Below are 72089 nucleotides of genomic sequence, written 5' to 3'. Positions count from 1 at the left end.
AAAAAAAAAAACGTGGGAGATTAATATTGGCCTTTCTGCTTCTGTGCCAGTCCTGAGTGTGCCATCTCTCTTAATTAGTGGGCCATAGAAAGCCTAGTGCTTTTTTTTTAAATTTGGTTTCTAACTTCTCCCTGAAAAAATTAAAAAAACAGTGGGAGATAAATATTGGCCTTTCTGCTTGTGTGCCAGTCCTGAGTGTGCCATCTCTCTTAAATAGTGGGCCATAGAAAGCCTTTTTTTTTAAATTTGGTATCTAAATTCTCCCTGAAAAAACTAAAATAAAGTGGGAGATTAATATTGGCCTTTCTGCTTGTGTGCCAGTCCTGAGTGTGCCATCTCTCTTAATTAGTGGGCCATAGAAAGCCTAGTGTTTTTTTTTTAAATTTGGTATCTAACTTCTCCCTGAAAAAATTAAAAAAACAGTGGGAGATAAATATTGGCCTTTCTGCTTGTGTGCCAGTCCTGAGTGTGCCATCTCTCTTAAATAGTGGGCCATAGAAAGCCTAGTGTTTTTTTTTTTTTAAATTTGGTATCTAAATTCTCCCTGAAAAAAAATACCGTGGGAGATTAATATTGGCCTTTCTGCTTGTGTGCCAGTCCTGAGTGTGCCATCTCTCTTAATTAGTGGGCCATAGAACGCCTAGTGTTTTTTTTTTTAATTTGGTATTTAACTTCTCCCTGAAAAAATTAAAAAAACAGTGGGAGATAAATATTGGCCTTTCTGCTTGTGTGCCATCTCTCTTAAATAGTGGACCATAGAAAGCCTAGTGTTTTTTTTTTTAAATTTGGTATCTAAATTCTCCCTGAAAAAAAAACAATGGGAGATTAATATTGGCCTTTCTGCTTGTCTGCCAGTCCTGAGTGTGCCATCTCTCTTAATTAGTGGGCCATAAAAAGCCTAGTGTATTTTTTTAAATTTGGTTTCTAACTTCTCCCTGAAAAAATTAAAAAAACAGTGGGAGATAAATATTGGCCTTTCTGCTTGTGTGCCAGTCCTGAGTGTGCCATCTCTCTTAAATAGTGGGCCATAGAAAGCCTAGTGTTTTTTTTTTTTTTAAATTTGGTATCTAAATTCTCCCTGAAAAAAAAATACCGTGGGAGATTAATATTGGCCTTTCTGCTTCTGTGCCAGTCCTGAGTGTGCCATCTCTCAAATAGTGGGCCATAGAAAGCCTAGTGTTTTTTTTTAAATTTGGTATCTAAATTCTCCCTGAAAAAATAAAAAAAAACAGTGGGAGATTAATATTGGCCTTTCTGCTTGTGTGCCAGTCCTGAGTGTGCCATCTCTCTTAAATAGTGGGCCATAGAAAGCCTAGTGTTTTTTTTTTTTTTAATTTGGTATCTAAATTCTCCCTGAAAAAAAAAAACAGTGGGAGATTAATATTGGCCTTTCTGCTTGTCTGCCAGTCCTGAGTGTGCCATCTCTCTTAATTAGTGGGCAATAGAAAGCCTAGTGTATTTTGTTTTAAATTTGGTATCTAACTTCTCCCTGAAAAAAATAAAAAAACAGTGGGAGATAAATATTGGCCTTTCTGCTTGTGTGCCAGTCCTGAGTGTGCCATCTCTCTTAAATAGTGGGCCATAGAAAGCCTAGTGTTTTTATTTTAAATTTGGTATCTAAATTCTCCCTGAAAAAAAAAAACAGTGGGAGATTAATATTGGCCTTTCTGCTTGTCTGCCAGTCCTGAGTGTGCCATCTCTCTTAAATAGTGGGCCATAGAAAGCCTTTTTTTTTTTTTAAATTTGGTATCTAAATTCTCCCTGAAAAAAAAAACAGTGGGAGATAAATATTGGCCTTTCTGCTTGTGTGCCAGTCCTGAGTGTGCCATCTCTCTTAAATAGTGGGCCATAGAAAGCCTTTTTTTTTAAATTTGGTATCTAAATTCTCCCTGAAAAAACTAAAATAAAGTGGGAGATTAATATTGGCCTTTCTGCTTGTGTGCCAGTCCTGAGTGTGCCATCTCTCTTAATTAGTGGGCCATAGAAAGCCTAGTGTTTTTTTTTTAAATTTGGTATCTAACTTCTCCCTGAAAAAATTAAAAAAACAGTGGGAGATAAATATTGGCCTTTCTGCTTGTGTGCCAGTCCTGAGTGTGCCATCTCTCTTAAATAGTGGGCCATAGAAAGCCTAGTGTTTTTTTTTTTTTAAATTTGGTATCTAAATTCTCCCTGAAAAAAAATACCGTGGGAGATTAATATTGGCCTTTCTGCTTGTGTGCCAGTCCTGAGTGTGCCATCTCTCTTAATTAGTGGGCCATAGAAAGCCTAGTGTTTTTTTTTTTAATTTGGTATTTAACTTCTCCCTGAAAAAATTAAAAAAACAGTGGGAGATAAATATTGGCCTTTCTGCTTGTGTGCCATCTCTCTTAAATAGTGGACCATAGAAAGCCTAGTGTTTTTTTTTTTAAATTTGGTATCTAAATTCTCCCTGAAAAAAAAAACAATGGGAGATTAATATTGGCCTTTCTGCTTGTCTGCCAGTCCTGAGTGTGCCATCTCTCTTAATTAGTGGGCCATAAAAAGCCTAGTGTATTTTTTTAAATTTGGTTTCTAACTTCTCCCTGAAAAAATTAAAAAAACAGTGGGAGATAAATATTGGCCTTTCTGCTTGTGTGCCAGTCCTGAGTGTGCCATCTCTCTTAAATAGTGGGCCATAGAAAGCCTAGTGTTTTTTTTTTTTTTAAATTTGGTATCTAAATTCTCCCTGAAAAAAAAATACCGTGGGAGATTAATATTGGCCTTTCTGCTTCTGTGCCAGTCCTGAGTGTGCCATCTCTCAAATAGTGGGCCATAGAAAGCCTAGTGTTTTTTTTTAAATTTGGTATCTAAATTCTCCCTGAAAAAATAAAAAAAAACAGTGGGAGATTAATATTGGCCTTTCTGCTTGTGTGCCAGTCCTGAGTGTGCCATCTCTCTTAAATAGTGGGCCATAGAAAGCCTAGTGTTTTTTTTTTTTTTAATTTGGTATCTAAATTCTCCCTGAAAAAAAAAAACAGTGGGAGATTAATATTGGCCTTTCTGCTTGTCTGCCAGTCCTGAGTGTGCCATCTCTCTTAATTAGTGGGCAATAGAAAGCCTAGTGTATTTTGTTTTAAATTTGGTATCTAACTTCTCCCTGAAAAAAATAAAAAAACAGTGGGAGATAAATATTGGCCTTTCTGCTTGTGTGCCAGTCCTGAGTGTGCCATCTCTCTTAAATAGTGGGCCATAGAAAGCCTAGTGTTTTTATTTTAAATTTGGTATCTAAATTCTCCCTGAAAAAAAAAAACAGTGGGAGATTAATATTGGCCTTTCTGCTTGTCTGCCAGTCCTGAGTGTGCCATCTCTCTTAAATAGTGGGCCATAGAAAGCCTTTTTTTTTTTTTAAATTTGGTATCTAAATTCTCCCTGAAAAAAAAAACAGTGGGAGATAAATATTGGCCTTTCTGCTTGTGTGCCAGTCCTGAGTGTGCCATCTCTCTTAAATAGTGGGCCATAGAAAGCCTTTTTTTTTTTTAAATTTGGTATCTAACTTCTCCCTGAAAAAATTAAAAAAACAGTGGGAGATAAATATTGGCCTTTCTGCTTGTGTGCCAGTCCTGAGTGTGCCATCTCTCTTAATTAGTGGGCCATAGAAAGCCTAGTGTTTTTTTTTTTAAATTTGGTATCTAACTTCTCCCTGAAAAAATTAAAAAAACAGTGGGAGATAAATATTGGCCTTTCTGCTTGTGTGCCAGTCCTGAGTGTGCCATCTCTCTTAAATAGTGGGCCATAGAAAGCCTTGTGTTTTTTTTTTTAAATTTGGTATCTAAATTCTCCCTGAAAAAAAAAAAACGTGGGAGATTAATATTGGCCTTTCTGCTTCTGTGCCAGTCCTGAGTGTGCCATCTCTCTTAATTAGTGGGCCATAGAAAGCCTAGTGCTTTTTTTTTAAATTTGGTTTCTAACTTCTCCCTGAAAAAATTAAAAAAACAGTGGGAGATAAATATTGGCCTTTCTGCTTGTGTGCCAGTCCTGAGTGTGCCATCTCTCTTAAATAGTGGGCCATAGAAAGCCTTTTTTTTTAAATTTGGTATCTAAATTCTCCCTGAAAAAACTAAAATAAAGTGGGAGATTAATATTGGCCTTTCTGCTTGTGTGCCAGTCCTGAGTGTGCCATCTCTCTTAATTAGTGGGCCATAGAAAGCCTAGTGTTTTTTTTTTAAATTTGGTATCTAACTTCTCCCTGAAAAAATTAAAAAAACAGTGGGAGATAAATATTGGCCTTTCTGCTTGTGTGCCAGTCCTGAGTGTGCCATCTCTCTTAAATAGTGGGCCATAGAAAGCCTAGTGTTTTTTTTTTTTTAAATTTGGTATCTAAATTCTCCCTGAAAAAAAATACCGTGGGAGATTAATATTGGCCTTTCTGCTTGTGTGCCAGTCCTGAGTGTGCCATCTCTCTTAATTAGTGGGCCATAGAACGCCTAGTGTTTTTTTTTTTAATTTGGTATTTAACTTCTCCCTGAAAAAATTAAAAAAACAGTGGGAGATAAATATTGGCCTTTCTGCTTGTGTGCCATCTCTCTTAAATAGTGGACCATAGAAAGCCTAGTGTTTTTTTTTTTAAATTTGGTATCTAAATTCTCCCTGAAAAAAAAACAATGGGAGATTAATATTGGCCTTTCTGCTTGTCTGCCAGTCCTGAGTGTGCCATCTCTCTTAATTAGTGGGCCATAAAAAGCCTAGTGTATTTTTTTAAATTTGGTTTCTAACTTCTCCCTGAAAAAATTAAAAAAACAGTGGGAGATAAATATTGGCCTTTCTGCTTGTGTGCCAGTCCTGAGTGTGCCATCTCTCTTAAATAGTGGGCCATAGAAAGCCTAGTGTTTTTTTTTTTTTTAAATTTGGTATCTAAATTCTCCCTGAAAAAAAAATACCGTGGGAGATTAATATTGGCCTTTCTGCTTCTGTGCCAGTCCTGAGTGTGCCATCTCTCAAATAGTGGGCCATAGAAAGCCTAGTGTTTTTTTTTAAATTTGGTATCTAAATTCTCCCTGAAAAAATAAAAAAAAACAGTGGGAGATTAATATTGGCCTTTCTGCTTGTGTGCCAGTCCTGAGTGTGCCATCTCTCTTAAATAGTGGGCCATAGAAAGCCTAGTGTTTTTTTTTTTTTTAATTTGGTATCTAAATTCTCCCTGAAAAAAAAAAACAGTGGGAGATTAATATTGGCCTTTCTGCTTGTCTGCCAGTCCTGAGTGTGCCATCTCTCTTAATTAGTGGGCAATAGAAAGCCTAGTGTATTTTGTTTTAAATTTGGTATCTAACTTCTCCCTGAAAAAAATAAAAAAACAGTGGGAGATAAATATTGGCCTTTCTGCTTGTGTGCCAGTCCTGAGTGTGCCATCTCTCTTAAATAGTGGGCCATAGAAAGCCTAGTGTTTTTATTTTAAATTTGGTATCTAAATTCTCCCTGAAAAAAAAAAACAGTGGGAGATTAATATTGGCCTTTCTGCTTGTCTGCCAGTCCTGAGTGTGCCATCTCTCTTAAATAGTGGGCCATAGAAAGCCTTTTTTTTTTTTTAAATTTGGTATCTAAATTCTCCCTGAAAAAAAAAACAGTGGGAGATAAATATTGGCCTTTCTGCTTGTGTGCCAGTCCTGAGTGTGCCATCTCTCTTAAATAGTGGGCCATAGAAAGCCTTTTTTTTTTTTAAATTTGGTATCTAAATTCTCCTTGAAAAAAAAAAAACAGTGGGAGATTAATATTGGCCTTTCTGCTTGAGTGACAGTCCTGCGTGTGTGGCATCTCTCTCATTTGGTGCCACAGAAAACAGAGTGTGTAACATCGTGCCTGATTTTCCTTGCGGTCTCACCCACCTATAAAGGGATATCTAAATCATACAGAAGTTAGAGTTCACCTTGTAAGTTGTTTGACAGTAACAAATACCGTTAGTTTGGTGACGTTTTTAAAACAATGAGGAAGTCTGGTGGAAGAGGTCGTGGCCGTGGGCGTTCATTGCCAGCTGGTAATGATGGTAGTGGTAGAGGAGCACCGGGTGGTCGTGGGAAAAACAATATAGCACCTAAGTCTCGAGCTGTGGAGCCAGGTTCGTCATCTGGCTACACAAGGCCTCGAACGCTCCCTTTTCTGGGAGTAGGAAAACCGCTTTTAAAGCCGGAGCAGCAAGAGCAAGTTTTGGCTTACCTTGCTGACTCAGCCTCTAGCTCTTTTGCCTCCTCTTCTGAAACTGGTAAATGTAAAAGCAGCGCATTGTTAGTGGATGTTCACGGTCAGGGACAAGTCGCTTCCTTGTCCTCTTCAGCAAAAACAGCAACAGAGAAGGATGCAGCAGGCGACACAACGGGTTACTCCATGGAGCTCTTTACACATACCGTCCCTGGCTTAGAAAGTGAAACAGTTAACAGGCCATGCCCATTACAAGTTGAATCTGACATGGAGTGCACTGATGCACAGCCACAGCCAGACTACTATGCTGGTCCTTTGACTCAGACCACAACATTGCCCTCGCAGGGTACTGATCCAGAATCAGACCCTGATGAGACTATGGTGCCCCGTCACGAACGCTATACCACCGACTTACACGGTGACACAGACGAAGTTGCACACGAGCTAGAAGAGGAGGTTATAGATGACCCAGTTGTTGACCCCGATTGGCAGCCATTGGGGGAACAGGGTGCAGGCGGCAGTAGTTCTGAAGCGGAGGAGGCGGGGCCGCAGCGGGCATCAACATCGCAACAGGTTCCATCTGCCGGGCCCGTATCTGGCCCAAAATGCATGGCAAAGCCAAAACCTGTTGGAGGACAGCGTGGCCATCCGGTTAAAGCTCAGTCTGCAATGCCTGAAAAGGGATCCGATGCTAGAAAGAGTGCAGTCTGGCATTTTTTTAAACAACATCCAATTGATCAGCGCAAAGTCATCTGTCAAAAATGTTCAACTACCTTAAGCAGAGATCAGAATCTGAAAAGTCTAAATACAAGTTGCATGCATAGACATTTAACCAAGCCTGGACTAACTACCAAACGTCCCTTAAGGTTGTAGCACCCTCGGCCAATGAAGATAGTCAGCAACGCTACATCCCTTCCGTCAGTGTAAGGCCACCATTTTCCGCACCACCGCACCACCTGCAGTGTCTGTGCAGGTTTCTTTGCCAGGCCAAAGCAGTCAGGGTCAGGGAATCACCAGTTTTGTAGTAGGAAACACTGCATCTAGGGCACCGGCGGCAACAATACCGTCTCCAACCGTCTCTCAGTCTGCCATGTCCACCGGCACCCCCGCTAGTTCCACGATCTCCAGCTCTCCAGTCCAGCTCACCCTACATGAGACTATGGTTAGAAAAAGGAAGTACTTAGCCTCGCATCCGCGTACACAGGGTTTGAACGCCCACATAGCTAGACTAATCTCGTTAGAGATGGTGCCCTACCGGTTAGTTGAAAGCGAAGCTTTCAAAGCCCTGATGGACTAGCTGTACCACGCTACGAGCTACCCAGTCAACAATTCTTTTCAAGAAAAGCCATCCCAGCCCTCTACCAGCATGTTAAAGAGCGCATCGTCCATGCACTCAGGCAATCTGTGAGTACAAAGGTGCACCTGACAACAGATGCATGGACCAGTAGGCATGGCCAGGGACGTTACGTGTCCATCACGGCACACTGGGTGAATGTGGTGGATGCAGGGTCCACAGGGGACAGCAATTTTGGGACAGTTCTGCCTAGCCCACGGTCTAGGAAACAGTTGGCTGTAGGCGTTCGCACCCCCTCTTACTCCTCCTCATCCTCCTGCAGAAGCGAGAGCTCGTCCACAGACCGCAGTCGCCCAACCACTCCATCCGCAGCTGCCACTGTTGCACACCAGTTGTCCCATTATGGGGCAGCTACTGGCAAGCGTCAGCAGGCTGTATTGGCTATGAAGTGTTTGGGCGACAACAGACACACCGCGGAAGTTCTGTCCGAGTTCTTGCAGAAAGAAACGCAGTCGTGGCTGGGCACTGTAGATCTTAAGGCAGGCAAGGTAGTGAGTGATAATGGAAGGAATTTCATGGCTGCCATCTCCCTTTCCCAACTGAAACACATTCTTTGCCTGGCTCACACCTTAAACCTGGTGGTGCAGTGCTTCCTGAAAAGTTATCCGGGGTTATCCGACCTGCTCCTCAAAGTGCGCGGACTTTGCTCGCATATCCGCCGTTCGCCCGTACACTCCAGCCGTATGCAGACCTATCAGCGGTCTTTGAACCTTCCCCAGCATCGCCTAATCATAGACGTTGCAACAAGGTGGAACTCAACACTGCAGATGCTTCAGAGACTGTGCGAACAGAGGCGTGCTGTTATGTATTTGTGGGAGGATACACATACACGGGCAGGCAGTAGGATGGCAGACATGGAGTTGTCAGGTGTGCAGTGGTCGAAGATACAAGACATGTGTCAAGTCCTTCAGTGTTTTGAGGAATGCACATGGCTGGTTAGTGCAGACAACGCCATAATAAGCATGAGCATCCCCCTAATGCGTCTGCTGATGCAAAGTTTGACGCACATAAAGGAGCAGGCGTCTGCAGCAGAGGAAGAGGAAAGCCTTGATGACAGTCAGCCATTGTCTGGTCAGGGCAGTGTACAGGACGAGGTAGCGGGTGAACAGGAGGAGGAGGATGATGGGGATGAGTATTTTTTTAATGAGGAAGCTTTGCCGGGGCCACTGGAAATTGGTGGCGTGGCAAGGCCGGGTTCTGGTTTTTTGAGGGACACAAGTGACGTAGATTGGCCTGAAACAGCCCCTCAACCCAGCACAACCGCAGATTTGACAACTGGAACTTCGGCCCACATGGCGGATTATGCCTTACGTATCCTCAAAAGGGACACACGCATTACTAAAATGATGTACGATGACGATTACTGGTTGGCCTGCCTCCTTGATCCTCGCTATAAAGGCAAATTGCAAAACATTATGCCACATGAGAACTTGAAACTAATATTAGCAACCAAACAATCAACTCTTGTTGACCGTTTGCTTCAGGCATTCCCAGCACACAGCGCCCGTGATCGTTCTCACATGAGCTGCAGGGGGCAGCAGACCAGAGGTGTTAGAGGTGCAGAAATCAGAAGAGGCGTTGGACAGAGGGGTTTTCTGACCAGGTTGTGGAGTGATTTTGCTATGACCGCAGACAGGACAGGTACTGCAGCATCAATTCAAAGTGACAGGAGACAACATTTGTCCAGTATGGTTACTAACTATTTTTCATCCCTTATCGATGTTCTACCTCAACCGTCATTCCCATTTGATTACTGGGCATCCAAATTAGACACCTGGCCAGAATTGGCAGAATATGCATTGCAGGAGCATGCTTGCCCGGCAGCTAGTGTCCTATCAGAAAGAGTATTCAGTGCTGCAGGTTCAATATTAACCGAAAAAAGGACTCATCTGGCTACCCAAAATGTTGATGATCTAACCTTCATTAAAATGAACCACAACTGGATTTCGAATTCTTTTGCCCCACCTTGCCCGGCTGACACCTAGCTTTCCTATGCAAAGGTCTTGCTTGTGGACTACTCTGATTGACTTTTCCAATCGCGTAATTTGCAGCAGCTGATTGTCCAGCATACAACATGTTTACACCTCCCTAAATGGCCAAACTCCCCCCACGGGGCCGTGGTCTCACCACTTGGCGCAAGCAACCGCGAGAGTGCCGTTTGTCTGAAGAGGTGGGTGTGCCCGCTTTTGGTCGACGGCACTGCCACTGGGTCCCTCATTGTACAATAAAGTGTCTCTGGCGATGGTGGTGCGCACCCAACGTCAGACACACTGTTGTAACATGAGGGGCCCTGGGCCTATACCGCCGGCCACAAGAGAGTTCCCCCCCAGCTCAAACATTGCTCTACCACTTGCACAATTATCTCTCACAGTTCCACCAATGTTTAGTCTATGCGCTGACATCATTCAATGCCTGGCACTGACAATACCATTGTGTTGACATGTATGATGGTACTTAACATAGTCAGGGGCAGTGTCCTATATTTACACCAGTAAATAATTAGCGCCAAATTACTAGGTCTAAAACTCAGTAGAGGAGCCCACCCCTGTACCTAAGTATTCCACCCTTTTGTGTTTTGGTTTTGTTGTAATGCGAGACATTAACATCTATTTATTTTTTTGGAGTACTAACAGGCAGACACTCATTACAATCGGCCTCCGCTAACAACACCAATGCTGCCTGCGTACCCCTGCAAGAGAATTGCAAGTGCCTACAGCCAAATTTTGTTATGTTAGGCCTACTACGCCTGTCTGCGGTCCCTCCTTCCACTAGTCCTCCACTGACCCGACCACTGCTGCCCGTGTACCCCTGGAACCAATTTTAAAGTGCCTACAGCCAAATTTTGTTATGTTAGGCCTACTACGCCTGTCTGCGGTCCCTCCTTCCACTAGTCCTCCAGTGTCCTGTCTACTGCTGCCCGTGTACCCCTGGAACCAATTTAAAAGTGACCACAGCCAAATTTTGTTTTGTTAGGCCTACTACGCCTGTATGCGGTCCCTCCTTCCACTAGTCCTCCACTGACCAGACCACTGCTGCCCGTGTACCCCTGGAACCAATTTTAAAGTGCCTACAGCCAAATTTTGTTATGTTAGGCCTACTACGCCTGTCTGCGGTCCCTCCTTCCACTAGTCCTCCAGTGACCTGTCCACTGCTGCCCGTGTACCCCTGGAACCAATGTAAAAGTGCCTACAGCCAAATTTTGTTATGTTAGGCCTACTACGCCTGTCTGCGGTCCCTCCTTCCACTAGTCCTCCACTGACCTTTCCACTGCTGCCCGTGTACCCCTGGAACCAATGTAAAAGTGCCTACAGCCAAATTTTGTTATGTTAGGCCTACTACGCCTGTCTGTGGTCCCTCCTTCCACTAGTCCTCCAGTGTCCTGTCTACTGCTGCCCGTGTACCTCTGGAACCAATGTAAAAGTGCCTACAGCCAAATTTTGTTATGTTAGGCCTACTACGCCTGTCTGCGGTCCCTCCTTTCACTAGTCCTCCAGTGTCCTGTCTACTGCTGCCCGTGTACCCCTGGAACCAATTTAAAAGTGCCTACAGCCAAATTTTATTATGTTAGGCCTACTATGCCTGTCTGCGGTCCCTCCTTCCACTAGTCCTCCACTGACCAGACCACTGCTGCCCGTGTACCCCTGGAACCTATTTTAAATTGCATAGAGCATCTTTTTTTAATAGTAGGCATACAAACTCTGTCTGTGGTCCATAATTGAAATTGTCCTCCACTGAACAGACCAATGCTGCCTGTGTACCCCTGTAACCTTTTTTAAACTGCATTGAGCCAAATGTTGTGTTTAAGGCCTACTACCTGTGTCTGTCTGCACCACTCAATACAGCTGTCCTCCTTTTAAAAAAGCTGAGCGTCAATAGTCTGGTTTTCAGCCTATAGGAATTTGAAAACTGCATTGGGGCTACTACTACTACTTCGGTAGGGCCTACTAACGGTGTCTGCCGCTCCAAGGTGTTCCCCAGGTTTCCTCTCCATAGCTTTGAGCTTCTAGCTCTCGTTTAGTAGTTGTTGAAAACAACACTGCATTCAGCCTACAAGTTGGGTCTGGGGTGTAGAGACGGTGTCTTCCGCTCCAAGGAGTTCCCCAGGTTGCCTCTCCATTGCTTCAATCTTAAAGCTCTTGTTTAGTAGTTGTTGAAAACAACACTGCATTCGGCCTACAAGTTGGGTATGGGTTGTAGAGACGGTGTCTTCCGCTCAAAGGTGTTCTCCAGGTTTCCTCTCCATTGCTTCAATCTTAAAGCTTTTGTTTAGTAGTTGTTGAAAACAACACTGCATTCGGCCTACAAGTTGGGTCTGGGTTGTAGAGACGCTGTCTTCCGCTCCAAGGTGTTCTCCAGGTTTCCTCTCCATCGCTTCAATCTTAAAGCTCTCGTTTAGTAGTTGTTGAAAACAACACTGCATTCGGCCTACAAGTTGGGTCTGGGGTGTAGAGACGGTGTCTTCCACTCCAAGGTGTTCTCCAGGTTTCCTCTCCATTGCTTCAATCTTAAAGCTCTCATTTAGTAGTTGTTGAAAACAACACTGCATTCGGCCTACAAGTTGGGTCTGGGGTGTAGAGACGGTGTCTTCCGCTCCAAGGTGTTCTCCAGGTTTCCTCTCCATTGCTTCAATCTTAAAGCTCTCGTTTAGTAGTTGTTGAAAACAACACTGCATTCGGCCTACAAGTTGTGTCTGGGGTGTAGAGACTGTGTCTTCCGCTCCAAGGTGTTCCCCAAGTTGCCTCTCCATTGCTTCAATCTTAAAGCTCTTGTTTAGTAGTTGTTGAAAACAACACTGCATTCGGCCTACAAGTTGGGTCTGGGGTGTAGAGACGGTGTTTTCCGCTCCAAGGTGTTCTCCAGGTTTCCTCTCCATTGCTTCAATCTTAAAGCTCTTGTTTAGTAGTTGTTGAAAACAACACTGCATTCGGCCTACAAGTTGGGTCTGGGGTGTAGAGACGGTGTCTTCCGCTCCAAGGTGTTCTCCAGGTTTCCTCTCCATTGCTTCAATCTTAAAGCTCTTGTTTAGTAGTTGTTGAAAACAACACTGCATTCGGCCTACAAGCTGGGTCTGGGGTGTAGAGACGGTGTCTTCTGCTCCAAGGTGTTCTCCAGGTTTCCTCTCCATTGCTTCAATCTTAAAGCTCTCGTTTAGTAGTTGTTGAAAACAACACTGCATTCGGCCTACAAGTTGAGTCTGGGGTGTAGAGACGGTGTCTTCCGCTCCAAGGTGTTCTCCAGGTTTCCTCTCCATTGCTTCAATCTTAAAGCTCTCGCTTAGTAGTTGTTGAAAACAACACTGCATTCGGCCTACAAGTTGGGTCTGGGGTGTAGAGACGGTGTCTTCCGCTCCAAGGTGTTCCCCAGGTTGCCTCTCCATTGCTTCAATCTTAAAGCTCTTGTTTAGTAGTTGTTGAAAACAACACTGCATTCGGCCTACAAGTTGGGTCTGGGGTGTAGAGACGGTGTCTTCCACTCCAAGGTGTTCCCCAGGTTTCCTCTCCATTGCTTCGTTCTTCTGGCTATCGTTTAGTAGTTGTTGAAAACAACACTGCATTAGGCCTACTAGTTGGGTTGGGGCCTTCTATCTGTGTCTGCCGCTCCTTGCTGTTCTCCTACAGTGAACAAAGCTGTGCCGCCGGTTTACTACTGTTGCCAATTTTGAACTGCATTTAGAATACTTACTGATTTGGGCCTACTCTCTGTGTCAGCCTCTCATTCCAGTTGTCCTCCACTGAACAAAACAATGCCCCCTGGTTAGTCCTGTTACCAATTTTGAACTGCATTTAGCCCACTTTATTCTTTGGGCCCATATCTGTTTCCCCCTCATCCTGCCCATTGCCCAGCCAGTGATAGATGAGTCTGCTGGTACATTGACCCATAATGCAACATTCCCCGTGCACGCTACACTGCAAGATTGTGACCCTGCTGAAAGTCAGGTCCCCCTTCCCGCATACCATACCACCTTACACGGGGACAAAGAGGAAGGTGCAGATGAAGGTGCAGGTTCCTTCATCAGGTGTGGGGGAGGAATACTCATTGGCGACGTCACTGGCACAGGGTCCATCATAGTATGCAAAAGTGTTGCTGCCGGTGGGAGGCGCCCCCGCCGTGCAAACACACCGCTGTACTTTGAGGGGCCCTGTGCCAGTGCCAATGCCAACGAGTGGGCCCCCCTGCTTGCTCAGGATCACAGCAGTTGCAAAGTTGAAATACTTACCTCTCCCTGCTCCACTGCCGTGACGTGGTCCAGATTTACTGGGCCCACTAATTACTTGAACCAGCCCTACCCCCCACAACTTTAGCCAAATGACCCCCAATTTCAAATGCCTTACAATTATTATAAGCTAAATTAAGATTGACAAGCTTCTGTAACAAGAATGGATGTTTTTGCCATTAAAATGGGCTCTGTACATGTTTTCCTGGCCTCTACTCACTACCGACTATGCTCCCCCATTGACTTGCATTGGGTTTCGTGTTTCGGTCGATCCCCGACTTTTCGCGATAATCGGCCGATTCCACTCGACTCGACTTTTGAGATAGTCGGGTTTCGCGAAACCCGACTCGACTCTAAAAAGGTCAAGGTCGCTCAACCCTAGTCTTGGGGAGATACCACATAATGAATTGACAGTGGGGAGGCAGAGCAAATGATGAATTCGCAGATGGGTGCAGAGAAAATGATGAATTGCTAGTGGGAGGGCAGAGCATATGATGAATTGGCAGTGGGGAGAAAGCAAATAAAGAATTTGCAATGGGGGCAGACCAAATGATAAATTGGCAGTCGGGGGGAGCAAAAGATGATTTGGCAGGGGAAGGCAGAGCAAATGACGAATTGGAAGTGGGGGCAAAGCAAATTATGAATTGGAAGTGGGGGCAGAGCAAATGATAAACTGGGGGTAGAGGGCAGAGCAAATGATAAATTGGGAGTGGGGGAATGGAGACAGCAAATGATGAATTAAATGTGGGGGGAGAGTAAATGATGATGGATAGAGGGTTTGGGTGGGAGAGAGCGATGACATGACATAATGAATTGGGGAAAGGCAGGCATATAAATATAATGAATGAAGGGAGTGGGAGGTACAGAATGGGGGTGTTGAGGATGATGAAGTGTTACTTGTAATGAATTGGGGAAAGTACACGAGCTAATTAATTTATCTATTTATTGGGTGGGGAAAGTGGCTATTTATAGTTAGTGGAGGCGCAGTGGTGGATTACAATTTATATTTCAAATGGTGGGTATAATGGTTGAATAATAACTAATAATATACAGTATTAATGGTGAGGGCATGCCTGTATTCAGCTGCATAGTGTAGAAGTTGGGGACGAAGTGGGGAATGTGCTCTGGAACCGATGTTATAGATAACTGCGTATCCTTTTATGTAGAGATGAGTCCTGGCTGGAAGAGGTGATGGCAGTCTGCACTGGATGAAGATGAAAAGAGAAGATGAAGGACTTCAGCTTGAGATGTCACCAATTAGTCAGTGTGTTATCTGTACATTGAATCAAAAAAGAGTGGTCAGAACAGCCAGGCACAGCTGTGCTACTCCAGGACTATAATAGATGCCGGCTCCAAGACATACGTTATGGTAAATAAAAAATACCGATTTTATTGAAAATATATCTAAAACACCATTAAAATAAGCAGTGAAAAACCTGAGCTACATCAAAGACTGTGTAGAGAGATGCCTAAATAAACATGTAAGTAGCTGGAAATGTGAGCCCTCGCGGGCAGTGTCCTCTCTCGTTCTGTACTTGTGTGTGCCTTGTATCGCTCATGTTTATTGTACTAATCTATGTATGCCCCTTTTTTCACATGTAATGCTCCATGGAATAAATGGCACTATAAAAATGAATAATAATAATAATAATAATAATAATAAAATGCCTAAAGGTTGAGTTTCCTCAAGAGAATTTAAGTAAAGTGCAAGTGCAAACAAAACATATTGCTAAAGTGTCATGCCTGTGGCTGCTGCTGCCACTACTGTTATGATAAGGTAATTCAGTACCACAATGGACATAGAAGTCAGAGCACACACAGTGACCTGACAATAACCCAAAAACATAGAACGAGCTCTGAGACGTGGGAACTCTGCTGACCGCAATCCCTAATCCTCTCCAACCACACTAGAGGCAGCCGTGGATTGCGCCTAACGCTCCCTATGCAACTCGGCACAGCCTGAGAAACTAGCTAGCCTGAAGATAGAAAATAAGCCTACCTTGCCTCAGAGAAATACCCCAAAGGAAAAGGCAGCCCCCACATATAATGACTGTGAGTAAGATGAAAAGACAAACGTAGAGATGAAATAGATTTAGCAAAGTGAGGCCCGACTTTCTGAACAGAGCGACGATAGGAAAGGTAACTTTGCGGTCAACACAAAACCCTACAAAAAACCACGCAAAGGGGGCAAAAAGACCCTCCGTACCGAACTAACGGCACGGAGGTACACCCTCTGCGTCCCAGAGCTTCCAGCAAGCAAGAAAAAACAAATAGCAAGCTGGACAGAAAAAAACAGCAATCAAAAAAGCAAAAGCGGAACTTAGCTATGCAGAGCAGCAGGCCACAGGAACGATCCAGGAGGAAACAGGTCCAATACTAGAACATTGACTGGAGGCCAGGATCAAAGCACTAGGTGGAGTTAAATAGAGCAGCACCTAACGACATCACCACATCACCTGAGGAAGGAAACTCAGAAGCGGCAGTACCACTCTCCTCCACCAACGGAAGCTCACAGAGAGAATCAGCCGAAGTACCACTTGTGACCACAGGAGGGAGCTCTGCCACAGAATTCACAACACACTACCCTCACTGCAGCCACCGCTACCGCTACATCTGTTGCGGCTGCTGCCACCGCTGCCTCCGCTCCTGGGTCCTCTGCTCTGCTCCCCTCTAACTGCTCCAAGCGCCGCGCTGCCACTACCTCTGCTGCTGCCACTGCCTCCACTCCCGGGTCCTCTGCTCAGCTCTCTGCCTACCGTACCTGGCGCCGCGCTGCCACTACCTCTGCTGCAGTCGCTGCCTCCACCTCTGGGTCCTCTATCTTGCCTTCAGCTCACTTCCTCAGGCGCCGCGCTGATCCTCCGCCCTGTCAATCTGCCGCCAGGGGGTTTCAGCATGGTGCGCTCTCTTCTTCCTCCTTCCAGTCAGTCTCAGCTCTGTGCATGCGCCTTAGGCCGTGGGTGCTCGCTCTTCTGTTCTATTAACTATCTCTGCACCTTCCCAGAGGCATTTGCTCTCCAATCAGATGTTGGCACAGGGTTTATCAGGCGGCTCCTCCATATTGGCGGCGCTTGATTACCATGTGCATTCTGTACACAGTTCTGGCCCTTTTCTGCCCTGTACTGCCTACCTGTCTGGTCTAGTCTTCCTGCCCGGTTCTACCTTTCTAAATCTCCCTGGTTCTTAGCCCGTGCATCCATCTGTGTGTTTCCTCTTGAGCCATCCCTCTTGGTGCGAGCTGTTGCGGTACTTGACTCCCTTGGGTCTGGTCCTGATGATTCCTGTATAGGGGTTGGCCCACACAGGTCCGCTCACCCATGGGAGCTTTAGTGCCGCGACCCAGAGGGTCCACTCTAGTAACCCGTCCCTTTCTAGGCGTCACATAAAGGCTATATGTAAGTATCAGGGATAGAGATGAGTGAAAATTTCAATATTCGGTTTGAATTACGATCAACAATTTTGCAATAGTCGCCGATATATTAGTCGAATATTTGCCGAACATAGCTGAACGCCATTAGAGTCAATGGGAGGCAAAAGCAAAACCTTCAAACGGGCCCAAAAGTTGCCAAAACATATCAAATTAGAGGCAGATACCATGAAAGTGACCTCAATTGACCCACAGTACAAATTTGAGAATGGCACGGCAGTAATCAGCCGTGAGGTATCAATGTCTAAAGCCAGCATTTACGAGCAGCTTTGAATTGAACTTCAAATTAAGTCGAGGTGAGTGAAGCATCGGTGTAGGCCTGCCGTGCTGAGACCCCTAATACCATATGCAACAACTCAACCTGCTTTTACGCTCATCCACACAGATGGCAAAAATATCAATTTCATAGACTACTATTGTCAGAAAAATGTAGGGATAGTATCATGGGTAGTTGACTCAAAGGAAATGGAGGCCTGCCAGTCTCAGTGGCCTACTGCTACAGGCAACACACATGAAGGAGATCCAACCAGAAGTCTACACATTTCAAAAAATTAGTGGCAGACACCACTAAAGTGGCATCAATTTCAATAGTGTAGCACTAGTATAATAAGAACCAACACATCTTCCACTACAGCCAACCCAGCAGATGGACACCCAATCAGGAGTCTTCAAATTTAAAATAATTAGGGGCAGACACCACCAAAGTGGCCTCAATTTAACCAGAGTAGAAATAGTATAATGGGGAGCGACATCTCTTCCTATACTGCCAACCCAGCAGATGGAGACCCAAACAGGTGTCTTCACATTTCCAAAAATTAGAGGCACACACCACCAAAGTAGCATCAATTTTAACAGAGTAAAAATAGTATAATAGGGACTGACATCTCTTCCCTTACTGCCAACCCAGCAGATGAAGACCCAAACAGGAGTGTTCACATTTCCAAAAAATAGTGGCAGACACCAACAAAGTGGCATCAATTTCACCAGAGTAGAAATATTATAATACGGACCAACATCTCTTCCACTACAGCCAACCGAGCAGATGGAGACCCAATCAGGAGTTTTCAAATTTAAAATAATTAGGGGCAGACACCACCAAAGTGGCATCAATTTCATCAGAGTAGAAATAGTATAATGGGGAGCGAAATCTCCTCCACTACAGCCATTCCAGCAGATGGAAAGTCCCAATCAGAAATCTCCACACTTCCAAAAATTTGTGGCAAACATCAACAAAGTGTCATCAATTTCACCAGCGTTGAAATAGTATAATAGGGACTGACACCTCTATCACTACAGCCAATCTACAGATGGCGAGCCTATCAGGTGTCTTCAAATTTAAAATAATTAGTGTCAGACACCACCAAAGTGGCATCAATTTTACCAGAGTAGAAATAGTGTAATAGAAACCGCAAACTCTTCCACTACAACCCACTCAGCAGATGAAGACCCAACCAGGAGTGATCTCTATTCCACAAATTAGTGTTAATATCTGCAGCAGCAACAGCAGTCACAGAAGCCCCACTGAAGATATCATAGTCTGCAATTACATGAGCTCAATGTAGCACAATAAAAGCTACATTACTTTGTCTTTACAGTCTGCAATTGGGGTGCAAAAGTCCTTGGAGATCCATGACTTGATCATCTTGATGAAAGTTAGGCGGTCTACACGTTCAGGGGACAGGACACCACCCGCAACGCTGAAGACACGCTCTGAGAGATTGCTGGCTCCCGGGCATGACAAAACCTCCAAGTTGAGCTCAGGCCACTCATCTATTTTTGAAGACCTAAATGTAAAAGGGTCCAAACCCTCCCTGATGGTATTGATATTGAGTTCTAGATATTCCTGCACCATCCTCTCCATTTGTTCAACACGTGTAAGATTTGAACTCTGTTAGTGTTAGGGCTGATCTAAAAAATGTGTCAAAGGACTCACAGAAATTGCTTCTTCCAATTACACCACTGCTGTTAATGTTTTGGCACTGACAAATTGATGTGCTGGAGATTCGAAGTCTAGCGCTGTGATGCACACTGCATACCTCACTGCTGTCTTGGGAAAAACTCTCTTAAGGTGGTGTAAAAGTGTGTTTCGACATTCCAGCATTTGCGGGTCCCTTTCCAGAGTAGAAAGCATCTGGCAAAATGTATTTTTATAATGTGAGTCTAACAGAGAGGCAACCCAGTAGTCAGCACTATTTCAAATCATAACTATACGGGGATCATGTTGCAGATAGTGCAGCAAGAAGGCACTAATATGTGAGGCTCTTCCATGAGGTCCAAGCCCATGCTGTGTTAGTGGCTGGATAACACTGATGTTTCTTTTCTCTGTCCCCTTCCACCTACCACAAACAACAGAGAGGGGATGATTATCCTCTTCATCTCCTGATAGTTGCTTGCCCCTCACCTCTTCCACCTCCATTTGTTCCTTGGCTCTTGCACCTTCACTAACAGTTTGTCTGGTATCACCAGCCCTATTCGATCACTGTAATCCACCCTCCCTTGGCACCAGCCTGTGTGAGGACAGTCTGGAACTTTGAAACATTGGTATCTCTTCCGCATCCTCCTCTGCTTCCTCCTCTTCCTCTGTCACCACTACCTCCTCCCGAAAGGTATGCAAAGTCTGCTCATCATGCAGATAACCATAATAGTGATGCTGATGATGAATACATCAGTGCTAACCATCTTAGTAGCCATTTAAAAAAGGCCTAGACTAGGCAACCCTTGCCACCCATGCGAACTGCAGACCTGCAAATGCTACTGGCCACAGCCACAGTTGTTGCTGAGGATGCAGTGCTTATCGTGGATGCATCACTCTGTGTCTATGCAACTTAACCTCATCAGGTTCCTCCTCCTCCTCCACCTCCTCAAATGACCTACTCAGCTGCATGCATCTGGGTTCACACCAAGTGGGATTTACATTCTCATCATCATCCTCTGTGTTATCCCATTCCGCACTGAGAGTCACCCTCCTCCTCTTCCAGCCCTGACAGCACATTACAGTCTGCGTGAGTCTCAGATATCTGAGTCTCATCAGGATCACCTCCCCTGGGGGTTATCGTCTGGTGATGAGGGTCAGGATACTGTGTGGACCCTACTTTGTCCTGCCCCAGATCCAAGCTAAAAAAAAATGTCTATCGGTGCAGATGATTTTTTTCCTCTTGACTGTGTGAATATTTGGAGTACCCTTCTTATGACCATGGCATAAAATGTGTGAACAACTCTGAAGACTCACCCATCTGTGGTTCCCTACAGTCAGTTGAGTAGTTGGAGAGTTGTGATGCAGGGGGAAGCAAGGGAAATCATAAAATCATAGAATGGTAGAGTTTTAAGGGACTTCCTGTGTCATCTGGTCCAACCCCCTGCTCAAAACAGGATTCACTAAATCATCCCAGACAGATGTCTGTCCAGCCTCTGTTTGAAGACTTCTATTGAAGGAGAACTCACCAACTCTCGTGGCAGCCTGTTCCACTCATTGATCACCCTAACTGTCAAAAAGTTTTTTCTAATATCTAATCTGTGTCTACTCCCATTCAGTTTCATCCCATTGCTTCTAGTCTTTCCTTTTGCAAATGAGAATAAAGATGATCCTTCTACAATGTGACAGCCCTTGAGATATTTGCAGACAGCTATTAAGTCTTCTCTCAGTCTTCTTTTTTGCAAGCTAAACATTCCCAAATCCTGTAAACGTTCCTCATAGGACATGGTTTGCAGACCAGTCACCATTCTGGTCGCTCCTCTCTGAACTTGCTCCAGTTTGTTGATGACTATTTTAGAATGTGGTGCCCAAAACTGGACACAGTATTCCAGATGAGGTCTGACCAAAGAGGAGTAGAGGGCAATAATGACTTCACGTGATCTAGACTGTATGCTTCTGTTAATACATCCCAGAAATTGGCGTGTCAACTCTGTGGACTGTACTGTGAGTGATGTTGAGGTGGAGGAAGAGGAGGAGAGGCCACTTGAAGCTCCGCATGCCATGCACTCGATCATTTGCTCTTTCTGGCCCTCATCAATAAGGCATACCGGTATGCGGCTGCCAAACAAAGGCAGTGGAGTAGTCCATACAGTAAGAGAAATTGTCAGTTGTGTTTGGATAGGACGTGACGATGTTGATTCACTAGTGCTTTCACTAACATTACCACTTAACCCACATACACCTTGAACATCAAACCTATTCTCCCTTCCACCACGACCTCACTTTTTCCCAATTATGTTGCTCTGATACTGTGGTAGGAGCACACTATTAGCAACAAAAATTTGATTTTTTACTCTGCACTAGCTCTGCACACAGCTGAAATTCAGCAGCACTAAAAGACAACATGAAATATAGCGTGCTGAATTATGCTAATAAGAGAATAAAGTATTTTTTTTTACTGTGGATGAGGCCTGTATAGCAAAGAATATATGCTCCAACAATTTTAGACTAAGATTTCCCTTACTGCATCACGCTAGTAACAGAAGAAAGTATTTTTTAGTGTGAATGAGGCCTGTATAATATAAAATATATGCTCCAAACAATTTCAAACTCAGACCTCTACTACTGTGTCCCGTTAGTAACAGAAAAAAGCATTTTTTGTGTGGATAGGACCTGTATAACATAGAAGATATGCGACAATTTCAAAGTGAGATTTTCTCTACTGGATCACGTTAGTAACAGAAGAAAGATTTTTTTTTAGTGTGGATGAGGCCTGTATAACAAAGAATATAAACTCCGAACAATTTCTAACTGAGATCTTCCCTACTGCATCACGTTAGTAACAGAATAAAGTATTTTTTAGCGTGGATCAGGCCTGAATAACATGGAAGATATGCTTCAAACAATTTCAAACTGAATCTTCCCTACTGTATCACGTTAGTAACAAAAATAAGTATTTTTTTAAGAGTGGATGAAGCCTTTATAACCTAGAAGATATGCTCCAAACAATTTCAAACTGAGATCTCACCTACTGTATCACGTTAGTAGCAAAAAGTAGTATTTCTTTTAGAGTGGATGAGGCCTGTACAACATAGAAGATATGCTACAAACAATTTCAAGGTGAGATTTCCCCTACTGTATCACGCTTGTAACAGAAGAAAGATTTTTTACCATGTGGATGAGGCGTGTATAACATAGAAGGTTTGCTACAAGTAATATCAAACTGAGATCTACCCTACTGTATCATGTTACTAATAGAAGAAAGTTTTTTTGTGTGGTTGAGGCCTGTATAACATATAAGATATGCTCCAAACAATTTCAAACATATCTAGCCTGCTGTATCACATTTGTCACAGAAAATATATTTTTTTACTCAGCATGATCTCTGCACACAGATGAATTTCACCACCACAAAATGAGAAGGTGGGATATGGTGTGCTGAATCAAGTTAACAACTGAAAAAATAGTTTTTAAAATGACTCCCAATGCATGGATAACAATAAAAGCAGTGCACAACACACTTCTATGATATGTGCCTTACTGTCTTTGTCTGTGGACATCAGTAATGGTACAAGAAAAAAAATCTGCTGGAAGGTCCATTTCACAGCCACGCAGGACACCCAGCTATCTAAACTAATTGGCTTAAAAACCACCACCTAGCTTCTATCAGCACCCAGGAGCAGCGTCAGGAGAAGTCTGTCTGCGCTGTCATACTGACAAAATGGGGCTAAAACAAAATGTCCACTCTTTATATTGAGGGGCATGTGATTTCAGCAGCCAATGGCACAGGCTGTTGTGTCTAGACATTGTGGATGTTTCCTGCGCCCTGATTGGCTAGCCTCAATGTGCATACATAAAGTTAGAAAAAAAAATTACAAACACACCACTCCTCTGTGCTCTCCCCCCCACCCTTCCCTCATTAAACACATGCCCCCCCACTTATCATACACCACCACTATCCTAGCCAAAGTGCTAAAATTACTTTAGTGGCAACACAAATATTTTCTCACTCTTTTATCAAATGTTACTGATTGTTCCCGATTTTATGTAAATTTGCTCATGTTTTCGATCACGAATCCGAATGTGCCATATTCCTGACAAATATATGTTTGGCGATCCTTTTCTGAGCATAATGGCTCTTCTCTAATCATGGGAAACCAATATCAATATTTTGAAGCCAGTAAAACTCAATATAAGCATTTAAAGAAAATGCCAAATTTTCTTTAAAATATTCGTTCAACGTGCTCAAAAACATATTGTTGTGTAGCTGCAACCCAACAATGCCGTTTTACCTCACTTCTTCCAGGAGACATTAATAAAATTGAGGGATGGAGCACCTTATATACTATGTATTAACTAATGTGTGATCGCCATGATCATAATGATGTTTATATTATTCAGAAAATGGGTGGCGCATGAAGCGTTTGTTGATCTCTCGTTAGTGTAATAGTGACTTCCGGTGTCCGAATAATACAAACATCATTAAGCACACGGCAATTGCACATTGGTTCATACATGGTATTTAAGGAGCCCCATCCCTAAATCACCTCCCCTTGAGAAAGCTACATGCAAAACGCGTATCGGACTGTGCTTGCGGGCCAATATTGATTCTCCCCAACTATGGGTAAGCAACATCACATTTAACCCATTTCTTCTGTCTCACCTTATATCTATAGTTATCTTGCCCTCTACGAAATATGGTATACTGACACTGATTATATGGGTTTATTCCACATCTAGTGCTGTTTACTTTCCTGGATCTGCTTGTTGTTCTCCATCATTATGCCTCCTTATTTGACACATTTATAAATTTACGGTAATATTTTAAACGAATTGTTTCAATAAATGTTTTTTAACTTATTGGTGGTTTATGGCTGCTCCATTTACATAGTAACATAGTAACATAGTTAGTAAGGCCGAAAAAAGACATTTGTCCATCCAGTTCAGCCTATATTCCATCATAATAAATCCCCAGATCTACGTCCTTCTACAGAACCTAATAATTGTATGATACAATATTGTTCTGCTCCAGGAAGACATCCAGGCCTCTCTTGAACCCCTCGACTGAGTTCGCCATCACCACCTCCTCAGGCAAGCAATTCCAGATTCTCACTGCCCTAACAGTAAAGAATCCTCTTCTATGTTGGTGGAAAAACCTTCTCTCCTCCAGACGCAAAGAATGCCCCCTTGTGCCCGTCACCTTCCTTGGTATAAACAGATCCTCAGCGAGATATTTGTATTGTCCCCTTATATACTTATACATGGTTATTAGATCGCCCCTCAGTCGTCTTTTTTCTAGACTAAATAATCCTAATTTCGCTAATCTATCTGGGTATTGTAGTTCTCCCATCCCCTTTATTAATTTTGTTGCCCTCCTTTGTACTCTCTCTAGTTCCATTATATCCTTCCTGAGCACCGGTGCCCAAAACTGGACACAGTACTCCATGTGCGGTCTAACTAGGGATTTGTACAGAGGCAGTATAATGCTCTCATCATGTGTATCCAGACCTCTTTTAATGCACCCCATGATCCTGTTTGCCTTGGCAGCTGCTGCCTGGCACTGGCTGCTCCAGGTAAGTTTATCATTAACTAGGATCCCCAAGTCTTTCTCCCTGTCAGATTTACCCAGTGGTTTCCCATTCAGTGTGTAATGGTGATATTGATTCCTTCTTCCCATGTGTATAACCTTACATTTATCATTGTTAAACCTCATCTGCCACCTTTCAGCCCAAGTTTCCAACTTATCCAGATCCATCTGTAGCAGAATACTATCTTCTCTTGTATTAACTGCTTTACATAGTTTTGTATCATCTGCAAATATCGATATTTTACTGTGTAAACCTTCTACCAGATCATTAATGAATATGTTGAAGAGAACAGGTCCCAATACCGACCCCTGCGGTACCCCACTGGTCACAGCGACCCAGTTAGAGACTATACCATTTATAACCACCCTCTGCTTTCTATCACTAAGCCAGTTACTAACCCATTTACACACATTTTCCCCCAGACCAAGCATTCTCATTTTGTGTCCCAACCTCTTGTGCGGCACGGTATCAAACGCTTTGGAAAAATCGAGATATACCACGTCCAATGACTCACCGTGGTCCAGCCTATAGCTTACCTCTTCATAAAAACTGATTAGATTGGTTTGACAGGAGCGATTTCTCATAAACCCATGCTGATATGGAGTTAAACAGTTATTCTCATTGAGATAATCCAGAATAACATCCCTCAGAAACCCTTCAAATATTTTACCAACAATAGAGGTTAGACTTACTGGCCTATAATTTCCAGGTTCACTTTTAGAGCCCTTTTTGAATATTGGCACCACATTTGCTATGCGCCAGTCCTGCGGAACAGACCCTGTCGCTATAGAGTCCCTAAAAATAAGAAATAATGGTTTATCTATTACATTACTTAGTTCTCTTAGTACTCGTGGGTGTATGCCATCCGGACCCGGAGATTTATCTATTTTAATCTTATTTAGCCGGTTTCGCACCTCTTCTTGGGTTAGATTGGTGACCCTTAATATAGGGTTTTCATTGTTTCTTGGGATTTCACCTAGCATTTCATTTTCCACCGTGAATACCGTGGAGAAGAAGGTGTTTAATATGTTAGCTTTTTCCTCGTCATCTACAACCATTCTTTCCTCACTATTTTTTAAGGGGCCTACATTTTCAGTTTTTATTCTTTTACTATTGATATAGTTGAAGAACAGTTTGGGATTAGTTTTACTCTCCTTAGCAATGTGCTTCTCTGTTTCCTTTTTGGCAGCTTTAATTAGTTTTTTAGATAAAGTATTTTTCTCCCTATAGTTTTTTAGAGCTTCAATGGTGCCATCCTGCTTTAGTAGTGCAAATGCTTTCTTTTTACTGTTAATTGCCTGTCTTACTTCTTTGTTTAGCCACATTGGGTTTTTCCTATTTCTAGTCCTTTTATTCCCACAAGGTATTAACCGCTTGCAGTGCCTATTTAGGATGTTCTTAAACATTTCCCATTTATTATCTGTATTCTTATTTCTGAGGATATTGTCCCAGTCTACCAGATTAAGGGCATCTCTAAGCTGGTCAAACTTTGCCTTCCTAAAGTTCAGTGTTTTTGTGACTCCCTGACAAGTCCCCCTAGTGAAAGACAGGTGAAACTGTACAATATTGTGGTCGCTATTTCCTAGATGCCCGACCACCTGCAGATTTGTTATTCTGTCAGGTCTATTAGATAGTATTAGGTCTAAAAGTGCTGCTCCTCTGGTTGGATTCTGCACCAATTGTGAAAGATAATTTTTCTTGGTTATTAGCAGAAACCTGTTTCCTTTATGGGTTTCACAGGTTTCTGTTTCCCAGTTAATATTTGTTCCTTTTTTTTGCTAGGTACTAACCATGCAGAATGCATTAACTTTTGCCTTGGCCAATTTTCCTTTTTGCTATTTTTAAAATGCAAAATATTGAAATATATATATTTGTTTGCCTAATATATAAAACAAAATGTGTCATCCTCAACTCAAGGCCTTTTAGAGATAATTTATTCTTCAACTTGCTTAACTGTTCACAATAAAAGTAATTTTGACCAGAGATGCCCAAACTTTTACGTGCCACAGTTCATATAGCACTTAGCAATATGTTTTGTTTGGATTTGCACTTTACTTAAATTCTGATTTGGGAACTCAACCTTTAGGCATTTACAGCTATTTATATAGCATCTCTCCACATAGTCTTTGTTGTGGCTCAAGTTTCTCCCTACTTATTTTGTTTTTATTTGGTGTAAAAAAGTTTTAAAAAATGCCACACAAAGTATAAAATATTTAGTCTACACATTATGAAAAAATTGCATAAAAAATTGAACTCACAGAATGCATTTACACCACTTCATAAGACACAAAATGTACACTGACTCACATACAAATTTTGTATCGTATTTTGAGAAGTGAGAATTTATAAGATTATACAATTATAACTAGAAGCAAATGTCAGCAAATCTCTTCATCAACCTTGATGAGCTGAAAAAGGTATTGGTATGGATGTTGAGTACCAAAGAAGCATCCACAGATAATCCAATAATCATCTATGAAATTATTCAAGCTTTTCTTTCATGTTGGATAGATTTGGATTTTAGGTTTAAAATAAATTTGATAAAATGAAACTTCATTGAACATCTGTAAACTGAGCTACTTATACAGTGCATAAGTAGAATACTTAATTCATAGACAGTTCTTTTCTATTCTATAATATTTTATACCAGCTACACCATTCAGATATTTTGTAATGGAAAGCTATTAATCCATTTAAGGGTTGTCTAGAGAAGACAATTTATCACCTATTCACAAACATCAGTGGGTATCTGTCGGCTGGCATCAGGACCAATCAACAGAATGGGGAACTTTCATGTATGTTATTCTCAGTTAGAATGGATTTGTTGTGTATATGCCCAATTACAGCAACATTCTTTCTCTATTAGGCTGCCAGAAAAAGTTAAGCACTGTGCTCGGAAGCCCCATAGGGAATGGAGTTGCAGTTGGACATATCTGCTTCCATTCTAAATGGGGATAATGGATATAAATGTTCCTCATTCTGCTGGTTGGTGCACATCCTAGTGTTCAGACCCCCATAGATCTATAAGTAGTCCCCAATCTTTAGGATAAGTGGTATCACCTATCATATGGATCTGATAACTTATCTTCTCTGGGCAACCCGTTTTTAAGTTTCTTAACAATATTATGTTATTAGCCCATGCATCTAAAATAAAAAATGAACCAACTTCTACAATTAATATAAATTAAAAAATCATAACTTTTGGAGTCTACAGTAAGGATGAGTGAACATGAACTGTAAAGTATGTGGTCTATACCAGACATCTAGTGTCCGGTACCAAACGCCGAACACAGATTTTTAACAGGATGTCCGGTTTGCTATTCGGGTTCAGATGCCTAATAAAGTTTGTTGAAAGGCTGCAGTGCAGCCAATCAATAGGCTTTTAGGATGTGGGCACTTCTGGAGCCATCACAGCCATGCCAAATATTGGAGCTGGAGTGAGGGACAGTGTTGGATAGTGCATGCTGCAAAAAAGCCACTGTGTGTACTCTGGATGTGCTTCAATGGGAGAACTGTGACAAAAAGCCACTGTGTTTACTCTGCACCCTTGTCTGTGGGAGTCCTGCACCCTTAAGCTGACTTGTGTACTGTGTACTCTGTGAGTATAGTGCCAAAAACCATTGTGTGTACTCTGCAGCCGTGTCTTTATGAGCAGTGCACATAAAAAATAAATCTACTCTGCAGCAGTCTCTTTGCCACTTGCAAGTCAAACAAATAATTTTACTGTACTGCTGTATCTATACAAGTAGTGTGGCAAACAAATAAACCTTAGCAGCCATCTCTTTGCCATATGGTGGGCAAACAAATAATTTTACTGTATTGCTGTATCTATATGAGTAGTGTGGCCAATAAGTAAATCTTAGCAACCGTCTCTTTCGCATTTGTAAGCCAAAATGTTTTTTTTTATTCTACTGCTGTGTCTATATGAGTAGTGTATCTAAAAACAAACAATTCTACTCTGCAACTGTCTTTTTGTCAGTAGTGTATCTAAAAAAAATTCTACTAAGAAGCAGTCTCTCACATTTGTGCGCCAAAAAAATTATTTTATTTTACTGCTGTATGACTAGTGTTTCTAAAGAAAATGTTCTACTATGCAGAAGTCTTTTTCCTATTTGTGGGCCCAAAAATGTTTTATTGTACCATTGTGTCCATACAAGTAGTGTGTCTAAAAAGTTTTTTTACTCTGTAACCATTACTGTGAGTGGTGTGTCAAAAGAAAAATTGTAGGGGCTAAAAAGCTTCCATTTGTACTGTGAGAAAAAAAATCCTCTGTTTCTACTTTACCAAAAAGCCTCTAGTACTACTAGATGGTGGCCCGATTCTAATGCATCGGGTATTTTGGAATAGGCATGTCCATGTAGTATATTGCCCAGCCATGTAGTATGTTGCCCAGCCACGTAGGATATTTCCCAGCCATGTAGGATATTGCCCAGCAGCGTAGGATATTGCCCAGCCACGTAGGATATTGCCCAGCCACGTAGTATATTGCACAACCATGTAGTATATTGCCCAGCCACATAGTATATTGCACAGACACGTAGTACTGTATATTGCACAGCCCACATAGTACTGTATATTGCACAGCCAACATAGTATATTGCCCAACCACGTAGTATATAGCACAGCCACGAAGTATATTGCACACCCACGTAGTACTGTATATTGCACAGCCCACATAGTACTGTATATTGCCCAGCCACGTAGTTTATAGCACAGCCACAAAGTATATTGCACAGCTACGTAGTATATTGCCCAGCCACGTAGTATATTGCCCAGCCACGTAGTATATTGGACAGTCACCTAGTATATTGCACAGCCCATGTAGTATATTGCCCAGCCACGTAGTATATTGCCCAGCCACATAGTATATTGCCCAGCCATGTAGTATATTGCCCAGCCACATAGTATATTGCACAGTCACATAGTATATTGCACAGCCCACATAGTATATTGCCCAGCCACGTAGCATATTGCCCAGCCACGTAGCATATTTCCCAGCCACGTAGTATATTGCCCAATCATGTAGAATATTGCCTAGCCACGTAGTATATAGCACAGCTATGTAGTATATTGCACAGCCACGTAGTATATTGCCCAACCGTGTAGTATATTGCCCAGCCACATAGTATTTTGCCCAGCCACGTTGTATATTGCCCAGTCACGTAGTATATTGCACAGTCACGTAGTATATTGCACAGCCCACATAGTATATTGCCCAGCCATGTAGCATATTGCCCAGCCACGTAGTATATTGCCCAGTCACATAGTATATTGTCCAGTCATGTAGTATATTGCCCAGCCACGTAGCATATTGCCCAGCTACGTAGTATATTGCCTAGCCACATAGTATATTGCACAGCAATGTAGTATATAGCACAGCCACAGAGTATATACTCACCTTTCGTCCGCAGCTGTCACCGCCGCATGTGCTGCGCTGTTTCCTGCTGTCGCAGTCGTCATGAATAACCATGGCCGTTATCACTGACCGCGGCCGCAAATTTAGTCCCCGGCTTTTGGCGGCGGTAGGCCCAACAGCGTACATGGTCTCAGCCAGCTCCGCCTTCATCACGGCGACTCCGCCCCCTTTGCAGCGCTTCTGGCCGGGCCTGCACTGGCTGGCCGCGACACGAAGCCGCTAATTTAGTCCCCGGCTTTTTGCCGGGGTAGGCCCAACAGTGCCCATAGTCCTGACCGGCTCCGCCCTCCTCATGGTGACTCCACCCCCTTTACAGCGCTTCTGGCCGGGCCTGTACGGAGTGGACGGGGACTTGCTCTGCATACTTCCTGGCCTCCCATGCCCTTTTGTCTACCCCCACTGGCTGACCGCGACCAATGAATATCCGGGAAAGACAGACAGATGGAAGTACCCCTTAGACAATTATATAGTAGTTGACTAAAACCCTCTGTGTGAACTGTGTCAAAAAGCCTCTGTTTGTACTGTACCAAACAGCCTCTGGAAGAACTGAGCCAAAAAGCCTCTGTATCTATTTTACCAAAAAGCCTCTGGGACTCAGTACTGTGCCAAATAGCATTTGTGTGTACTGTGCCAAAAAATCATTGTTTCTACTTTTCAAAAAAGCCACTGGGAGTACCATGCCAAAAAGCCTCTGTTTCTACTTTACCAAAAAGCGTCTGGTAATACTGTGCCACAAAAGTCTTTGGGAGCACTGTGCCAAAAAGCCTTTGTGTCTACTTTACCAAAACGCCTTTGGGAGAACTTTGCCAAGAGCTTCTATTTGTACTGTTCCAAAAAAAAATCTATTTGTACTTTTCCAGAAATCCTCTGTGTTTACTGTACCAAAAAAATCTATTCTGTACTGTTCCAAAAACCCTCTGTATGTACTCTTCCAAAAATTCTCTGTTTTTACTTTATTAAAAAGAGTCAGTGAGTACTGTGCCAAGACGCCTTTGTTTCCATTTTACCAAAAAGCCTCTGGGATTTTTGTGGCAAAAAGCATCTGCGTGTATTGTGCCAAAAAACCTGTTTCTTTTTTGCCAAAAAGTCTCTGGGAGTTTTATGCCAAAAAGCCTCTGTTTCAACTTTAACAAAAAGCCTGTGTGAGTACTGTGCCAAAAAATCCTTTGCTTCTACTTTAGCAAAACGCCTCTGGGAGTACTGTGCCAAAAAGACTCTATTTGTACTGTACCAAAAAACATCTGTGTGTACTGTGTTAAAAGCCTCTGTTTCTACTTTATCAAAAAGCCCCTGGGAGTACTGTGCCAAAAGACTCTTTTTCTACATTATCAAAAAGCCTGTGGAAGTACTGTGCTAAAAAGCCTCTGTTTCTACCTTATCAAAAAGCCCCTGGGAGTACTGTGCCAAAAAGCATGTTTCTAATTTACAAAAATTTACAAAAAAAAACCTCTGGGAATACTGTACCAAAAGCCTATGTTTCTACTTTACCAAAAAGCCTCTGTGAGTACTGTGCCCAAAAGCCTTTGTGTCTACTTTACCAAAACACTTCTGGGAGAACTGTGCCAAAAAGCCTTTGTTAGTTCTGTACCAAAAAGTCACTGTGTGTTCCGTGCCAAAAAAGCCTCTGTGTCTACTTTGCCAAAAAGCCTCAGGGAGTACTGTGCCAAAAAGGCTCTGTGTCTAATTTATCAAAATGCCTCAGGAAATACTGTGCCAAAAAACCTCTCATCATTCTGTACCAAAATGTCTCTGGGAGTACTGTGCCTAAAAGCCTCTGTCTGTACTGTGCCAAAAATCCTCTGTTTCTCTTTTACCAATAAGCCATTTGGAGTACTGTGCCCAGAAGCATCTGTTTGTGCTGTACCAGAAAGCCAATAGGGGTACAGTGCCAAAAAGCCTCTGGGAGTATTGTGCCAAAAAACCTCTGTTTCTACTTTATCAATAAGCCTCTCTGTGTACTGTGCCAAAAAGCCTCTGTCTACACTGTACCAAAAAAACATTTGTTTGTACTGTACCAAAAAGCTTCTGGGAGTAGTGTGCCAAAAATCCTCTGTTTCTACCTTACCAAAAGCCTCTGTTTCTACTTTACCAAAAAGCCTCTGGGAATACTGTACCAAAAGCCTTTTTTGTACTGTATCAAAATATGGACCATATTAGATGATGGTTCTGGATTTTGCAATGTACTGAGTAAGCTTTTCCACATTTCTGCCATCCTAATTCTTCCTTCTGAAGTGGTTCTAGTGCCCAGCTGCATTGACGACTTCATCCTCCTTTGCCTTATGCTTCCACTGAGCCCCTGCTGTCAGGAGAGAATACTGTCAGTAGTTCGTCTACCAGCGTGCGTGAGGTTGAAGACAGACACCCATGGGCTGCAAGTGCAAAATCTGCACTTACAGCAGGGGACCGGGTGGAAGACAAAGCAAAGGAATTGAAGACACTCTGAGCTAACCAATCTAAAACCACCTCTACTTGTTCTAGCCTTGCCATTCATCCAGTGGGAGTCAGGCCTATGAAATTACACATAACGTTCTGTCGCCTGCTTGCACCACAGGAAGGTTTTTCATTTGGGTGAGTAGCAGGCAGAGATTAAGTGACCTCCCTCCCCCTGCAGCACCTACACCACCACTAGTTACATGGCCATGTCCCCTATTTGATGCTCTATTTTCAACCCAAAAAAGTGCAGAGTATTACACTGCCTGTAAACATAGAGAGAGTGGCCAGCAGATTATTATATTACCTGTTTTCAGAGTATCCTCTAAAAAAACAAGTAAAAAAAACACAAAAGAAGAGTGTTGGATACCTCCTCCTCCTACACCTCTTCCACCTACAACACAACTTGGACCTCCACTTCCTGGCTCATGAGTATAATTTTTTCCTTTTTTTATGCTATATTATTTTAAGTCATAGTAACATAGTAACATAGTTAGTAAGGCCGAAAAAAGACATTTGTCCATCCAGTTCAGCCTATATTCCATCATAATAAATACCCAGATCTACATCCTTCTACAGAACCTAATAATTGTATGATACAATATTGTTCTGCTCCAGGAAGACATCCAGGCCTCTCTTGAACCCCTCGACTGAGTTCGCCATCACCACCTCCTCAGGCAAGCAATTCCAGATTCTCACTGCCCTAACAGTAAAGAATCCTCTTCTATGTTGGTGGAAAAACCTTCTCTCCTCCAGACGCAAAGAATGCCCCCTTGTGCCCGTCACCTTCCTTGGTATAAACAGATCCTCAGCGAGATATTTGTATTGTCCCCTTATATACTTATACATGGTTATTAGATCGCCCCTCAGTCGTCTTTTTTCTAGACTAAATAATCCTAATTTCGCTAATCTATCTGGGTATTGTAGTTCTCCCATCCCCTTTATTAATTTTGTTGCCCTCCTTTGTACTCTCTCTAGTTCCATTATATCCTTCCTGAGCACCGGTGCCCAAAACTGGACACAGTACTCCATGTGCGGTCTAACTAGGGATTTGTACAGAGGCAGTATAATGCTCTCATCATGTGTATCCAGACCTCTTTTAATGCACCCCATGATCCTGTTTGCCTTGGCAGCTGCTGCCTGGCACTGGCTGCTCCAGGTAAGTTTATCATTAACTAGGATCCCCAAGTCCTTCTCCCTGTCAGATTTACCCAGTGGTTTCCCGTTCAGTGTGTAATGGTGATATTGATTCCCTCTTCCCATGTGTATAACCTTACATTTATCATTGTTAAACCTCATCTGCCACCTTTCAGCCCAAGTTTCCAACTTATCCAGATCCATCTGTAGCAGAATACTATCTTCTCTTGTATTAACTGCTTTACATAGTTTTGTATCATCTGCAAATATCGATATTTTACTGTGTAAACCTTCTACCAGATCATTAATGAATATGTTGAAGAGAACAGGTCCCAATTTCCCTTTCCAATTTTTTGCAGGGCAATTGTGCTGCTCTTATCCCCATTTGGCTTCCATTTTCAGCCCTCTAGCCTTTACTATGACCATTTTATAGACATTTTACAATACTAAAGTTTGGGGTCGCATTTACTTCTTATTGGTTTCGGGTTGATGATGAAGTTCATATACCGAACCAAACTTTTAACTCTAGCTTGGCCAAACCTAAACATCCACAGGTCCTCTCATCCCTAGTGTACATCAACTATTCGGGTGTATGTGTTTCAATTGTTACAAACTACAAGCCAGCCCTGTGCAGACCTAGGCCATTTCATTAGTCCCAGAATATATGATAGCAAGAAGCAGGGGTCAAATTAAAGATAACAAAACTGTAGACTAGACAGAGTTCATAAGCTAGCGACATAAAATGAGAACTTACGACAGCTGATTCCTTATGAAGATTACTCTGTGGCATCCTTCTTTATCTTTGCATAACTGCCTGCATGCCTCCTGATGAACCAGATTAAAAAATGGGGATACGCATTGAGGCAACTGCATATATAAGATAAGTGATTTTCTTTTTGATGCATTATCATTACTGAGAAATTGCCATATATACTATAAGTGATTCTCTTTTTTACTATGATATATTAGTGTTACAGCTCTCATTGACGAGGCAACTTCATATATGCAATAAGTTAACACTATCATGATGGATTAGTACTATATGGCTTATTGAAGTGATGGGTTAATAGTATCATGATTAGTGTTGAGCATTCCGATACCGCAAGTATCGGGTATCGGCCGATATTTGCGGTATCGGAATTCCGATACCGAGATCCGATATTTTTGTGATATCGGGTATCGGTATCGAATCAATAGGGATGTGGAAAATAAAGAATTAAAATAAAAAATATTGATATGCTCACCTCTCCGGCGGCCCCTGGACTTCACGCTGCTATCCGGGAGGCTTCTTTGTTTAAAAAGCGCGCCTTTCGGACCGGTGAATGACGTCCCGGCTTCTGATTGGTCGCGTGCCGCCCATGTGACCGGCACGCGACCAATCAGAGGCCGCGACGTCATTCGCAGGTCCTCAATTCCTAGAATTAGCAGTTTTGTGAATGCGAATGACGTCGCGGCCTCTGATTGGTCGCGTGCCGGTCACATGGGCGGCACGCGACCAATCAGAAGCCGGGACGTCATTCACAGGTCCGAAAGGCGCGCTTTTTAAACAAAGAAGCCTCCCGGTAAGCAGTGTGAAGTCCAGGGGCCGCCGGAGAGGTGAGCATATCAATATTTTTTATTTTAATTCTTTATTTTACACATCCCTATGGATCCCAGGGCCTGAAGGAGAGTTTCCTCTCCTTCAGACCCTGGGAACCATGAGAATACCTTCCGATACTTGATGTCCCATTGACTTGTATTGGTATCGGATATCGGTATCGGCGATATCCGATATTTTTCGGGTATCGGCCGATACTATCCGATACCGATACTTTCAAGTATCGGACGGTATCGCTCAACACTAATCATGATATATCAGCATTACAGCCCTTATTGTAAAGGCAATTCTATATATGGTATATGATAAGCGATTTGTTCCTATAATATTACAATGATATATCAATGTTACAGGTCATATTAACCATACTGTATTCTGGATTTCTCTGTATCTATGACAACATTAGTACTGTTTATCTGCATTTATGATCTTTGAGAAACATGCAGATTGAGTATATAGGCCCATTATAATGTACCTATAGCATTAAATACCATAATTTGCATCTGTGAAAATATTGCTATCATTTATCAGTACACGTGGTCTTTGAAATACATGTTTATTGGTATATAGACCATTATCCATCTAATATTAGCAATTACATCTCTTGTTCCTCTGCTATTTCTGAATCCTGCTTGTTCATCTGGCAGCTCTTTGTCAAAGTAAGGATGTAACTTTTTTGTAGAATCTTCAGTAGTATTTTGCTTGCATGAGGTATGAGCGCAATATTTCAATAGTTTCTATAATTTACATAGTCAGTAGCATCTCCCTTCTTCAGAATATGAATAAACACCAATCTAGTTCAGTCCTTGGGCCTTTTACAGTTATCCATATCTGTTGACACAGGCAATATTGGAATATTTTCACATCCATGCACTTTGTTGTTTGACAGAGCTTTAGCGGAGCAACAATCCAAGTAAAAATGATACCGCACTGAGCAGCTAGACAGGTATGTACCAAAACCTCATATAGAACCCCGTATGGTTAATCGAAATGAGGTGGTGTTCAGCTTCTATAGCGAAGTATTAACATACCATTTTATGTCCCGTGACATGGAATAAAAGACGATTTTATGGGACAGTAAGTGTCGCTATTTTCTTTGCTTTTCTCTGCTTTATTGCAGTAACAAGTTTGTCTTCTAGGATGTTCGGCTAACTACCATTTTCAATTTTAGTTTCTTCCTTTATCATTCTTGTAGAGGTGTTCTGTGGACTCTTGGTGTTTGTGTTCTCTTGACTTGATCTTGCTTTGATCTGTACTGGCTTTCCCGTTGCCGTATTTCAATATGCCCACTCTTGGTTGAAACTTTCATAACAATAGTCTTTTTTGTGTGTCCATAATTCCTCAGGCTTTCTTTCACCTGTGTCAAGTAGAGTTGAGTGACTTTTACTTTTTTAGGATCGAGTCGGGTTTCGCGAAACCCGACTGTCACGCCGATAACGGCGATAAGGGGCAGGATGGCGTACTGGGACCCGCACCTGTCCCTGCCACTATAAGGGGCCCTGGCTTTCCCTTATCTCAGGGGTACCTATGATGGTTAGGAGGCCGGAGCCGCCAGCGTATTCCTGTATCCTGTGCAGGCCCTGTCAGTGGCCCCCTCTCCCCCCCAGGGACGAGGACTGCACCAGTGTATAAATATGACAAGCAAAACAGGGTATACAGACAAGGTAACTAAAAGTCTCAAACTCACCAAATGCTCACACAACCACAGAGGAAACACAGAGATGGGAAGAGAAGGAAAAAAGTAGGAAGGAAAACAGGTTTAACATGCAACCAAAACAGCAGACACCAATCTCTGTAAATAAACCTCCAAGCTCCAACACTACGCTCCTTCAACCTCCAAGCCAGGCAGCAGAACTGATCACTGACAACATTTGTAGTCGAGGCTGAGTCTATATAGGAGAGGAGATTGCAAAAACCAATTCAGCTGAGAGTCCAAGCCCTCAGTAACTTTAGCAACAAGGTTTAACTCCTGCCAACAAAAAGAACAAAGATGACTAACGGCCCAAAAAGTATCATGAAAAAATATAAACTTTATTTGTCTAAAAATACAACAAGTGCATGGAAAATGACATGAGACATGGCGCCACAGAACGGGATGCTGCAGAGAAAACAGCAGGAGGCTCATGCCCAGGAGAAACAGTCCACAGAGTATAATGGTCACATATTGCCAAGCATCATATAGAAAAAATAATCAAAATGGTAAAATTAACCTAAAAAATAAGTATAACAAAATAAATAAGGTTTAACTCCTGCCCTGCTGGCAAAAGACAGCCAGGTCAGAATTCAGGATAAGAGCTTCTGTTCATTGTGTGTGAATGAGGCCCAGAGCACTGCGTTTCTCTGGAACCTCTCTGTCACGGAAGCCCCGTGACAGTACCCCCCTTCTACAAGGGACCTCTGGAACCTCAGGACCAGGTTTCTCAGGATGAGCTGTATGAAATGCCCGGACCAACCTAACTGCATGGACATCGGATGCAGGTACCCACATCCTCTCCTCTGGACCGTACCCTTTCCAATGTACTAGATATTGTAGAGAACGGCGAACAAATCGATAATCCAGGACCCTGGCTGTCTGGAACTCGAGATTTCCATCAACAAGTATCGGAGAGGGAGGTAAAGGTGATGGATTAGGTGACGCCACAAACCTCTTGAGTAAGGAGTGATGAAAAACATTATGGATCCTAAACGACTGAGGTAAAGCCAGCCGAAATGCAACAAGATTGACGACGGCCACAATCCTATAAGGGCTAATAAACCTAGGGCCCAATTTCCACAAGGGAACTCTCAGTTAAATATTCTTTGAGGACAACCACACCCAATCACCCACACATAGGTCTGGACCTTTCATACGTCTCCGATCAGCCGCATTCTAATATCTGGAACTCATCCTCTTTAATTTATCAAGAACCCCTTGCCAAATGGACGTGATGGATGAAGAAAACCTCTCCTCTTCAGGCACCCCTGAGAAATCCTTCCTATTAAAAGAACTGAATTGAGGATGAAAACCATATGCTCCAAAAAACGGGGACTTACCAGTGGACTCATGAGTATGGTTGTTTATAGCAAACTCTGCCAACAGTAAGTATTTAACCTAGTCCTCCTGATTTTCTGAAATGAAACACCTGAGATAAGTTTCAAGATTTTGATTTACATGTTCTGTTTGACCATTAGATTGAGGATGAAAAGCTGAAGAAAATGACAAATGAATCCCCAACCGGCTGCAAAAAGCCCTCCAAAACTTAGAAATAAACTGCACCCCACGGTCTGATACAATATCTGAAGGAACACCATGCAATCTCACAACCTGCTTGATAAAGATCTGTGCCAGAGTCTTGGCATTAGGTAACGCGGGAAGAGCAATAAAATGTGACATCTTGCTACATCTGTCAACTACGACTAAAATAACTGTATTACCCTCAGAAACTGGTAAGTCAGTGATGATGTCTATTGACAAATGGGTCCAAGGTCTATTGGGAATCTCTAGAGGTTGGAGAGACCCAGACAGGCGAGTACGAGGCGTCTTGGAACGCGCACACACACTGCAGGCAGTGACATATTACTGTACATCATGATTTACCCCAGACCAACAAAAACGCAGAGTCAGAAGGTCCGAGGTAACTTTACTTCCAGGGTGTCTGGCCAGAACCGAATCATGATGTTCATTGATGACCCTAAGATGAAGATTAGCAGGAACGTACAGTTTACCTAAAGGACAGGCTGCTGGGGCGTCCCCCTGCGCTTCTACCACCTCTCTCTCAAGATCCGAATTAATTACGGCGACAATTACACCCTTCTGCAGTATAGGAGCTGGCTCACAGTTATCCCCACCCCCTGGAAAACAACGGGATAACGCATCGGCCTTGACATTCTTGCTTCCCGGCCTATACATAATGTAGAAATTGAACCTGGGAAGAACAGAGACCACCTAGCTTGCCTAGGACTGAGACACTTCGCAGATTCTAAATACAACAGATTTTTGTGATCTGTGATCACCATGACTGGGTGAAGTGCTCCCTCCAAAAAATGGAGCCATTCTTCAAATGCCCATTTAATTGCCAACAGCTCCCTGTTACCAATATCATAATTCCTCTCAGTAGGAGATAATTTTTTCGAGAAAAATGCACATGGACGCCATTTACTTGGAAGAAATCCCCTGTGACAATACAGCTCCCACCCCCACCTCAGAGGCATCCACCTCTACCACAAATAGCTGCGTGATGTCCGGCTGTATTAGTATGGGTGCAGTGGAAAAACACTTCAAAGTTTCAAAAGCCTGGCAGGCCGCACTGGACCAGGCAGAGAAGTCTGTGCCTCTCTTGGTCATATCTGTCAAAGGTTTGGCTACTACTGAAAAGTCTTTAATAAATTTGCGATAGTAGTTTGCAAAACCTAAAAACCTCTGTAAGGCCTTAAGGTCCTCAGGACGCTCCCACTCCAGGACCGCCTTGACCTTAGCCGGATCCATACGAAATCCTGTGGAGGATAAGAAATAACCCAAGAACGGAATATCATTAACCGCGAACATGCATTTCTCAAGTTTGGCAAATAGTTTATTGTCCCTGAGCACCTGAAGGACCTGCCTTACATGAACCTGATGGGACTCGAGGTCAGGGGAATAAATTAAGATGTCATCGAGATATACCACCACAAACCTACCTATCAGATGACTAAGTATATCATTGACAAAGCGTTGGAACACCGCAGGAGCACCACACAACCCAAAAGGCATGACCAGGTTCTCGTAATGTCCCTCTGGAATATTAAACGCCGTTTTCCATTCATCCCCCTCCTTCATCCGAATGAGATTATATGGCCCCCTAAGGTCTAATTTGGAGAATCACTTAGCCCCCACAATTTGGTTAAAGAGGTCCAGAATAAGAGGGTGCGGGAAAGAATCCCGGACCGTAATTTGATTCAATTCACAGAAGTCTAAGCATGGGCATAAACCCCCGTCCTTCTTCTTTACAAAGAAGAACCCAGCAGCAATGGGTGATGATGAGCGTCTGATATCACTCTTGGCCAGACTCTCCATGATATAGTCCATCATGGCCTGTCTCTCTGGGGCAGAGATGTTGTATAGCCTACTCTTAGGCAGTTTAGCACCAGGAATGAGACGTATGGCGCAATCATAAGGGCGGTGTGGAGGTAGCTCCTGACTCCCCTCCTCAGAGAATACATCCTCAAAATTTGAGATGAACTCCGGCAGAACCTGAGAACACAACCCGGCCAACCGAGTGCCCAGGCAATGTTCCTGACAAAACTCACTCATCCTAGTAATCTCCCGAGTCTGTCAGTCTAACACCGGGTTGTGTAACATGAGCCATGATAAACCGAGTACTACAGGTGACGGCAATCCCCCCACACATAACAATCTATTGACTCGGAATGTGTAGGCTCACCCCACGGACGAGCTGAGTGAAAGTCCCCTGGCTCAAAGGTGCAGAATCAATAGCAATTATAGGTATGGGTCTAGACAACTCTTGTCTTAAGCCCGTGTGCCTGAACAAACCCAGCATGAATTAAATTAAACCCTGCCCCAGAGTCCAGGAAGGCAGAAATTATGAGCCTACTATCACCATGATGAATCTCGGCTGGTAGGAAAAATTGTGGTTTACCTAAGGAAGAAACAAGTACACCCAATGTTAGGGCTAGCGGAATGCACTAAATAATAAGATGGAATAAGGTGCGTTCGCAACCCGGGGTCCACCGTGCAGAGATGAAACCTGCTGCCAAGTAATGACGGACTATATGGCGGTACAATGTGAATACACACACGGGTTAACTTCACCCTGTGTGAAGGAAGCGAAGGTTGCGAAGGTGTGAAGGTTGCGTCACAGGGCCACAGTACCGCATGTAACAAAACTAATAATTAAATAGCACGAGAGTGCGAACTGTGCTGTACTGGCGGACGCCGCTAACCACCCTGACTTAGGTTAAAGAAGCGCTCTAATGGCACATGGCATCGCACTGGCGGTCACAGCAGTAGGTGCTGTTTCGTGTATTAACGCTGTGAGTTCAGCCGGGCGCTAGATTGCAGCCATACACCTTACGCGAACAGTTATACACAAGGGATAGGTTTTTTAAGGAACGACTTGCACTCATCAACACACACACGATTACAATTTTACACTAGCGCATGGCCGTGCGGTCATGCGAAGCTTATATAGCTGCAGCATGTATAGGACCTTCCAATAAAGGACCAATGGGAAGTTTACCACCTTCAGGACCTTCCTGGAGGACCAATGGGAACCGCTGCAGCATCAGAGCATGTGACCCTCGATCTCCAACGGGAGATCTCACCCTGGGCATGCTCAGAAGGGAAAAAGCAGGACTTAGTCCCAAAAGCATCTGCTCGCCGCTGCCCAGCACTGGCTTCAATGGCAGAAGCAGGAAAAGCAGCAGTAACCCTATGCACAGAGTGAGACTGAGCAAGACGCTGGGACCGACGTCTCCGCTGAGCAGACTACACTGCGGCTGGAGAAGAATGGGAGACCGCAGCAGAGATGGTTCGAGATTCCCCCTGTGCAGAGGGGGGAACTCGACACCTAAAACCCGAGTTGCCAACCTCCCCGCAACCCGAGCTCAATAGTTTTCCGATGGTTGTCTTCTAGATGGACACACATTCACATAATGACCCTTTCTGCCACAAAAAAACATGCACCTCCCTTACGCCGTACCACTGCAGCCCCCTTAGAACGAGAAGTGCCACCCAACTGCATAGATTCTCCTAGAGACTCAGATTCTGGTGAGTCCAAATCTTAATTACCCTTGAATAGCGGCGATTCATTAAGTCTCTGGCGCAGGCGGCGGTCCACACGGATCGCAAGAGATATAGCTGCCTCCAGTGTGGTTGGTGTCTCCTGTTGGGCGAAAGCATCCTTTATCTTACATAGTAACATAGTAACATAGTAACATAGTTAGTAAGGCCGAAAAAAGACATTTGTCCATCCAGTTCAGCCTATATTCCATCATAATAAATAACATAGTAACATAGTAACATAGTTAGTAAGGCCGAAAAAAGACATTTGTCCATCCAGTTCAGCCTATATTCCATCATAATAAATCCCCAGATCTACGTCCTTCTACAGAACCTAATTGTATGATACAATATTGTTCTGCTCCAGGAAGACATCCAGGCCTCTCTTGAACCCCTCGACTGAGTTCGCCATCACCACCTCCTCAGGCAAGCAATTCCAGATTCTCACTGCCCTAACAGTAAAGAATCCTCTTCTATGTTGGTGGAAAAACCTTCTCTCCTCCAGACGCAAAGAATGCCCCCTTGTGCCCGTCACCTTCCTTGGTATAAACAGATCCTCAGCGAGATATTTGTATTGTCCCCTTATATACTTATACATGGTTATTAGATCGCCCCTCAGTCGTCTTTTTTCTAGACTAAATAATCCTAATTTCGCTAATCTATCTGGGTATTGTAGTTCTCCCATCCCCTTTATTAATTTTGTTGCCCTCCTTTGTACTCTCTCTAGTTCCATTATATCCTTCCTGAGCACCGGTGCCCAAAACTGGACACCATGTGCGGTCTAACTAGGGATTTGTACAGAGGCAGTATAATGCTCTCATCATGTGTATCCAGACCTCTTTTAATGCACCCCATGATCCTGTTTGCCTTGGCAGCTGCTGCCTGGCACTGGCTGCTCCAGGTAAGTTTATCATTAACTAGGATCCCCAAGTCCTTCTCCCTGTCAGATTTACCCAGTGGTTTCCCATTCAGTGTGTAATGGTGACATTGATTCCTTCTTCCCATGTGTATAACCTTATATTTATCATTGTTAAACCTCATCTGCCACCTTTCAGCCCAAGTTTCCAACTTATCCAGATCCATCTGTAGCAGAATACTATCTTCTCTTGTATTAACTGCTTTACATAGTTTTGTATCATCTGCAAATATCGATATTTTACTGTGTAAACCTTCTACCAGATCATTAATGAATATGTTGAAGAGAACAGGTCCCAATACTGACCCCTGCGGTACCCCACTGGTCACAGCGACCCAGTTAGAGACTATACCATTTATAACCACCCTCTGCTTTCTATCACTAAGCCAGTTACTAACCCATTTACACACAATGTCCCCCAGACCAAGCATTCTCATTTTGTGTACCAACCTCTTGTGCGGCACTGTATCAAACGCTTTGGAAAAATCGAGATATACCACGTCCAATGACTCACCGTGGTCCAGCCTATAGCTTACCTCTTCATAAAAACTGATTAGATTGGTTTGACAGGAGCGATTACTCATAAACCCATGCTGATATGGAGTTAAACAGTTATTCTCATTGAGATAATCCAGAATAACATCCCTCAGAAACCCTTCAAATATTTTACCAACAATAGAGGTTAGACTTACTGGCCTATAATTTCCAGGTTCACTTTTAGAGCCCTTTTTGAATATTGGCACCACATTTGCTATGCGCCAATCCTGCGGAACAGACCCTGTCGCTATAGAGTCCCTAAAAATAAGAAATAATGGTTTATCTATTACATTACTTAGTTCTCTTAGTACTCGTGGGTGTATGCCATCCGGACCCGGAGATTTATCTATTTTAATCTTATTTAGCCGGTTTCGCACCTCTTCTTGGGTTAGATTGGTGACCCTTAATATAGGGTTTTCATTGTTTCTTGGGATTTCACCTAGCATTTCATTTTCCACCGTGAATACCGTGGAGAAGAAGGTGTTTAATATGTTAGCTTTTTCCTCGTCATCTACAACCATTCTTTCCTCACTATTTTTTAAGGGGCCTACATTTTCAGTTTTTATTCTTTTACTATTGATATAGTTGAAGAACAGTTTGGGATTAGTTTTACTCTCCTTAGCAATGTGCTTCTCTGTTTCCTTTTTGGCAGCTTTAATTAGTTTTTTAGATAAAGTATTTTTCTCCCTATAGTTTTTTAGAGCTTCAATGGTGCCATCCTGCTTTAGTAGTGCAAATGCTTTCTTTTTACTGTTAATTGCCTGTCTTACTTCTTTGTTTAGCCACATTGGGTTTTTCCTATTTCTAGTCCTTTTATTCCCACAAGGTATAAACCGCTTACACTGCCTATTTAGGATGTTCTTAAACATTTCCCATTTATTATCTGTATTATTAGTTCTGAGGATATTGTCCCAGTCTACCAGATTAAGGGCATCTCTAAGCTGGTCAAACTTTGCCTTCCTAAAGTTCAGTGTTTTTGTGACTCCCTGACAAGTCCCCCTAGTGAAAGACAGGTGAAACTGTACAATATTGTGGTCGCTATTTCCTATATGCCCTACCACCTGCAGATTTGTTATTCTGTCAGGTCTATTAGATAGTATTAGGTCTAAAAGTGCTGCTCCTCTGGTTGGATTCTGCACCAATTGTGAAAGATAATTTTTCTTGGTTATTAGCAGAAACCTGTTGCCTTTATGGGTTTCACAGGTTTCTGTTTCCCAGTTAATATCCGGGTAGTTAAAGTCCCCCATAACAAGGACCTCATTATGGGTTGCAGCTTCATCTATCTGCTTTAGAAGTAGACTTTCCATGATTTCTGTTATATTTGGGGGTTTGTAACAGACCCCAATGAGAATTTTGTTACCATTTTTCTCTCCAAGAATTTCAACCCATATGGACTCGACATCCTCATTCCCTTCGCTAATATCCTCCCTTAAAGTGGACTTTAGACAAGACTTTACATAGAGACAAACCCCTCCTCCTCTCCGATTTTTACGATCCTTTCTAAACAGACTGTAACCCTGTAAGTTAACTGCCCAGTCATAGCTTTCATCTAACCATGTCTCGGTTATTCCCACTATGTCAAAGTTACCTGTAGATATTTCTGCTTCTAGTTCGTCCATCTTGTTTGTCAGGCTTCTGGCATTTCCGAGCATGCAGTTTTAGAGGATTTTGTTTTGTTCCAATCTCCTTGCTGTTTATCAGATAGTCCCTGATAAAATTGACTGCGGAGTGCAGGGTCATTCCACTTTGTGTCAGTAGCCCATCTCCGAAACTCAGCGCAATACTCCTCTACTGGCCGGTCTCCCTGTCGAAGGTGGCGTATTGTGGACTCAGAGAGGGAGACACGGTCAGGTTCATCATACACTTGACCTAGGGCTTGAAAAAACTCCTCCACAGTCCGTGACGGCAAAGCGTCAGCGGGAAGAGAAAAAGCCCAAGTCTGGGGATCACCCTGTAAAAGTGATACAATAATTCCAACCCTCTGCTCCTCTGAACCTGAAGTGTGAGGACGCAACCTAAAGTATAATTTACAGGCTTCCCTGAATGTAACAAACTTGTCGTCCCCTCCCAGAGAGCCTGTCAGGTAATGCAATCTTAGGCTCCAGTGAAGCTTTTGGAGGTGTAGCAACCCCTGCAGTGGCCACTGGAGTGCACTGTACAACTGCCGAGCAGAGGTCAGCCACCTCTAGACTGAGCTGCGGTAATTGTCCGGCTAAAGCAGCAATGGGGTCCATGTTGGACCAAGAAAATTTTATAGGTCAGTGATACTGTCACGCCGATAACGGCGATAAGGGCAGGATGGCATACTAGGACCCGCACCTGTCCCTGCCACTATAAGGGGCCCTGGCTTTCCCTTATCTCAGGGGTACCTATGATGGTTAGGAGGCCTGAGCCGCCAGCATATCCCTGTCTCCTGTGCAGGCCCTATCACTGGCTCTCTCTCCCCCCCAGGGAGGAGGACTGCACCAGTGGATAAATATGACAAGCAAAACAGGGTATACAGACAAGGTAACTAAAGGTCTCACTCACCAAATGCTCACACAACCACAGAGGAAACACAAAGATGGGAAGAGAAGGAAAAAAGTAGGAAGGAAAACAGGTTTAACATGCAACCAAAACAGCAGACACCAATCTCTGTAAATAAACCTCCAAGCTCCAACACTATGCTCCTTCAACCTTCAAGCCAGGCAGCAGAACTGATCACTGACAACATTTGTAGTCAAGGCTGAGTCTATATAGGAGAGGAGATTGTGAAAACCAATTCAGCTGAGAGTCCAAGCCCTCAGCAACTTTAGCAACAAGGTTTACTTCCTGCCCTGCTGGCAAAAGACAGCCAGGTCAGAATTCAGGACAAGAGCTTCTGTTCATCGTGTGTGAACGAGGCCCAGAGCGCTGCAGTTCTCTGGAACCTCTTTGTCGCGGAAGCCCCGTGACACCGACTTTCTCAAAAGTCGGGTCGGGTGAAATTGGCCAACTATTGCGAAAAGTCGGGGGCCGACCGAAACACGAAACCCAATGCAAGTCAATGGGGAATCAAAGTGGGCAGTGAGTGGAGGACAGGAAAACACCTACAGTGCCCATTTTAATGCCAAAAACATCAATTCGCATTACTGAAGTTTGTCAATCTTAATTTACTTTATAATAATAGTTAGGCACTGAAAACAGGGGCTCATTTGGCTAAAGTTGTGGGGGGTAGGGCTGGCTCAAGATTTTCGTAGGCCCAGGAATACGTCACGGCGGTGGAGCAGGGAGAGGTAAGTATTTCAACTTTGCAAGTGCTGTGATCCTGAGCAAGCAGGGGGGCCCACTAGTTGGCACTGGCACAAGGCCCCTCATACTACGGCGGTGTGTTTGACGGCGGGTGGTGCCTCCCACTGGCAGAGACACTTTTGCGTACTATGAGGGGCCCTGTGCCAGTGCCAACGAGTGAGACCCCCCCACCTGATGAAGGAACCTGCACTTCCATCTGCACCTTCCTCTTTGTCCCCGTGTAAGGTGGTATAGTATGCGGGAAGGGGGACCTGACTTTCAGCAGGGTCAGATTCTGGCTGTGTAGAGTGCAAGGGGAATGCAGTGGTCTGGGTTAATGTACCAGCAGACTCATCTAGCAGTGGCTGGGCAATGGGCAGGATGAGGAGGAAACACAGATATAGGCTCATATAATAAAGTAGTCTAAATGCAGTTCAAAATTTGTAACAGGACTAAACAGGCGGCATAGCTTTGTTCAGTGGAGGACAACTGTAATGAGTGGCGCAGACACAGTTATTAGGCCCAAAATAAATAAATAGGCTAAATGCAGTTCAAAATTGGTAAGAGGAGTACACAGGCAGCATAGCTTTGTTCAGTGGTGGAGGACAACTGTAATGAGAGGCTGACACTGTTACTGGGCCCAAGTAAGTAAGTAGGCTAAATGCAGTTCAAAATTGGTAAGAGGAGTACACATGCGGCATAGCTTTGTTCAGCGGAGGAGGACAACTGTAATGAGAAGCTCACACAGTTACTAGGCCCAAGTAAGTAAGTAGGCTAAATGCAGTTCAAAATTGGTAAGAGGAGTACACAGGCGGCATAGCATTGTCCAGCGGAGGAGGACAACTGTAATGAGAGGCTGACACAGTTACTAGGCCCAAATAAGTAAGTAGGCTAAATGCAGTTCAAAATTGGTAACAGGAGTACACAGGTGGCATTGCTTTGTTCAGCGGAGGACAACTGTAATGGGAGGCTGACACAGTTACTAGGCCCAAGTAAGTAAGTAGGCTAAATGCAGTTCAAAATTGGTAACAGGAGTACACAGGCGGCATAGCTTTGCTCAGCGGAGGAGGACAACTGTAATGAGAGGCTCACACAGACTTAGTAGGCCTAAAATAAAAAAGTAGGCTAAATGCAGTTCTAAATTGTAAGTTGAGTACACAGGCGGCATAGCTTTGTTCAGCGGATGAGGACAACTGTAATGAGAGGCTCACACAGACTTAGTAGACCTAAAATAAAAAAGTAGGATAAATTCAGTTTTAAATTGGTAAGAGGAGTACACAGGCGGCTGTTATGATTAGGTGACCTTGGAGCAGCATGAAAACTTTCACTGGAGTAGGTGGTAACTATACTGACCGCAAACCCTGATCTTATCACCGCAACTAGAAGTAGCCGTGGGGTGTACCTAACAAAACCTAGACACCTCGACACAGCCGGAGGACTAAATACCCCTATAGATGGAAATAGGAATTTCTACCTTGCCTCAGAGCAGAACCCCAAAGGATAGGCAGCCCCCCACAAATATTGACTGTGAGTAGTAGAGGAAAAGACACACATAGGTAGAAAACAGAATTTAGCAAATGAGGCACAAACTAGCTAAACAGGAAAGGATAGGACAGGATACTAAGCGGTCAGTATTAAAAATCCTTCCAAAAATATCCACAGCAGAAAATACAAAAACCCAACCATCTAACTAAAGATGTGGAACGTATATCTGCATCTCCAGAGAATCCAACAAGACCGAGAAAACACTGACACAGTCTAAGCTGGACAAGAGAAAAACAAATGAATAGCACAGAATATAAGCACACTGCATGTGTGCCACAGGAACAAAAACCAGACACTTATCTTTGCTGAATTGACAGCTGAGCAGGAGAAGCCAGAAAGTGATCCAACACTTCAGAAGAAAGATTGACAACTGGAAAGGGCTAATGAATCCTGCACACTTAAATATCCCAGTCAGAACAGCAATCAGCACATACACCTGGCCAGGACTGTGACTCAGAGACAACTGCATTCCCACCTACAACCACTGGAGGGAACCCAAGAGCAGAATTCACAACAGTACCCCCCCCCTTGAGGAGGGGTCACCGAACCCTCACCAGGGCCTCCAGGACGATCAGGATGAGCCAGATGAAAGGCATGGACCAAATCAGCAGCATGGACATCAGAGGCAAAAACCCAAGAATTATCCTCCTGGCCATAACCATTCCATTTGACAAGGTACTGAAGCCTCCGCCTCGAAAAACGAGAATCCAAAATCTTCTCAACCACATACTCCAACTCACCATCAACCAACACAGGGGCCGGAGGATCAACAGAGGGAACAACGGGCACCACATATTTCTGCAATAAAGATCTATGGAAGACATTATGGATAGCAAAAGAGGCCGGAAGCGCCAAACGAAAAGACACTGGATTAATAATCTCAGAAATCTTCTAAGGACCAATAAACCGAGGCTTAAACTTAGGGGAAGAAACCTTCATAGGAACATGACGGGAAGACAACCAGACCAGATCCCCAACCCGAAGCCGGGAACCAACACACCGACGACGGTTAGCAAAACATTGAGCCTCCTCCTGAGACAACACCAAATTGTCCACCACATGAGCCCAAATCTGCTGCAACCTGTCAACCAGAGAATCCACACCAGGACAGTCAGAAGGCTCAACCTGCCCAGAAGAAAAACGAGGATGAAAACCAAAATTACGAAAGAAAGGCAAAACCAAAGTAGCCGAACTAGCCCGATTATTATGGGCAAACTCGGCCAATGGCAAGAAGGCCACCCAATCATCCTGATCAGCAGACACAAAGCATCTCAAATAAGTCTCCAAAGTCTGATTAGTTCGTTCGGTCTGGCTATTTGTCTGAGGATGAAATGCAGAAGAAAAAGAAAAATCAATGCCCAGCCTAGCACAAAAGGCGCGCCAAAACCTAGAAACAAACTGGGAACCTCTGTCGGACACAATATTCTCCGGAATCCAATGCAAACGAACCACATGCTGAAAAAACAACGGAACCAAATCTGAAGAGGAAGGTAATTTTGGCAAAGGCATCAAATGAACCATATTAGAGAACCGGTCACAAACAACCCAGATAACAGACATTTTATGGGAGACGGGAAGATCAGAAATAAAATCCATCGAAATATGCGTCCAGGGCCTCTCAGGGACTGGCAATGGCAAAAGCAACCCACTAGCACGGGAACAACAAGGCTTGGCCCGCGCACAAGTCCCACAGGACTGCACAAAAAAACGCACATCACGCGACAAAGAAGGCCACCAAAAGTACCTACCAACCAAGTCTCTGGTACCAAAATTCCAGGATGACCAGCCAACACGGAACAGTGAACCTCAGAAATCACTCTACTAGTCCATCTGTCAGGAACAAACAGTTTCCCCACAGGACAGCGGTCAGGTTTGTCAGCCTGAAATTCCTGAAGAACCCGTCATAAATCAGGGGAAATGGCAGAAAGGACCACCCCTTCTTTCAGAATACCGACCGGTTCTGAGACCTCAGGAGAATCAGGCAAAAAACTCCTAGAGAGGGCATCAGCCTTAATATTCTTAGAACCCGGTATTAGGAGTCGAGTTTCCTCTGCTGCACAGGGGGAATCTCGATCCGTCTCCGCTGCGGTCTCCCATTCTTCTCCAGCCGCAGTGGAGTCTGCTCAGCAGGGACGTCGATCCCAGCGTCTCGCTCAGTCTGACTCTGTGCGAAGAGTTACTGCTGCTTTTCCTGCTTCTGCCATTGAAGCCAGTGCTGGGCAGCGGCGAGTGGACGTTTCTGGATCTAAGTCCTGCTTTTCTCTGTCTGAGCATGCCCAGGGCAGGATCTCCCGTTGGAGATCGAGGGTCACATGCTCAGGTACTGCAGCACATCCCATTGGTCCTTTTGGCAGGTCCTGAAACGGCAAAACTTCTGTAGCTGTTTCCTGTGCTGCAGCTATATAAACTGCGCATGACTGCACGGCCATGCGCTAGTATTGTCTTGTAAATATGTGTGTGTGTTGTGAGTGAAAGTCGCTCTTTAACCCCTTCACCCCAAAGCCTGTTTTCACCTAAGTGACAGGGCCAATTTTTACAATTCTGACCACTGTCACTTTATGAGGTCATAACTCTGAAACGCTTCAACGGATCCCGGTGATTCTGACACTGTTTTCTCGTGACATATTGTACTTCATGATAGTGGTAAAACTTCTTTGATATGACTTGCCTTTATTTGTGAAAAAAACAAAAATTTGTCGGAAATTATGAAAATTTAGCAATTTTCAAACTCTTAGTTTTTATGCCCTTAAATTAGAGAGTTATATCACATAATATAGTTAATAAACAACATTTCCCACATGTCTGTTTTACATCAGCACAATTTTGGAAACATAATTTTTTTTTGTTAGGACGTTATAAGGGTTAAAAGTTGACCAGCGATTTCTCATTTTTGCAACAAAATTTGCAAAACGATTTTTTTTACGGACCACCTCACACTTGAAGTGACTTTAAGGGGTCTATATGACAGAAAATGCCCAAAAGTGACACCATTCTAAAAACTGCACCCCTCAAGGTACTCAAAACCACATTCAAAAAGTTTATTAACCCTTCAGGTGCTTCACAGGAATTTTTTGAATGTTTAAAAAAATTGAACATTTAACTTTTTTTTCACAAAATTTTTACTTCAGGTCCAATTTGTTTCATTTTACCAAGGGTAACAGGAGAAATTGGACTACAAAAGTCATTGTACAATTTGTCCTGAGTACGCCGATACCCCATATGTGGGGGTAAACCACTGTTTGGGCACATGGCAGAGCTCGGAAGAGAAGGAGCGCCATTTGACTTTTCAATGCAAGATTTGCTGGAATTGAGATCGGAGCCCATTGGAGAGCCCCTGATGTGCCTAAACAGTGGAAACCCCCACAAGTGACACCATTTTGGAAAGTAGACCCCCTAAGGAACTAATCTAGATGTGTGGTGAGCACTTTGAACCTCCAAGTGCTTCACAGAAGTTTATAATGTAGGGCCGTAAAAAAAAATTTATATAAATTTTCACAAAAAATGATCTTTTTGCCCCAAATTTTTTATTTTCCCAAGGGTAAAAGGATAAATTGGACCCCAAAAGTTGTGCAATTTGTCCTGAGTACGTCGATACTTCATATATGGGGATAAACCACTGTTTGAGCGCATGGCAGAGCTCGGAAGGGAAGGAGTGCCATTTGACTTTTCAATGCAAAATTGGCTGGAATTGAGATCGGACGCCATGTCGCATTTGGAGAGCCCCTGACGTGCCTTAACAGTGGAAACCCCCCACAAGTGACCCCATTTTGGAAAGAAAACCCCCTAAGGAACTTATCTAGATGTGTGGTAAGCACTTTTAACCCCCAATTGTTTCACCAAAATTTAGAATGTAGCATTGTGAAAATTAAAAAATCATTTTTTCTTTCCACAAAATGATGTTTTAGCCCGCAATTTTTTTTTCCCAAGGGTAACAGGAGAAATTGGACCACAAATGTTATTGTCCAATTTGTCCTGAGTACGCTGATACCCCACATCTGGGGGGGAACCACCGTTTGAGTGCATGGCAGAGCTCGGAAGGGAAGGAGCACCGTTTGAAATGCAGACTTAGATGGAATGGACTGCAGGTGTCATGTTGCATTTGCAGAGCCCCTGATGTACCTAAACAGTAGAAACCCACCACAAGTGACCCCATATTGGAAACTAGACCCCCCAAGGAACTTATCTAGATGTGTTGTGAGAGCTTTGAACCAACAAGTGTTTCACTACAGTTTATAACGCAGAGCCGTGAAAATAAAAAATATTTTTTTTTCCACGAAAATGATATTTTATCCCCTATGTTTTTATTTTCCCAAGGGTAACAGGACAAATTGGACCCCAAAAGTTGTTGTCCAACTTGTCCTGAGAACGCTGATACCCCATATGTTGGGGGGAACCACTGTTTGGGTGCACGGCAGAGCTCGAAAGGGAAGGAGCGCCATTTGAAATGCAGACTTAGATGGATTGGTCTGCAGGCGTCATGTTGCATTTGCAGAGCCCCTGATGTACCTAAACAGTAGAAACCCCCCACAAGTGACCCCATATTGGAAACTAGACCCCCAAAGAAACTTATCTAGATGTGTTGTGAGAGCTTTGAACCAACAAGTGTTTCACTACAGTTTATAACGCAGAGCCGTGAAAATAAAAAATATTTTTTTTTCCACGAAAATGATATTTTATCCCCTATGTTTTTATTTTCCCAAGGGTAACAGGACAAATTGGACCCCAAAAGTTGTTGTCCAACTTGTCCTGAGAACGCTGATACCCCATATGTTGGGGGGAACCACTGTTTGGGTGCACGGCAGAGCTCGAAAGGGAAGGAGCGCCATTTGAAATGCAGACTTAGATGGATTGGTCTGCAGGCGTCATGTTGCATTTGCAGAGCCCCTGATGTACCTAAACAGTAGAAACCCCCCACAAGTGACCCCATATTGGAAACTAGACCCCCAAAGGAACTTATCTAGATGTGTTGTGAGAGCTTTGAACCAACAAGTGTTTCACTACAGTTTATAACGCAGAGCCGTGAAAATAAAAAATATTTTTTTTTCCACGAAAATGATATTTTATCCCCTATGTTTTTATTTTCCCAAGGGTAACAGGACAAATTGGACCCCAAAAGTTGTTGTCCAACTTGTCCTGAGAATGCTGATACCCCATATGTTGGGGGGAACCACTGTTTGGGCACACAGGAGAACTCGGAAGGGAAGGAGCCCTGTTTTACTTTTTCAAAGCAGAATTGGCTGGAATTGAGATCGGACGCCATGTCGCGTTTGGAGAGCCCCTGATGTGCCTAAACAGTGGAAACCCCCAATTATAACTGAAACCCTAACCCCAACCCTAACCCTAGCCCTAACCCTAACCCTAGCCCTAGCCCTAACCCTAGCCCTAACCCTAGCCCTAGCCCTAACCCTAGCCCTAACCCTAGCACTAATGGGAAAATGGAAATAAATACATTTTTTTACATTTTATTATTTTTCCCTAACTAAGGGGGTGATGAAGGGGGGTTTGATTTACTTTTATAGCTTTTTTTGGCGGATTTTTATGATTGGCAGCTGTCACACACTAAAAGACGCTTTTTATTGCAAAAAATAGTTTTTGCATCACCACATTTTGAGAGCTATAATTTATCCATATTTTGGATCACAGAGTCATATGAGGTCTTGTTTTTTGCGGGACGAGTTGTAGTTTTTATTGGTAACATTTTCGGGCAGATGACATTTTTTGATCGCTTTTTATTCCGATTTTTGGGAGGCGGAATGAACAAAAACCAGCTATTCCTGAAATTCTTTTAGGGGGGGCGTTTATACCGTTCCACGTGTGGTAAAATGGATAAAGCAGTTTTATTCTTCGGGTCAGTACAATTACAGCGATACCTCATTTATGTAATTTTTTTTATGTTTTGGCGCTTTTACACAATAAAAACTATTTTATATAAAAAAATAATTGTTTTTGCATCGCATTATTCTGAGAGCTATAACTTTTTTATTTTTCTGCTGATGATGCTGTGTGGCGGCTTTTTTTTTGCGGGACAAGATGACATTTTCAGCGGTACCATGGTTATTTATATCCGTTGTTTTGATCGCGTGTTATTTTACTTTTTGTTCGCCTATATGATAATAAAGTGTTGTTTTTTGCCTTGTTTTTTTTTTTTTTTTTTTGCGGTGTTCACTGAAGGGGTTAACTAGTGGGATAGTTTTATAGAGCGGGTCGTTACGGATGCGGCGATACCAAATATGTGTACATTTATTGTTTTTTTTTTTTTTACTTTCTAACATTGTCCCAGGGTGGGACATCTCTGTATTTGATCAGATCGTTGATCTGACACTGTGCATAGCACACTGTCAGATCAACGATCTGACAGGCAGCTTAGCTGGCTTTCCAGCGCCTGCTCTCAGCAGGCGCCGGCTAGCCAGGTCACTTCATGACCCGGAAGGAGTCCGGCGGCCATCTTGGATCCGGGGACTCCTTCCGGGTCACCGGAGCAACGCGATCTCATTGCGTTGCTCCGGTGGGAGAGCGCAGGGAGCCCCCGTCCCTGCGCGATCCCCCTCTATGCCGCTGTCACTACTGACAGCTGCATCAGAGGGGTTAAATGCCCGCGATCGGCGATAGCGCCGATCGTGGGCATTGCTGCGGGGTGTCAGCTGTCATATACAGCTGACACCCGCACCCGATCACCGCGGCGCTCAGCGCGAGACCGCGGTGATCGGTGCGCCGTACTAGTACTGCTGCTGGCACTAATGCAGTGCCGGCAGCGCAGTACTAGTACGGCGCATGTCACGAAGGGGTTAAATAACCCTCCCTATTGAATGATTATTCGCGGAAGGTGTATGTTTGCTATCTAGCGCCCGACTTATCCAACAGCACGTAACACACATTACAGCTACCAGTTGCTGTGTCTGCCTGTACGGCGCCGTGCGCTTGCTCTGCGCTTTCCTGACCCAAGCCTGGGTGGTTAGTGGCGTCCGTCAGTGCGGCACCGCACGCACTCTTGTGCCTTTATATTATTATTTAGTTTCCTTACACACCCAGTTGCGGTGTTGTGCCAGCAAGTGTCTAATCGGACTTCAATCCTAGTTGGGGTTGAGTTCGCTGACTTCTTGCTCGCGCTCTATGTGCGGTACTGCGGTCCTGTGACGCAACAGGATCGCTTCCTTCACGCAGGGTGAAGTTAACCCGTGCGTGTATACTTATAGTACCGCCATATAGTCCGTCTTACTAGCAGCAGGGTTTTTACCTGCACGGTGGACCTCGGACTGCGAACGCACCTAGTTCCATTTCATCTTGTACTTGGTGTGTTCCGCCAGTCCTTAACATAATACTAGCGGCAAGGTCTGGCTAGTAAATGATGGACGATCAGCGTTCACAGCAGTACATCCAGCAGCTGGAGGTAAGGTTGGCGGCTCTTGAGCGTTCAACCTCAGCTGTGGATGTCACTGCTGTCGCTGTTCAGGCTGCTTGTGTTGCTGCAGCCACCTTGTCCACTGCCGCTCCTGTCCCGACTCTAACTCGCCTCCCGCTTCCAGAGAAATTCTCTGGTGACAGTAAGTCTTGTAGGGGTTTCGTGAGTCAGTGCTCTATCCATCTCGAGCTTCTGGCCTCTCGTTTCCCTACAGAGCGGGCTAAGGTGGGATTTATAGTGTCTCTTCTATCGGACAGGGCGTTGCAGTGGGCTACGCCGCTATGGGAGCGTAGCGATCATGTGGTGCAGAGTGCTCCGTTGTTTCTGAGCACTCTGAAACAGGTCTTTTTAGGACCTCGTGTCACCCATGATACGGTGCTCCAATTGTTGGCATTGACTCAGGGCTCGTCCTTGGTCAGTCATTTTGCCATCCACTTCCGCACCTTAGCATCTGAGCTGGAGTGGTCGGATAAAGCCCTCATTCCAATATTTTGGAGGGGGCTGGCTGACCACGTTAAGGACGCCCTGGCCACTAGGGAGATTCCCGCCACACTGGAGGAATTAATAACTCTATCCACTCGTATTGATCTCCGTTTTCACGAGTGGAGGTTAGAGCGAGCCCAGTGTAGGCAGAGGTTTCGGCTGGCTCCCACCTTCGCCAAACCTTTGGAATCTCCAGACCAGGCTCCTGAGCCCCATGAGCCTGTGGTAGAGTCACGAGCGGGATCTAAGTCCTGGACCGCTCGTGCACTCCAGATTTGTCATCTTTGCCAACAGACAGGACATCTTGCCTCCAGATGTCTCCAGCGGTTGAGGAAACGTCAGCGTCTAGTGGTAGTTGGTGGAGGTGCACTAGACACGGCGACGTTTGCCTCCAAATTGTCCTTTAAGGGGACAATAACATTGGGCTCATCCTCTCACTCGGTAGAACTCTGCGTGGATTCTGGGGTGGAGGGCAATTTTATGTCTTCAGCCTTCGCCCAACGTCACGCAATTCCTCTGGTCATGCTATTTCAACCAGTAACGGTACGAGTGGTGAATGGGTCGACACTGCCCGCACAGATAACACATCAGACCATCCCTGTTACTCTGTCCATGTCACCATCTCATCAGGAGATTATATCTCTACTCGTCATTCCTGAGGGAATTGATGAGGTTCTCTTGGTGATACCTTGGTTACGGTACCACTCTCCTCACATCGAGTGGTCCTCAGGCAGAATTCTGGGATGGGGTGAATCTTGTGGGAATAGGTGTCATCGAGAGTGCGTTCAGGTTGCTACTACAGAGGTACCCGCAGATCTTTCCTCTCTCCCCAAGCAATATTGGTCTTATGCAGACGTGTTCTCCAAAAAGGCAGCGGAGACCCTTCCGCCCCATCGCCCCTATGACTGTCCTATTGATCTCTTGCCTGGTGCTGAGCCTCCCCGGGGTCGAGTCTATCCATTATCTCTTCCGGAAATGGAGGCAATGTCTCAGTACATTCAAGAGAATCTGGCAAGAGGGTTCATCCGGAAGTCAGTGTCACCTGCTGGGGCAGGGTTCTTTTTCGTGCAGAAGAAGAATGGAGAACTACGTCCATGCATAGACTACAGGGGTCTTAATGCTATCACAGTTAAGAACAAGTACCCTTTGCCTTTGATATCTGAGCTTTTCGATAGGCTTCGGGGAGCTAGAGTGTTTACTAAACTAGATCTGCGGGGTGCTTATAACCTGATTCGCATCCGTGAGGGGGACGAATGGAAAACGGCATTTAACACCAGAGATGGGCACTATGAGTATCTGGTGATGCCCTTCGGGCTCTGTAATGCACCTGCCGTTTTCCAAGACTTTGTCAACGACATCTTCTGGGATATGCTTTCCACCTCGGTTGTAGTCTATCTGGATGATATTCTCATCTTTTCTCCAAATATTGACTCCCACCGGAGAGATGTTGGCAGAGTCTTCGACCTCCTACGGGCAAACTCTCTTTATGCGAAGTTGGAGAAGTGTGTGTTTGAGCAGGAGTCCTTACCTTTCCTGGGCTATATCATCTCCACCCAGGGATTGGCTATGGATCCTGCCAAACTACAGGCTGTGATGGACTGGCAAGAGCCCCATTCTCTTAAAGCGGTGCAGCGCTTTATGGGGTTCATAAACTATTACCGCCAGTTCATTCCCCACTTCTCAACTCTGGTAGCTCCCTTGGTAGCCCTCACCAAGAAGGGAGCGAATCCCAAATTGTGGTCGGAAGAGGTCTCCAAGGCCTTCACTTCTATTAAGTCCCACTTTGCTAGCGCTCCCATCTTACATCGTCTCGATGTGGATAAGCCATTCCTAATGGAGGTGGATGCCTCGTCCGTTGGTGCTGGAGCAGTCCTCTATCAAAAGGATGCTCAAGGTCGGAAGCATCCATGCTTCTTCTTCTCTAAGACCTTCACGCCAGCGGAGAGAAACTACTCCATCGGGGACAGGGAGTTGCTAGCAATGAAGTTGGCCTTTTCGGAGTGGAGACACCTTCTGGAAGGTGCGCGGTTTCCCTTCCAAGTTTACACGGACCACAAAAATTTGGTCTATTTGCAAACAGCCCAGCGGCTAAATTCTCGCCAGGCCAGATGGTCCCTGTTCTTCTCCCGGTTCCACTTTTCCCTTCATTATCTCGCCGGGGAGAAGAATATCCATGCTGACGCTCTCTCTCGCTCCCTTATGTCAACTGAGGAGGAGGAAGAGGAGCCTCGGCTTATTGTCCCTTCCGAGAGCCTGAGAACCGTAGCGCCGGTTTCGCTAGAGTCTGTGCCTCCGGACAAGACTTTTGTGCCCATTAATTTGCGACCGGAGGTTCTCTCTTGGGCTCATTCGTCCAGGGTGGGTGGACACTTTGGGACAAAGAGGACATCTGAGCTACTGGCGAGGACGTACTGGTGGCCGCATATGGTCCGGGATGTCAGGGATTATATTCTGGCGTGTGTCTCCTGTGCCAAAAATAAATCTCCGCGTCAAAGGGCAGCTGGGTTGCTCTATCCCTTGCCGGTGGCAGATAGGCCCTGGGAGATGGTCGGGACGGACTTTGTTGTGGGTTTACCCAAGTCTCGCGGCTGTACCATCATTTGGGTCATCACCGATCATTTCTCAAAAATGGTGCATTTGGTGCCGCTACCACGGTTACCTTCTGCACGGGCCTTGGCAGCGTTGTTCATTAAACACACTTCCGCCTACATGGTATGCCTGACAAAATTGTCAGTGACCGGGGTCCCCAGTTTGCATCTCGGTTCTGGAGAGAGCTTTGTCGTCTTCTCAGTATTGAGTTGAATCTCTCTTCCGCTTATCATCCCGAGACGAATGGGTTGGTAGAGAGGGCCAACCAGACCTTGGTCACATACCTGCGACATTTTGTTTCAGCCAGGCAGGATGACTGGGCATCCTTGCTATCATGGGCAGAGTTTGCACTGAACAACGCCGTAGCCGACTCCACTGGACAAACCCCATTCCTCCTCAACTATGGTCAGCATCCACGGGTACCTGTGCCTATGCCCGTGTCTTCCGCCGACTCCAGGGTGGCAGACTGGGCTGTGGAGGCACGGGATATTTGGGACCGCACTCAGGATGCCATTCGGGCCTCTAAGGAGAGAATGAGGTCCTCCGCCGATGCTCATCGGCGCCCCGCTCCGACCTTTGCTCCTGGCGACTTGGTGTGGCTCTCCGCCCGTAACATCAGGCTGCGAGTTGAGTCCACTAAATTTGCTCCTCGCTACTTGGGCCCATTCAAGGTCCTCGAGCAGGTTAATCCTGTGGTCTATCGTTTGGCCCTTCCGCCACGCCTGGGTATCACCGACACCTTTCATGTGTCCCTCTTGAAACCCGTGTATATGTCCCGGTTTTCCGAGTCATCTGCTGGGACATCGGGTTCGTCTACGGACGATTATGAGGTGAACGCTATTTTGGGGTTCAAGGTGGTACGTGGCAAAAAATTTTATTTGGTAGACTGGAAGGGTTATGGCCCCGAGGACAGGTCCTGGAAGCCTGTTGAGCACATTCGGGCTCCGCAGCTCATTGCTGCCTTCGAACGAAGCGAGGCCCAAGGAGGGGGGGTAATGTTAGGAGTCGAGTTTCCTCTGCTGCACAGGGGGAATCTCGATCCGTCTCCGCTGCGGTCTCCCATTCTTCTCCAGCCGCAGTGGAGTCTGCTCAGCAGGGACGTCGATCCCAGCGTCTCGCTCAGTCTGACTCTGTGCGAAGAGTTACTGCTGCTTTTCCTGCTTCTGCCATTGAAGCCGGTGCTGGGCAGCGGCGAGTGGACGTTTCTGGATCTAAGTCCTGCTTTTCTCTGTCTGAGCATGCCCAGGGCAGGATCTCCCGTTGGAGATCGAGGGTCACATGCTCAGGTACTGCAGCACATCCCATTGGTCCTTTTGGCAGGTCCTGAAAGGGCAAAACTTCTGTAGCTGTTTCCTGTGCTGCAGCTATATAAACTGCGCATGACCGCACGGCCATGCGCTAGTATTGTCTTGTAAATATGTGTGTGTGTTGTGAGTGAAAGTCGCTCTTTAAATAACCCTCCCTATTGAATGATTGTTCACGGAAGGTGTATGTTTGCTATCTAGCGCCCGACTTATCCAACAGCACGTAACACACATTACAGCTACCAGTTGCTGTGTCTGCCTGTACGGCGCCGTGCGCTTGCTCTGCGCTTTCCTGACCCAAGCCTGGGTGGTTAGTGGCGTCCGTCAGTGCGGCACCGCACGCACTCTTGTTCCTTTATATTATTATTTCGTTTCCTTACACACCCAGTTGCGGTGTTGTGCCAGCAAGTGTCTAATCAGACTTCAATCCTAGTTGGGGTTGAGTTCGCTGACTTCTTGCTCGCGCTCTATGTGCGGTACCGCGGTCCTGTGACGCAACAGGATCGCTTCCTTCACGCAGGGTGAAGTTAACCCGTGCGTGTATACTTATAGTACCGCCATATAGTCCGTCTTACTAGCAGCAGGGTTTTTACCTGCACGGTGGACCTCGGACTGCGAAAGCACCTAGTTCCATTTCATCTTGTACTTGGTGTGTTCCGCCAGTCCTTAACACCCGGAAGGTACGAAACCACGAAATCAAAACGGGAAAAAAACAAGGACCATCGAGCCTGTCTAGTATTCAACCATTTGGCAGACTCGAGGTAAATAAGATTCTTATGATCGGTCAAGACCACAATACGGTGCTTAGCTCCCTCAAGCCAATATCGCCACTCCTCAAGCCGCCCACTTCATAGCCAACAACTCCCGATTGCTGACATCATAATTGCATTCAGCAGGCGAAAACTTACGGGAAAAGAAGGCACACGGTTTCATCAAGGAACCAACAGGATCCCTCTGAGACAAAACGGCCCCTGCCCCAATCTTAGAAGCGTCAACCTTAACCTGAAATGGAAGAGAAACATCCGGTTGGCGCAACACCGGAGCAGAAGTAAATCGACGTTTAAGCTCCTGAAAGGCAGAGACAGCCGCAGAGGACCAATTCGCCACATCAGCGCCTTTCTTCGTCAAATCGGTCAAGGGTTTAACCACACTGGAAAAATTAGCAATGAAACGGCGATAAAAATTTGCAAAACCCAAAAATTTCTGAAGGCTCTTCACGGATATGGGCTGAATCCAATCATGAATGGCCTGAACCTTAACCGGATCCATCTCTATAGACGAGGGAGAAAAAATAAAGCCCAAAAAAGAAACCTTCTGCACCCCAAAAAGACACTTAGACCCTTTCACAAACAAAGCATTGTCATGAAGGATCTGAAATACCATCCTGACCTGTTGCACATGAGACTCCCAATCATCTGAAAAAATCAAAATATCGTCCAAATATATAATCAAGAATTTATCAAGATAAGTCCGGAAGATATCATGCATGAAGGACTGAAAAACAGATGGAGCATTAGAGAGTCCGAATGGCATCACAAGGTATTCAAAATGGCCTTCAGGTGTGTTAAATGCAGTTTTCCATTCATCACCCTGCTTAATACGAACAAGATTATATGCCCCCCGAAGGTCAATCTTAGTAAACCAACTAGCTCCCTTAATCCTAGCAAACAAATCGGAAAGCAAAGGTAAAGGGTATTGAAACTTGACCGTGATCTTATTCAAGAGGCGATAATCAATACAGGGTCTCAAGGAACCATCTTTTTTAGCAACAAAAAAGAACCCCGCTCCCAACGGTGAAGAAGATGGCCGAATATGCCCTTTCTCCAAAGACTCCTTAATATAGCTCCGCATGGTGGTATGTTCAGGCACAGACAGGTTGAAAAGTCGACCCTTAGGAAACTTACAGCCTGGAATCAAGTCAATAGCACAATCGCAGTCCCTGTGCGGTGGGAGGAAACTGGACTTGGGCTCATCGAATACATCCTGAAAATCAGACAAAAACTCTGGAATTTCAGAAGAGGAAGAAGAGGAGATTGACATCAAAGGAACATCATTATGAACCCCCTGAGAACCCCAACTAGTGACAGACATGGACTTCCAATCCAACACAGGATTATGTACCTGCAACCACGGAAAACTCAGCACGATAGCATCATGCAAATTATGCAGCACCAGAAATCGACAATCTTCCTGATGGACTGGCGCCATGCGCATGGTAACCTGTGTCCAAAACTGGGGTTTATTTTTAGCCAAGGGTGTAGCATCAATGCCCCTTAAAGGAATAGGGTTCTGCAAAGGCTGCAAGGGAAAACCACAACGCCTGGCAAACTCAAAGTCCATTAAGTTCAAGGAGGCGCCTGAATCCACAATCGCCATGACAGAAAATGATGACAATGAGCAGATCAAGGACACAGATAACAGAAATTTAGGTTGTACAGTACTGATGGTAAATGAACTAGCGATCCTCTTTGTCCGCTTAGGGCAGACTGAAATGACATGAGAAGCGTCGCCACAATAATAACACAACCTATTCTGACGTCTGAAACCTTGTCGTTCCGTTCTAGACAGAAGTCTATCACACTGCATAGGCTCAGGAATTTGCTCTGAGGATAACGCCACAGCGCGCACAGTTCTGCGCTCCCGCAAGCGCCGGTCAATCTGAATGGCCAGAGACATAGAATCACTCAGACCGGAAGGCGTGGGAAACCCCACCATAACATCTTTAACGGATTCAGAAAGACCCTTTCTGAAAATTGCAGCCAAAGCATCATTATTCCATTTAGTCAACACGGACCATTTTCTGAATTTCTGACAATACAATTCTGCCGCCTCTTGACCCTGAGACAGGGCCAACAAGGTCTTCTCAGCTTGATCCACAGAATTAGGTTCATCATATAATAATCCTAAAGCCTGAAAAATCGAGTCTACATCAAGCAAAGCCGGATTCCCAGATTCCAGGGAAAATGCCCAATCCAGCGGGTCGCCACGCAGCAGGGAAATGACAATTTTTACTTGCGGAATGGAATCACCAGAGGATCGAGGTCTCAAAGCAAAAAACAGTTTACAGTTGTTTTTAAAACTCAAAAATTTGGACCTGTCACCAAAAAACAAATCAGGAGCAGGAATCTTCGGTTCTAAAACAGGAGTCTGAACAATATAATCAGAAATACCCTGTACCCGAGCAGCCAGCTGGTCCACACGAGAAGCTAATTCCTGAACATTCATGCTTGCACCAGGCTCCTCAGCCACCCAGAGATAAAGAGGGAGGAGAAGACAAAGTAGACTGAAGAAAAAAAATGGCTCAAGACCTTTCTTCCCTTCTTCTGAGATGCATTTAACTCATTATTGGCCAGTTGTACTGTTATGATTAGGTGACCTTGGAGCAGCATGAAAACTTTCACTGGAGTAGGTGGTAACTATACTGACCGCAAACCCTGATCTTATATCTGCAACTAGAAGTAGCCGTGGGGTGTACCTAACAAAACCTAGACACCTCGACACAGCCGGAGGACTAAATACCCCTATAGATGGAAATAGGAATTTCTACCTTGCCTCAGAGCAGAACCCCAAAGGATAGGCAGCCCCCCACAAATATTGACTGTGAGTAGTAGAGGAAAAGACACACGTAGGCAGAAAACAGGATTTAGCAAATGAGGCACACACTAGCTAAATAGGAAAGGATAGGACAGGATACTAAGCGGTCAGTATTAAAAATCCTTCCAAAAATATCCACAGCAGAAAATACAAAAACTCCACCATCTAACTAAAGATGTGGAGCGTATATCTGCATCTCCAGAGAATCCAACAAGACCGAGAAAACACTGACACAGTCTAAGCTGGGCAAGAGAAAAACAAATGAATAGCACAGAATATAAGCACACTGCATGTGTGCCACAGGAACAAAAAACAGACACTTATCTTTGCTGAATTGACAGCTGAGCAGGAGAAGCCAGAAAGTGATCCAACACTTCAGAAGAAACATTGACAACTGGCAAGGGCTAATGAATCCTGCACACTTATATATCCCAGTCAGAACAGCAATCAGCAGATACATCTGGCCAGGACTGTGACTCAGAGACAACTGCATTCCCACCTACAACCACTGGAGGGAACCCAAGAGCAGAATTCACAACAGGCGGCCTAGCTTTCTTCAGCAGAGGACAACTGTAATGAGAGGCTCACACAGTTACTAGGCCCAAGTATGTAAGTAGGCTAAATGCAGATCAAAATTGGTAAGAGGAGTACACAGGCAGCATAGCTTTGTTCAGCGGATGAGGACAACTGTAATGAGAGGCTCACACAGACTTAGTAGGCCTAAAATAAAAAAGTAGGCTAAATGCAGTTCTAAATTGGTAAGAGGAGTACACAGGCGGCATAGCTTTGTTCAGCGGAAGAGGACAACTGTAATGAGAGGCTCACACAGTTACTAGGCCCAAATAACTAAGTAGGCTAAATGCAGTTCAAATTTGGTAAGAGGAGTACACAGGTGACATTGCTTTGTTCAGTGGAGGACAACTGTAATGAGTGGCTGACACAGTTAGTAGGCCAAAATAATAAAGTGGGCTAAATGTCAGCCGAAAAAATGTTCATAAATAAACTGGTGGCATAGCTAGGTACAGGGGTGGGCTCCTCTGCTGAGTAGCAGACAGTGGTAGTTGGCGCAAAGTATTAACTGGTCTAAATGGAGGCCAGGGCTCCTGTATATTATTACTATCATCTATCATTTCAACAAATTTGTATTGGCAGTGCCATTGAAGGATTTAACAGCACAGACTAAACAGTGGTGGAGCAGGGAGAGGTAAGTTTTGCAAGTGGTAGAGCACTGTTCGAGCTGGGGGGGAACACTCTCGTGAGCACAGGGCCCCTCATATTACGATGGTGTGTCTGACGTTGGTTGTGCACCACCATCAGAGACACTTCATTGTACTATGAGGGACCCTGTGCCAGTGCCGTCGCCCAAGAGTGGGCACACCCACCTGTCCAGGCAAACGGCACTCGCACGGGTGCTTGCGCCAAGTGGTGACCACGGCCCTGTGGGGGGAGTCAGCCCATTTAGGGAGGTATAAAAATGGCCTATGGTGGACATTCAGCAGCTGCAAATGGAGGAATTGGAGCAGTCAGTAAGAGGAGGCTAAAAGCAAGACATTTTTCAGGCAAGCTACGTGTCAGCAGGGGAAGGTGGGGCAAAATAATTTGAAATCCATGATTGGTTCATTTTAATGAAGGTTAGATCATCAACATTTCGGGTAGCCAGACGTGTCCCTTTTTCAGTCAGTATTGAACCAGCAGCACTGAAGACTCTGATAGCACACTAGCAGCTGGGCAAGCGAGCTCCTGTAATGCATATTCTGCCAATTCTGGCTAGGTGTCTATTTTAGATGCCCAGTAATCAAAAGGGAATGACCTGTGAGGGAGAACATCGATAAGGGAGGAAAAATAGTTGGTAACCATACTGAACAATTGCTGTCTCTTTCCTGACACTTTGAATTGATGCAGCAGTACCTGTCGTGTCTGTGGTCATTGCGAAATCACTCCAGAACCTGGTCATAAAGCCCCTCTGTGCAACGCCACTTTGGATTTGTGCACCTTTAACACCTCTGCCATGTTGCCCCCTACAGCTCGTGTGAGAACCATCACCACCGCTCTGTGCTGGGAATGCCTGAACCAAACGGTCTACAAGAGTTGCTTGCTTGGTAGCCAATATATGCTCTAGGTTCTCATGTGGCATGATATTTTGTAATTTTCCTTTGTACCGTGGATCCAGGAGGCAGGCCAACCAGTAATCGTCATCGGTCATCATTTTGATAATGCAGGGGTCACTTTTTAGGATACGCAAGGCATATTCTGCCATGTGGGCCAATGTTCCAGGTGTCAATTTACTGCTTGTGCTGGGTTGAGGAGCACTTTTTTGCAAATCAACATCACTTGTGGCCCACATAAACCCTGTACCTGACCTTGCAACGCCACCAGTTTCTATTGCCCCCTGAGAAGCACCCTCCTCCCATAAATATTCATCCCCATCATCCTCCTCCTCCTCCTCTTCATCCGCCACCTCGTCCAGGAGAGTTCCTTGAGCAGACAATGGCTGACTGTCATCAAGGCTTCCCTCCTCCTCGGCTGCAGACGCCTGCTCCTTGATATGCGTCAAACTTTGCATCAGCAGACGCATTAGTGGGATGCTCATGCTTATGATGGCGTCGTCGTCAGCTGTGTGCATTCCTCAAAACACTGAAGGACTTGACAGAGGTCTTGGAGCTTCGACCACTGCACACCAGACAACTCCATGTCTGCCATCCAACTGCCTGCCCGTGTATGTATATCCTCCCACAATTAAATGACAGCACGCCTCTGTTCGCACAGCCTCTGAAGCATGTGCAGTGTGGAGTTCCACCTTGTTGCAACGTCGATTATTAGGCGGTGCTGGGGAAGATTCAGCGATCGCTGATGGTTCTGCATACAGCTGGAGTGTACGGGCGACTGGCGGATGTGCGAGCAAAGTCTTCGCACCTTCAGGAGCAGGGCTGGTAACTCCGGATAATTTTTCAGGAAGCACTGCACCACCAGGTTCAAGGTGTGAGCCAGGCAAGGTATGTGTTTCAGTTCTGAAAGGGCTATGGCAGCCATAAATTTCTTTCCGTTATCACTGACTACCTTGTCTGTACACTGCCCAGCCATGACTGAGTTTCTTGCTGCAAGTACTCGGCCAGTACTTCAGCGTTGTGTCTGTTGTCGCCCAAACACTTCATTTGTAGCACAGCCTGCTGACACTTACCACTAGCTGTTTCATAATGGGACACCTCATGTGCAACACTGTCAGCTGCGGATGGAGTGGTCATGCGACTGTGCTCTGTGAATGAGCTTTCACTTCTGGAGTTGGAGGAGGAGGAGGAGGAGGGGTGGCGAACGCCTACAGCAAACTGTTTCCTAGACCATGGGCTAGGCAGAACTGTCCCACTATGGCTGTCCCCTGTGGACCTTGCATCCACCACATTAACCCAGTGCGCCGTGATGGACACGTAACATCCCTGGCCATGCCTACTGGTCCATGCATCTGTTGTGAGGTGCACCTTTCTACTGAATGATTGCCTCAGTGCATGGACAATGCGGTCTTTGACATGCTGGTAGAGGTCTGGGATGGCTTTTCTTGCAAAGAAGTGTTGACTGGGTAGGTCATAGCGTTGTACTGCGTAGGCCATCAGGGCTTTGAAAGCTTTGCTTTCAACCAACCGGTAGGGCATCATCTCTAACAAGATTAGTCTAGCAATGTGGGCGTTCAAACCTTGTGCATTCAGATGACAGGATGAGTACTTTCTTTTCCTAACGAGAGTCTCTTCTAGGGTGAGCTGGACAGGAGAGCTGCATATGGTGGAACTAGCGGGGGTGGTGGTGGACATGGCAGATTGAGAGAGGGTTGGTGATGGTATTCTTGATGTTGGCCTACCTACAGTGTTTCCTACCAAGACCCTTGTGATTCCCTGACTGCTTTGGCCTTGCGACAATACCTCCATATTTGCTGCTGGTGGTGTTCTAACCGGTGGGCTTACTGTGAGGGAAACAATGTAGCATTGCTGAATCCCTTCATTCTGAGCAGGTGAACCAATGGTACTGGACATTTGGGAGTTAGTCCAGGCTTGCAAGTGCATGCTGGTTAAATGTCTACGCATGCACGTTGTATTTAAATTTAGGAGAGTCTTCCCTCTGCTAAAGGTCTTTGAGCACTTCTTACAGATAACTTTGCACTGATCATTCAGAACTTGGTTAAAAAATTCCCACACTGCACTCTTCCTACTATGGATTACCTTTTTAGTTATTGCACGCTGTACTACTTTCACAGGATGGCCACACTGTCCTAAAACGGTTTTTGGTTTTGACAAATATTTTGGCCAGATACGGGCCTGCCAGATGAAAGCTGTTGCGATGTAGATGGCTGCTGCGGATCATCCTCCTCCACTTCCGAGCTACTGGCAGCGGCACTTCCCCCAATGGCTGCCAATGTGGGTCAACAACTGGGTCATCTATCACCTCCTCTTCAATGTCATGTTCACCTTCCTCTGTGTCACCATGTAAGGAGCTATAACGTTCGTGATGGGGCACCATAGTCTCATCAGGGTCAGGTTCTGGCTGCAAAGGCAATGTAGTGATCTGAGTCAATGGAACAGCATAATAATCTAGATGTGGCTGTGCATCTGTGCACTCTATGTCCGATTCATATTGTAATGGGCTTTTAACAATTTCCCTCTCTAACCCAGGCACGGTATGTGTAAAGAGCTCCATGGAGTAAACTGTAGTGTCGCCTGCCGCATCCTTCACTTTTGGGTTGGGTGAAGGACACAAGGAAGCGACTTGTTCCTGACCAGGAGCATCCACTGACGACTCGCTGCTTTTAGATTTCGAACCTTCTGAAGAGGAGGCGAAAGAGCTAGAGGCTGAGTCAGCAAGGAAAGCCAAAACTTTTTCCTGCTGCTCTGGCTTTAAAAGCTGTTTTCCTACTCCCAGATAAGGGAGCCTTTGAGGCCTTATGTAGCCAGACGATGACGCTGGCTCAACACCTTGTGCCTTTGGTGCAATTTTGCTCTTCCCACTACCAGAGGATGCTCCACCACCACCACCACCACCATCAGTACCAGCTGGCAACAACCGTCCACGGCCTCTTCCACCAGACTTCCTCATTTTTGGAAAAATCTAACCAAAATAACAACCATTATATGGTACTGTGAAACAAGGTAGAAGATGTATATAAACTTGTGGAGAATTTAAATCTCCCTTTTTTTTGGGGGGGGGGGGGGAGACTGCAACAAAACACAGACGTAGTGCATTACACTACACAATGAAAGTGGCAGAACGTGGCTGGCTGATATATGACAAACTAACAGAACTGACGTAGATCCACTTAGTGCCAATTTAAATCTCCCTTTTTTGGGGGGGAGACTGCAACAAAACTCAGGCCCAGTGTATTACACTACACAATGTAAGTGGCAGAATGTGGCTGGAAGATGTACAACAAACTAACAGAACTGTGACGTAGATCTACTTAGTGCCAATTTAAATCTCCTTTTTTTTGGGGGGGAGACTGCAACAAAACTCAGGCCCAATGTATTACACTACACAATGTAAGTGGCCGAACGTGGCTGGAAGATGTACGACAAACTGACAGAACTGTGACATAGATCCACTTAGTGCCAATTCAAATCTCCCTTTTTTTGGGGGGAGACTGCAACAAAACTCAGGCGTAGTGTATTTCACTACACAATGTAAATGGCAGAACGTGGCTGGAAGATATACGACAAACTAACAGAACTGACGTAGATCCACTTAGTGCCAATTTCAATCTCCCTTTTTTTGGGGGGAGACTGCAACAAATCTCAGGCCCAGTGTATTATACTACACAATGTAAGTGGCAGAACGTGGCTGGAAGATATCAAAAAATACAAGGGCTGTAGAACAATTTCAATCTCCCTACAATGATCTCAGGACAAGTATGGCAGCAATAAAAAGGTCTGCTGCACACAAAAGTGTGGACAAATAAACAAGATCCGTTTCGCTCAACCCTAGTGTCAAGTGATGTACATCAGTTGTACATCAGTCATGTACATCAGTTGTACAGACCGTTCCAAAACACTTCAGGTATGTTGGTCAAATCAAAGTTGGAAACAGGCTGTTGTCTAGTCCGTGTTAGCAGCTTACCTCTAAAGTTTGCCAAAAGTTCTCGAATAGTTTCAGTCATCTTCTGGCCTTGTTTCCACGTTAATAATTGACAACCTTCATCTCTGACAAACATGCCAAAATCATGTACAATGGTGCATATCTTTTCTAGTCATGTGCAATGATACATATCTTTTATTTGTCATGAACTACTTTTTCATTTCTTTTCAGGTTGCTAAAGATACAAGACAGCAGATCAAATTTACCACAATGTCTGCATCCAATTGGCTTCTATCAAGTTCTTTCATGTTATAACATGGTGTAGTCAGAAGGTAGAAAATTGTCTTTAGGCTTATAGCTGACATATTTTACTGTCCTTGTTATGCCTGCTTTTTCAGCTAAAAAACTCAAAGTCACCTACCATGAATCAGAGAATGTTACGATTAGAAAACAGAAGTAACACTTAGGGGTCCTTGCTATATGGTACATCTACAAGGGTCAGATATGATGCAGAAAAATCCACTACATATGAGTAGAAGAACTGAGATGAAGTTTTATGAAATCAAATTCACAAACAGCAGAGATAATCTGCAGTAAGAATTGCTAAACAGATTTGTCATACACAGCATATTGATTTATTGTGCATATTTTCATTATGAACTCCACCCATCACAGTAAATAAGTCCCATTTAACATACCCTCAAAGGGGTTGTCTGGCCTTAGGCTAGAAGTCTGCAGTCACTCGACATGACTGCAGATTTTTGATTTCTCACATTTCGGGCATCCAGTGTGACGGGTATGCAACCTCGAGTATGTTATTTGCACACATGTGGGTAATTTGCCAATTTGATGGGTGCAGCCTCACTCAATGCAAGTGTATTGAGCAAGGTAAAGCAATTCTAGTCTAATCGCATACTTGCAGTCACATGACCACCCGCTCCCAGCGCTGTCACTGAGAGAATTGACAAGTCTACAGTCACATAAAGTACTGAAGTCTAAGGCAGGAAACTCTATTAACCCCATTCCGACATGTGCCGTAATAGCATGCACATGTTGTATACCCACTGTTTGGTGTGGGCTCCAGCGCTGAGCCCACACCTTTCCGGGCACATGACAGCTTATCTATACAGCTGACATGTGCCCACAACAGCCGCGGGTGGAATCGCAATCCACTTGTGGCTGTTAACTAGTTAAATGCCGCTGTCAATCTCTGACAGTGGTTTTAAACTTGCGCTTCCCTATTTACATTAACATAACTACTATTATACTGCCTCTATGTACAAGAATATAATGACTATAGTACTGCTCGAAGTGCATCACTAATCCTGCCCATCAGTGACTCCATTACACGATCGCGGGTCACCGATGGGTTGGCATGACAACCAGAGGTCCACAGCAGACCTCTGTGGTTGTCGTTGCCAAATTGCTATGAGTGCTGCCCTGTGGTCGGCGCTCATGGCAAATGCTACCTACAGGTGATCTGATAATTGCAGTGGCGATCAAAGTAATGCAGCTTCTGGTCTCCCATAATGACTATTGAAGCATGTAAAAATTAAAAAAAGGCTTTAAAAAATATTTAAAAAGTAAAAAAATATAAAAGCTCAAATCATCCCCTTTTTGCCCCATTCAAAAAATTTTTTAAAAAATAAAAAATACACATATTTGGTATTGCCATATTCAGAATTGCCCGAACTATCAATATAAAAAAAGAATGAACCTGATCGCTAAATAATAATTATAAGATTATGAGAAAAAAATTCAAAGCGCCAGAATTACATTTTTTGGTCGCCGCTATATTGCAATGAAATGCAATAATGGGAGATCAAAACATTGTAGCTACACCAAAATCAATAAAAATGTCAGCTCGGAGTGCAAAAAATAAAATCTTCCCCCAGCCCCAGATCACAAAAAATGGAGACACTACAGGTCTCGGAAAATGGCAAAATGTTTGTTTTGGTTTTTTTTTTTTACAAATTTTGGATTTGTTTTTTGTGTCTGTGAACTCATAATGACCTGGAGAATCATAATGTCAGGTCTGTTTTAGCATTTAGTGTACATGGTAAAAAAAAAACCTGTGCACTTTATTTGCAATTTCACCACACTTGGAATTTTTTCCCATTTTTTAGTTCATAATATGTTAAAACCAATGGTGTCGTTCAAAAATACAACTTGTACCTCAAAAAAAGCCCTCACGTGGCCATATTGACCAAAAAATAAAAAAGATATGGCTCTGGGAAGAAGGGGAGCAAAAAAACGAAAACTCAAAAATGGAAAATGACCCAGGGGTTAAGGGGTTAAGGTACTTACAAAATATAGATAGTTGTCCAAATGCTTTTTCAGTAAATAATCATTCCTTGGGAACCGCACCTAGCTGGAGAAAAAAGCCATTATGCAATGACAGGGAATTACCAATGTGGCTCATGAGACCCTTATTCTCCTAAAAAGT

Source organism: Ranitomeya imitator, chromosome 3 (genome assembly GCF_032444005.1).
Source record: "Ranitomeya imitator isolate aRanImi1 chromosome 3, aRanImi1.pri, whole genome shotgun sequence".
NCBI classification, from domain to species: domain Eukaryota; kingdom Metazoa; phylum Chordata; class Amphibia; order Anura; family Dendrobatidae; genus Ranitomeya; species Ranitomeya imitator.
This window is presented reverse-complemented; position numbering follows the sequence as displayed.